The sequence below is a fragment of the Neltuma alba genome, unplaced genomic scaffold (assembly GCF_004799145.2).
Source record: "Neltuma alba isolate B1F8T4 unplaced genomic scaffold, ASM479914v2 tig00012254_pilon, whole genome shotgun sequence".
In the NCBI taxonomy this organism is placed as follows: Eukaryota; Viridiplantae; Streptophyta; class Magnoliopsida; order Fabales; family Fabaceae; genus Neltuma; species Neltuma alba.
In genome coordinates, this window is record NW_021636780.1 from 207,613 (window position 1) to 265,872 (window position 58,260).

At 35.4% G+C, this 58,260-nt stretch overlaps 10 protein-coding genes, 1 non-coding gene and 1 pseudogene across 12 annotated transcripts in view; 11 read left to right on the plus strand and 1 right to left on the minus strand.

Moving 5' to 3' along the window:
- LOC114725471 (polyubiquitin) overlaps positions 1-38 on the plus strand; it is a 2,293-nt gene extending 2,255 nt beyond the window's left edge. Inside the window, exon 2 of the mRNA XM_028911986.1 lies at positions 1-38. This exon is cut by the window's left edge and continues 1,571 nt beyond it. The gene's annotated coding sequence lies outside the window, so the exon portion shown is untranslated.
- Positions 39-4,095: 4,057 nt separating this feature from the next.
- LOC114725472 (MYB-like transcription factor ETC1) lies at positions 4,096-4,911 on the plus strand. Its single transcript, XM_028911987.1, has 3 exons — positions 4,096-4,186; positions 4,442-4,526; positions 4,627-4,911. Exons 1-3 carry the CDS (start codon positions 4,135-4,137, stop codon positions 4,712-4,714), a joined length of 225 nt encoding a protein of 74 aa, XP_028767820.1. The 5' UTR covers positions 4,096-4,134; the 3' UTR covers positions 4,715-4,911.
- A 1,593-nt stretch (positions 4,912-6,504) lies between these two features.
- Positions 6,505-8,071, minus strand: LOC114725516 (thiamine thiazole synthase 2, chloroplastic). Its single transcript, XM_028912039.1, has 2 exons — positions 7,063-8,071; positions 6,505-6,947 (listed from the first exon to the last, which is right to left on the minus strand). Exons 1-2 carry the CDS (start codon positions 7,945-7,947, stop codon positions 6,777-6,779), a joined length of 1,056 nt encoding a protein of 351 aa, XP_028767872.1. The 5' UTR covers positions 7,948-8,071; the 3' UTR covers positions 6,505-6,776.
- Positions 8,072-11,386: 3,315 nt separating this feature from the next.
- LOC114725517 (probable xyloglucan endotransglucosylase/hydrolase protein 8) lies at positions 11,387-12,919 on the plus strand. The gene is made up of 4 exons (XM_028912040.1): positions 11,387-11,639; positions 11,809-11,909; positions 12,012-12,214; positions 12,389-12,919. The coding sequence occupies exons 1-4, from the start codon at positions 11,438-11,440 to the stop codon at positions 12,789-12,791; spliced, it is 909 nt and encodes a 302-aa protein (XP_028767873.1). The 5' UTR covers positions 11,387-11,437; the 3' UTR covers positions 12,792-12,919.
- A 2,602-nt stretch (positions 12,920-15,521) lies between these two features.
- LOC114725512 (cysteine-rich PDZ-binding protein) lies at positions 15,522-17,471 on the plus strand. Of its 2 annotated transcripts, XM_028912034.1 has the most exons (4): positions 15,522-15,667; positions 15,792-15,909; positions 17,008-17,099; positions 17,190-17,471. In XM_028912034.1, exons 1-4 carry the CDS (start codon positions 15,652-15,654, stop codon positions 17,252-17,254), a joined length of 291 nt encoding a protein of 96 aa, XP_028767867.1. In that variant the 5' UTR covers positions 15,522-15,651; the 3' UTR covers positions 17,255-17,471. The 2 variants fall into 2 exon arrangements, with proteins under 2 accessions (XP_028767867.1, XP_028767868.1); XM_028912035.1 differs by lacking the exons at positions 17,008-17,099; positions 17,190-17,471 and adding an exon at positions 16,216-16,492.
- A 1,368-nt stretch (positions 17,472-18,839) lies between these two features.
- Positions 18,840-18,944, plus strand: LOC114725518 (small nucleolar RNA snoR109). The gene has a single exon (XR_003738421.1). It is a non-coding gene; the product is annotated as a small nucleolar RNA snoR109 (small nucleolar RNA).
- A 1,431-nt stretch (positions 18,945-20,375) lies between these two features.
- Positions 20,376-22,097, plus strand: LOC114725494 (pentatricopeptide repeat-containing protein At4g21170-like). Its single transcript, XM_028912012.1, has one exon. It carries the CDS (start codon positions 20,376-20,378, stop codon positions 22,095-22,097), a length of 1,722 nt encoding a protein of 573 aa, XP_028767845.1.
- A 1,075-nt stretch (positions 22,098-23,172) lies between these two features.
- On the plus strand, positions 23,173-24,219 carry LOC114725495 (probable dolichyl-diphosphooligosaccharide--protein glycosyltransferase subunit 3B). Its single transcript, XM_028912013.1, has one exon. The coding sequence runs from the start codon at positions 23,173-23,175 to the stop codon at positions 24,217-24,219; it is 1,047 nt and encodes a 348-aa protein (XP_028767846.1).
- A 2,194-nt stretch (positions 24,220-26,413) lies between these two features.
- LOC114725448 (nuclear transport factor 2B-like) lies at positions 26,414-27,333 on the plus strand. The gene is made up of 2 exons (XM_028911962.1): positions 26,414-26,719; positions 26,931-27,333. Exons 1-2 carry the CDS (start codon positions 26,414-26,416, stop codon positions 27,003-27,005), a joined length of 381 nt encoding a protein of 126 aa, XP_028767795.1. The 3' UTR covers positions 27,006-27,333.
- Positions 27,334-29,593: 2,260 nt separating this feature from the next.
- LOC114725467 (pectinesterase-like) lies at positions 29,594-32,065 on the plus strand (annotated as a pseudogene).
- A 3,848-nt stretch (positions 32,066-35,913) lies between these two features.
- LOC114725468 (pectinesterase-like) lies at positions 35,914-38,284 on the plus strand. Its single transcript, XM_028911983.1, has 2 exons — positions 35,914-36,898; positions 37,488-38,284. The coding sequence occupies exons 1-2, from the start codon at positions 35,932-35,934 to the stop codon at positions 38,180-38,182; spliced, it is 1,662 nt and encodes a 553-aa protein (XP_028767816.1). The 5' UTR covers positions 35,914-35,931; the 3' UTR covers positions 38,183-38,284.
- Positions 38,285-44,131: 5,847 nt separating this feature from the next.
- LOC114725466 (pectinesterase-like) lies at positions 44,132-47,021 on the plus strand. Its single transcript, XM_028911982.1, has 2 exons — positions 44,132-45,134; positions 46,143-47,021. The coding sequence occupies exons 1-2, from the start codon at positions 44,141-44,143 to the stop codon at positions 46,835-46,837; spliced, it is 1,689 nt and encodes a 562-aa protein (XP_028767815.1). The 5' UTR covers positions 44,132-44,140; the 3' UTR covers positions 46,838-47,021.
- The last annotated feature ends 11,239 nt before the right edge of the window (positions 47,022-58,260 follow it).

Here is a 58,260-nt window from a genome sequence, read left to right on the forward strand (position 1 = left end):
CCAATTAAGTCTCGTGTCTTATGGCATGCTGTTTCATTCTTGATTGCTTTTTAATGCATGATGTTATGGTGTTAGTTACTGGTAGATTAATAAGAGATTTGCGCATAACCCTGTTTACTGGAGTTTTATCGTGTAGTTAGGTATCACCATGTTGTACTCTGAGCGAAGTGGATATACTTTGATTGTTATAGGAAGCTAACGTGTGAATGTATCTGTTGCATTGCATCTTTTCATCCGTTATCATGATGATGTGTTCTTGAACTTCATCTGAAGTATTGCATGTCTACACCTGTTATAGTACAGCATGAAATGAGATTGAGAAAGTTGAGATTACTGGGACCAAAATTTACTGAATTGGGATCAAATCGAGAGCTTTTAACTGGGGAGCTAATACTTCATTAGTTCAGTGTTTGTTATCTGATGTTTGGTTCTCATCAATTCATCTAATCTTTTTTGGAACCCAGAACAAAAAGATGACGTTGGTCTCATGCTTCCTGCCTATGTTGTTTTGGTAGTAGCTGTGGCCATTCGTTTTCTCTATCTGCTTTTCTTCTTTGATGCGTTGTGATGTTTCTGCCTATGCTGAGAAACGTGAGTTCTCGCAACCTACGTATAAAGAAATTGGATTTTGGCGCTCCCCACCAAAGATTTACGTGATCCCGTGACTTCGCGTGACCCTTTTTACTGTTTGGGTGAACGAGATCGCGTAACTTTTATACAGAAGATACCCTGGAAAACTTCTCAAAGAAAGTATTATGTGAACAAAAGTGATTAGAAAATGCCCATTAAAATTGAATACGCGCATTTTTAAATTTTCCAGTGCATAGGGTGAAAGGGTCTTTTTTTTTTTTTTTTTTTAAAGCATAAGTATCTTCGTATTAGAGGTAATCTTATTCGAAATACTGTGTGGGATGAAAGTGTTTTTTATGATCTGACATCAGTTACTTATGGACTGAATTCTTCCTCTGCATTACTGGATAATAGCCCATAGTTGAATGGAAGTTCTCTCCATGTTATGCACAAAATAAATGCTTCCACGATATGCCATCATTAAATGTCTAGACAGAAATTGAGACCGAATTACAGATAGAGTGAGTTTGATAATTCCATTCATTACGTATCATGCAACGTTAATTAAGCAGCATCTCAATGCTCAAAATGAATAAGGATAATGAGGGGAAGTACCCATCCTGAACCTAGTAGGGAGTAGAACAATAAGCAATAAGCCTTTTTGCTTTTTTTCTTGTCATTCAGAAGAAAACAGAGACAGAGAAGGAAGTGGCAATTCCACAGTAAAATGCGAATTGTTTCTGAGAAATATGCTACGATTATCGGCAAATGTATTTCTAAATCGACAGTGGAACTGCTTACTGCTTGCTTAGCTTCCCTGTTTTGAATATAAAATGTGATTATCTATCTGCTACGCCTGCACTTGATGAATAATCAACGACTCATACCCCTAGGAAAAAAAACGTATTCCCAATTGCAGGATTTCTTTAGAAAGATTTTCAAAATAAATTATGAATTGATATATTTTCCGTTATTCTTAGGGAAAATTAGAGAGGAGGAGCAAAAAAAAGATTATATTTATAAGGGAGGATCTTAAAAAGTGTAATTATTTAGGAGGATCAAATATCAGTATATAAATTTTAAAAATACTAAAATACTCCCAACTAAATCTCCTACAGTTTCTCTAACCACTAACTTTACAACCTATTTTTCATTAATAAAAATATTTTTGCACTGTTATTTTACTTTTATATCCATATTTTTATTATCTCAGTTTTCAGGTCTAATAACAATAAATAATTAAATACTGTTCAAATAAAATACATTTAGGCGAAACTATAACCTCACTCCATCTATGCTCAATTGATTGTAAACCCAAAAAAAAAGTATGAACCAAATAATTGTGAGTGTGAAGTTTAAAAATTGAAATAACCAAAAAAGCAACATACTAACAACAAAAAAATATTAATAAATCACAGATCATGATGCTAATGTTATCTAACACATTAACTTGAGGAATTTCAAAATTAATTTCCAAATATTATCCAGATGCAATTAGACTCTCTGCTTTAGTTGACGAAGTCTATACAATATTACTGTCATTATTAATGATCTTATTATGGTACAAACTAGGAATTAACAACTGTTGGTATTGGGCAATGAAAAGTATTAGTGGTGTGAATTTATGTTTTTTTTTTTTTTGGTTAAAGCATAGGTATCCTTTTATTGGAGGTAATCCTATTCGAAACACTATCGGGCATTAAATATGGACACCTCTCCCAGTAGGGATTCAAACCTTAGTAGTGTGAATCTATGTTGAGGAATGAGAAGAATGAGAGAGAGATGGACCCGTATGAGATATTAAAGATTGAATAATTTAATTAAATCAAGGATTTAATTCAAAATTCAAAAGTAGTGGTTAGAGGAAAGATAAGAGAATTGGTTAAAGGTAATTTTGTATTTTTAAAATTATATTTTAATATTTGGTCCTCCTAAATAATTAAACTTTTTAAGATCCTTCCCAATAAATATTACTTTTTGCATGTCCTTCTCCCTAATTTTCCTTTATTCTTATCTTCTCTTGCATTACATCCAGCAGCTATGCCGTGGTAGGAAAATACAATGACAAAAGGACCAGATTCTCACATGCTACCTTATATGAAGTAAAATCGTTCTCGGCTTTTTGGGGTATGGTGTTTTGTGCTCCAACAGAATCAGCAGACAAGTATGCATCAAACAGCCTAGAATTCTGAAGTAACAATGGCGTTTTTAGCTGCAGAGAACTTGCTAGACACAATTCAACCTCGCCCTCCCTTCCTTATTCACACAGTAAAGTTGGATCGAAAAATATTTGTTCCTGGAAAACTCCGTTTTTCGCTTTTGATCTGGGCACAATCCAACCTTGTGAACGATAATGATCAATCTATATAAGTAAGGTCCCACTCCACCGTCCTTCCTTCGATTTACTCTACACTGTTGAGTTTACGCGTGAATCATAAATATTCTCCCATCTTTAACTGTGAATACTTGTGAATTTGGCATTCTCAGTGGGAATATGCTGATACAGTTGTTCAAGATTTGGATTTCATCAAGAACTTTAGGAATATTCTTATCTGCTTGCGAAGATTGTAGTTTTGGGAGTTTGTCTCTGCTAGAGAGTTTTCCATGAACCAGTGACTCCTTTCTCTGAAGGACAAAACGTACAGGCAATGAATATCTATGAGGCTAAGAGAGAAATTCTAGTCCTCAACAGTAACGTTGTTTGCTTGTCTTATTTGTGGTTTTCAAGTTTCGGTTCTTTTCAACTGGTACAATCTATTTGATGTCATTCCAGTGCTCAACAGTAACCAAACGGAAAAAATTATCCTATAGCTGACTTTACCTACTTGCCCTCTCAAGCACAAGAATTTTATTTTTTTTATGCCTTAAAAAGAGTAATTTGAAAGCAGAAAAGAATCATGCATCAGACAAACTGCTATGTTTCATGTGAAACTCTGCTAAGGAAAAGCTATATCAAAATAAGAAATCCACAGAAACCCCAAATCGGTTTTAAGTCCCAAAGCCTAGATCTACACAATTTCCATGGCATTAAGCGTTAAAGAGGTTCATCATAAATGGACCAATTTGGGATTATATAAGGAAGCACCAAATACCAGCTCACCAGTTTTTTATTCAACAAACGTTCGTTTTAGAATCTTTCAGTGCTACGCGTGTGATGAAAATTGAAATCTTTACAGGCGAGAGAAGCGGAACAACCCTCCCCCCTTTATTTTTACTGTCCCTGATGGCATTTTGAGTGGTTAAAGAGACAGATCACCTAATAGCATTAAGTTTCAACATACTTCTGGGCCCTCCCCGCCAACTAGCCAACAATGAAAATTTCACGGTTCATTTTAAAAGCCACACATCACATTCATGTATTCCTTCCAATACCTTTTCATCCACACGGAGACTAGAATTCTCTTTAACCAAGGGCAAAAAATCCGCGACATATCATATCAAAATCGTACCTTGGTGAAATTGATCGGCGCCACCTGTTTTAACGACAAGGATGACTATTAATACCACGCCAGTGAGTGGTTCATCTTACTTTTCCTTTCGCTTTTTCATCCCTTTGTTATCCGAATGGCTGCTTCAGAGCATTCTTCCACTGACGAAGTCTTGGAGAACCTTCAAGGTTTTTTTTCCCCCCAAGACACTCACGCTTTCTGTGGACATGTTTATATTTTAAAAATTCTTGTCTTTTGGTCACTGAACTTATTCTTTAGTCTTCTTTTTTTGTCACATGAGCATGATTATATGAGAGATCTACTGATGATAACTTTCTCAAGTCTCAGCTGATTGATCTTGTGCCATGCACTTCTGTTGTGGCGTTCACAGTGGACATTTCCTTCTTACATCCTGCTAATTTAAGGTTGCTGCTCCTTTTCAGAGGAAACCAGCAAAGAATCAAAGCTAGAATTTTCCAGCGATGAGGAAGAGTTGATTACCAGAATGTATAATCTAGTTGGTGAAAGGTCTGTTACTTCCATTTTCTTTCTTTTCAAATACTAACAAAAGATACAGATTCATCAACCTGTTTATCCTGAAAGCTAAAATTACTAGTTCTTCCATCAGGTGGGCTTTGATAGCTGGGAGGATCCCAGGAAGAACAGCCGAAGAAATCGAAAAGTACTGGACTGCCACATACTCAACAAGTGACTGAAATGAAGTTAACGTTAGCTTCATAGAGTACAATTATATTGGTCATCTGCAAGTTTTCCTTCAACACCTTCTCTATTTATGACAGTCTTTGCCTTTGATTCAGCTCATTTCAGACTTTATTGTGTCACGGTGTCTGTGTGAATGTAGTAGGCATGTTACTCTTATCATGAACCGATTCACAATCATTGTGTTTCAGTACTTTCTATCAATTCAATGTGCTCTCGAGGTTGCATGAATCGCACTAAGTGATGTTGGTGGGTGGGTGGGTGGGTATGTTCATGACCTGTTAAAATATTCTGTGTTGCCTGAAGGTGATTCTTTGGAGCCAAAAGGGATGACTACAACCAGGAAATGCCAAAACAAGTCACTGTCTTAACCAGAAAAGCAGCGCATAATATAACCCTTCCTCTTTACCAAAGCGACAGTCACTGTGACGAGTAACTCTTTGGCTTTGTTTGTGTTATTTAGTATTCACGCACACGGGTGGACATTCCAACTTATAACAAGCCATATAATGGTAAAAGCTTGGCAAAAAAGCATTCAACATTAATGACAAAATCATATCAGGAAACTAATGATGGTTAGGTTGAGTGGTAACAAACTTAATGCCCCTTGAACAAGGTTTTGAGTTAGAGTCTCGTCAATAAAAAAAAAGCAACATTAGCAGAATTTTGTCCAATTAAAATCCCAAAATGACCGTAGCACCAACAAAAAAATTATATGGGGATGTCCTTGTTCTGTTACAGCTTCAAGTAGAGATATTGATTAGTATCAACTAGACAAATTCTCAAAAAATAGTGAAGTGTTACGTGTCTAAAAGACTACTTTTTGCAGAAGGGACATGCATGCCTAACAACACAGAAATATATAATGGCTTACATGAGCTTGTGTAATTAGCGCAAGCAGATTTACTTTACCCAAGAAAGAAAACGCAAGCAGATCTACTTAAAGAAACTAAACTGCCTTCGTTCTAGTGTTTTTGCTATAATTTGCCATGATGCATGCTTCAAAGAGTGAGACAAGTCATGTAAACTTTTGGATTAGGCTTGACTTGATGCTCCACCTAACACTGATACTTCAGTTTTCACATTTCACCTTAAGCGCGCACGCGTGCACACATAACCATCTTTAGATTATAGTTTTATGAAGCCAAATTTGCTTATTTTCAACATAAATCTCCCATCCTCTATTTGAATCTTTTCAGTGTTTGCAGAACAGTCCAAGTCTTCGCTCAATTCAATGTAATGCTATCTCTAGTTTTGTGCTTTCAGTTTTCGCTAATCTCTTCGGATCTTCCCTGTTTCCTTTGTATCTTCGATTCTTGGTTTCTGAGCAAAGATCTCAACGCGAGACACCAATTTCCAATGTTCTATATAACAAAAATTTGGATGCTTGGACAATCACTCTTCCCCGCCCAATGTTCTAAAACAGAGGCCACGTACTTAACAGGAAATATCTATTTCCAATTGGAATATTCCATTTTCCTTTGGTAAAGTTGCCATGAAAAATGATCTGTTTTCCGCTTTCTTTTCTCGTTCTCATACGCCAAATTCCATTTACATATCATGATTGCCCAGAGTATCCTCTTACCGAACGGTAAGAAACTAATTTCCCAAGATACTATTAGACGCTGTAAAAAAGACTCCTCTCAGTGTTTTTTTTCCATATACACAGCTTTAAGGATCGAACCTAAGACATAATATTTAAGGCCGAAGTTCCATTCACTTGGACCAACATTTATTGGTTAATTTTGTAAACTTTTATTGCACAAGCAAAAGCAGAAGTAACAGAAACATTAACATGAGCTCCATTTCGGATAATATTGGCCCACTTTTGCTGTTTATCTTCGTACTTTGCTCTAGGCGAGGACATAAGAAATCTGTAACAGACATCCTCTGCAGAATAATTGTACAAAGTCTGGATTGTTCCATGTAAAAGATACTGTGAATTTTATCCATTTATTCCCGGATAATAAAAGGGGGAGTAACAAAATAGAAGATCATGAACAAGAAAGACTAAACAAAAAGGAAAAAGGAAGATTTTTCATGTTGAGCTTATAATTTCTAAGCATCAACAATGTCTGGATCAATTTCAGCGGATGCAAAAAGAAGCTCGGGCTGTTCTTGTCTTCCGAGCTCGTATGTTCCATCAATGGCATTGTTCCTCCCCAACGCCTTCAAAGCCAAATGCGCCGCCTTCTGCCCCGATATCATCATCGCCCCAAACGTTGGACCCTGCCATAACAATCATCATTATTACACATGTTCGTGAATCTGTCTTTTGCATATGGAAGGGGGGAAAAAAGAAGAAGCTTTTTTTGGTTGTTTCATTCACATATCATGAACTTACCATTCTGGGGGCTCCGTCAATCTCTGCAACTTCCATGCCCGTGACGATCATGCCAGGCACAACCTCCCTAGTTAGTCGAACAATATCATCCTCGGCAGTATTCATGTCCAACGCCTTCATTCCTGGGACGCTGTCGATCATCCCTATGCTCTTCAATCTCTTAACCCCCGTCGCTCCGAAAGGCCCGTCGTGCCCGCACGAGCTCACCACCACCTTCGCCTCCATCACGTTCGGGTCCATGCATGATTGTGTGTCGTGGTTCATCGACACCAACGCCCAGTTGGTCACAACTCCGGCCACCCTCCCTTCCTTCACGATCAAATCCTCTGCCGCCACCGCGTTGAACAGCTTCACGTTCGGCCGTGAGAGAAGCTGGCTCATGATCGTCGAAGTAAACAGAGCCGCGTGTTTAATGACCACGTAGTCCTCAGCCTCGTCGTACTCGATCCCGAGCTCGTCGAGGAACATGTGGGCCGGCTTGCGGACAACCATAGCCGAGAAGAGCTGCCCGCCGAGCCATGCACCGCCGCCGGGGCTGACAGATTGTTCGATGATGGCCACGCTGACAGAGGGGTTCTTGCTGAGCTCGTAGGCGCAGGAGAGGCCAGCAGAACCGGCTCCGACGATGACGACGTCGGTGTCGGCGTAGGTGATCATGTCTGTCATGTAACGGCGGGTCATTTCGCGGGAGACGATGGATTCTTTGATGGGTTGGAACTTGAAGGAATTGAGGTCGTAGGAGGGAGTGTTTAGGGACATGGAGATCGAAGATTTAACAGGAGTGAAGCGAGAAGGAATTGAAGAAGGTATCTTGTTGTGGATGAAAGAAGATTTCGGGTTTGAAGAGATGGAAGAGGTCAGGGTTGCAGTGGCCATGGCTGCCATACTGTGATTGATGATTCGGTACGGAATTGGATAGAAGAAGAACAAGAGGGAACTGGTCTATACTGCGAAGTGAAGGAGGGAAAGGGATTTATAAACAAAATGAGTAGGACCTTACTGGGAGAAGAGTGAAATATCTGAATGAAAAATCTGAGTGTATTGGTTTGGGAAGAGGAAGATAGAGTTTCAACGGCGGAGAATGATGGGGTTTTCGCTATCCGGGGAGGAGATATTATGTCAGACATCGGATACCACATCAGCTTTTTGGCAGAAGAAAACAAGCAACAGGAAGCTGTGACTGCAAAAAGAAAAGGGAAATAAAAGGAGATGTACAGTAGTACCATATAAGTACAAATGAGATTCACAAGATATTTGTTTCTCTAATCCAATGATATTTTGCTAAGTAATGATTTATATCATTGTTCACAATGTTTTAGGATCGTGCTTATGATTCACAATCTGGGCAATGTATAGTAATAGGTTAATTAGGTTAAATTCGTTTTCAAAGAGTTTTTATATTGAATGCTCGAAATGGATAATACTTGCAAAATTTTTAATTTACGTTTTGTTTAGATACTTCAATTTTATTACAATTTTAAAAAAAAAATCTGAGATTTAAAATAATTGTATGAACTCTAATGAAACATATGGAGAAAGTCTGATCTGAGATTTAATATCATGAATAAGAAGATGCAAAAACAAAAAAAGAAGATAAATTCATAACATCAAATAATAAAAAGTAGTCAAAATAAATAAATAAGTGCTTTGTGTGGTTGTTAGTAAGGCTCCACAAAAGCCAGGTTGGTGTGGACCGGGCTAGGCTGGGTTTGTCCGGCCTAAGCTAGCCAGTTTAAAATATCTGATGGGCCCCCAAAATAATGGGCTTCAATGTTCTGGGCTTTTCTGCTGCTTCACATACATGGAGTACCGATTACAGTTTTTTGTGGTCCACAAAGATCCAAAAGAAAATTAGCCCGAGAATACAGAACGAATTTAACCGTAATCCCTGTTGGAAAATGTACTTATATTTAGTATCAGACAGTATTTTGAATAAAATTACTTCTAAAAAAATTATCTTTTCCTAAAACAAATAGTCCAATATAAAATATAACAAAAAAAAACAATAGTCCAATATGAAAAAAATGTAAAGAGCAGCAGGAAAATAAAGAGAAAACAATCCAATAATAACATGGTCGTAAATACAAAAACTAATTTGTAATATAAATTGTATTACAAACTAACTCTTATATTTAAAACAAAGACAGTATTAGTATTTGCAAATAACACCCATCAACCAAATAGTTTGAAACTACCAAAGAGGCCAATTTGAGCAATGAAGGTTACTTTAATAATTTTAAGGGGGTGTTTGGATTAGAACCAAACTATAATTTTAAAAATGATTTTCTGATATATAGAGTAAGTATGTGAGAAGAGCATGAAAGGGTTTTTAAAAAACACTCCCAAGAAACCCAAAACACCCTTTTATTTTTATAAGCTGTTTGAAAGAGTCAATCGGCAAAAATATGGACCAAGTCCGTGCACATGCACTTATCAGCTGGGGTCCTAATCCAATAATTAGAAGAATTAATGAGTAAAACACCATTTTGTTTGCAGGAAGGCGCAAGGCCATGTGCACATCGCTGGTAGATCCAGAATCCATTCATAACGTAAAAACCCTGGTGGAACGGACCCTAATCTTAGAATTAATCTAAATAGTAATAATTGAGTTGAATTGGTCAGAACATACAATTTGAACATTTTTTTTTTAATGTTCAATTGCTCATGGGATGCAGTGGACTTTGGGGCCATGTGATCGAGTTGCGTATGAGGGAAAGGGCAATGCTAATAATAGAGATCAGATCAGTGATGGAATTTAAAATTTGGCATTCAAGTGTGGGGGATGTTGGTTGGCTGGTCATTATCTTCTTAAACTTTGAGCATTACATTTAACCCCCAGCTTTCCTTCCTTCTTTCTTTTTTTTTGGGTTACAGCTTTTCTTTTTGTTTGTTCCCTTAATCACCTCGTTGGTTGCTAAAGATTAAGTTTAATAATATTATCATATTACTCCTAAAAAGCAGCTTAACCCCCCATTTCTATAAAGCAAATCTAGTTTCACTTTCTCCACTCTAAAGCAATTGTCATTCAACAAGAATTAATTCATCTTTATTTGTTTAATTTATTGCCATAACTCTGCATTCTTTGACTTCGTCTCCCAATTTTTGCATAATATTGAGATATAAACCACTCTTCATGGATCGCATGTGTAGTAGACTGCCATTTTAAATATAATCTAATTATTTTTTAAAAAATACTCCATTTTGCTCAAAATGTGTATATAGGACCTGTTAAGAGCTCTGGCCTACACCACTTTATTAACTTTTTCCTCTCACATTAATGATTTTTTTTAAAAATTCCTATTTAATACATATTTTCCCAAATTCAAATGGAAGAAATATATTTGGGAAAAATATCATAAATTATTAAACACATAAATGAACTCTTATAGTAGTATTTATAAATGGAGAATATAACATACTCCTCCGGTCCTAATTATAAGACTTAATTGACTTATTTGAGGAGATTAAGGAAGTAAGTTAAGTTGGTTATTTATAATAAATAAGTGTTGTCATTCTTAAAATATCCTTGCTAATTAAATATATTAGCTAAAACTATCATTATTAGAAGGATTATCTTGGAAAAAATGCATAAATATAAGAGACAAAATGGATTAGGACCAAATAAAAAATCAAATTGAGTCTTATAATAAAGACCGGAGGAGTATATAATATTGGCAATAATTGGATTTGAGAATGGCACAGCGGAATGCAGCTGTCAAGAATTCCAATCACGCGCTGTTTCATGCAGCCAATAGAATGAGAGGCCCCACCTCCCTCACTTCTTCTTCCCTCACGAGGTCCCCTGTCTCCTCCCTCCCCACTTTTTCTATTCATTTCCTGCTTCCCATCTCTCTTTTAATTCTCATTACCCATAATACCCCTTCTTGCTTTTGCTAATTTGTTTCTCTCACACAGACCAATGCTACACACCCAAAAAAAAAAACAAACAGAGAAGATTTTATTTATATTGCCAAAGTTTACATCTACTTTGAGACCTTTTGAAGACATTCTATAAAATGGTAATAGTATGGAGAAGATTATATATATTTTAGATTTCTTCTACAGTGACCAAATAGTATGCCTTTAGTGGGCAATGCATCATGAGTGGGCAAATTGGTAAATTCCACGCCTGCTTATAGTTCTGTTACTCTCAAGAAAACACAAGATGCAAATAATTAATTCCAACAAGTAACGTCGGTATGTGAGCTTGGGTCCAAAAAGAAACTGGGGAACATTAGCATATGATGTTACAACTGGATCCTCAGATGCTCCGTATCATTTTCAAATAATCCTCCTCTCATTTATTCAACACACCCTCCTCATCTCTCACTCACAGATCCAATCTCTGTCACTCCAAAATCTTCCCTCATCCACCATGGGCACTCCTCCAAGCCCGGTTTCTTCATCACCGACCATGATCCTTCTCATTGCACTTCTCATGGCCATGGCGGCTGCATCCCAAGCAGCCATTTCCAAAGGATCATTTGAAGACAACTTCAGCATAATGTGGTCCAAGGAACATTTCACTACCTCCGAAGATGGCCAGATCTGGTATCTCTCTGTCGACAAAGAAACAGGTAATTCACTAACTATCTTTTGGTTATGAAGGTAAACTGTTTGATCAATAGACCATCTGGGCTATGTTTGATCAAACAGAGCATTTAGGATACTTCCACTGATGAGAACGATATAGGAAAGTGGGTAGCGAAAAGTTTAAACCTTTTTATGTGGTTGTTTGATGAACAGGATGTGGGTTTCAAACAAAACAACGCTACAGATTTGGATGGTTCAGCATGAAGCTGAAGCTAGTAGGAGGCGATTCTGCTGGTGTGGTAACAGCTTATTATGTAAGTACTAACACTCAAATTCAAGAATGCATGAAATGGTATGTTTCCCAGGGATGGTTGGTGGATATATGAGACGAGGGAATTGGATTGAATTTGATGCAGATGTGCAGTGAGAATGGAGCAGGGCCAGAAAGAGATGAGATTGATTTTGAGTTCTTGGGGAACAGGACAGAGCAGCCTTACTTGATTCAAACAAACATCTACAAGAATGGTACTGGAGGCCGTGAGATGAGGCACGTCCTCTGGTTCGACCCCACTGAGGACTACCACACTTACTCTGTTCTCTGGAACGAACACCAGCTCGTGTAAGTTCCCTTTCTTCTCTTCTCGATGATCCCATTTTCCAACTGATGGGACCAAGACCAACTCTCAAATTGGTATAAATCGACAAACTGTTCATAACCAGTACTGATGAATCTTCCTTTCTGAACTGAGCCATTGCTAACAACAGTAAGTGATTGTGGGATTTGGGATGGCAGGTTTTTTGTGGACAGAGTTCCAATAAGAGTGTTCAAGAACAATGGGAAGCCAAACAACTTCTTCCCAACCGAGAAACCGATGTACTTGTTCTCGAGTATATGGAATGCAGATGACTGGGCCACGAGGGGAGGATTGGAGAAGACGAACTGGAAGCTAGCGCCATTCGTGTCATCTTACAAGGACTTCAGTGTGGATGCTTGCCAGTGGGAGGATCCATACCCAGCTTGTGTGTCCTCCACCACTAAGAACTGGTGGGATCAGTACAATGCTTGGCATCTCTCTGATGATCAGAAGAAGGATTATGCTTGGGTTCAGAGAAACTTGGTTATTTATGATTATTGCAATGATTCTGAACGATTTCCTACTTTGCCTGAAGAGTGCTCTTTGAGCCCTTGGGATTAAAATTCTTTTCTATTCTTTATTTTTCTTCCCCTCATCCCCCCTTTTGTCTTGAAATTGTATGCTGTGAAATAAAGTTATAATGTCATGTATTGTTTTAGCAATTTATTGATATAATTTATTCACATAAATTATGGGGAATATTCATTAAAATAAAGCATATAGTTTCATTAAGTTTGTTATCTAATTATAAAGTACAATATATACACCTCCATAAATATTTGATGATATATAATTTGGTTAAAAAGTTTAATTAACTTACGTTAACTTTTTGATTTTATTAGTTTTGTAGAGTGAAAATTTGACCTACATCTTCATTAATTCAAATTAAATTATTAAATATAGAATTTTTTTTGACGAAGAATTGTTTTTATTTTAATATATCATAAAAAGGGAATGTGATAGTAAATCTAATCCAAACAAAACTTCATGCTTAATTTGACCCACTAAATAATATTATTCAGGAACAAAAACTCAACATAGTTATAAAATATGGAGCAATAATAATGAACAGCTTATTTGGAATGACTTGAAAGCAACTTTTCAATTATAATTTATAAAATATGAGATAAATACATGATAAAAATTTTATTTTGATTTAAGTAAAAATGTTTATAAGCACTTATGCATTGTCGATCCAAACAAGGAGAAACCCAACTAAAACCAAAGTTTTTGCTTATACCAAAACCCATAATAACCTATAATACCAGGTGCTTCAACTGGACCTAAAGAAGATGAATAGAAACTACTTTAATTTCTGAATATAAGACACATTTGATAGTATAAGCAGATAAGTATAACTATGTTTACTTATATTTACTTATGCATGTGCATTTCATGATGAAAAGTTTGTATCTCTTTTGAAGTTAACTTATTATATGGTCTCACTGTTATACTCTGATTGGTCTAAAATTAACCTCAAAAGTCATTAGAAAAGTATTCAATATAAGTAATAATTTATTACATGAGATTGGACAAACTTATAAAAGTGGGATTAGGGAATACCGTCTCCCTCTCATAATACTCTCAAATTCCACATACATAGGTTTGTCTAACCCCATGTAACAAATAATTTCTCATGTTAAACATTCTTTTAATAGATTTTTTCAATCCCAATCTCAATCCTACTCCTCATTTTTAATACTTTGTTCCATACGAAACCTTAGGGCATCATTTGGTATGAATCACTGAACATGGGGGATATGAGTTAGAATTGAGATTGAGAAAATATTGTTTGGCATGAGAGATTATTTGTTACATGGGATTAGACAAATTTATATATGTGGAATTGAGAAATACTATAGGAAGAAGTGATATTCTCCAATCCTACTTCCATGAGTTTGTCTAGTCCGGTAGTCCCATGTAACAAGCAATTACTTATGTTAAAGACTTTTTTAATAATTTTTTTCAATTACAATCCTAGTTCCTATTTTTTATTTTCAATGTTTCATACCAAATGGGATCTAGGAGTTTTCTTAACTCTTATCCCAAGGTGGTACAATTGATTTAATCATTTCCTTAAGCATCCACATCGAATCATTTTCATTTATTTCAACACGGAAATATACCTTATTGGAGGCTACCTGGGATTTTGATCATGCAGATTTCACTAATCTCATGAATATTCACTCATTTACCTCCATAGTATTTTCAACTGGAAGTCAATATTAGAAAATACACATCATTTATGAAGTCTGCTGTACTTTTGAACTAAATATATTCTTGAGTTATGGACAAGCTCGCGAATTTGAATGATTCTTCATTAGAGTAGAAAGTTTGCCATGGAATGGTAATTAATGCCCTTTTCTTCTTCAATATTGGCTTTGATGTGAATATTCAGATCCAAAAAAAGTGGGAAATAAGCTTTGTTCCTCATTTGATGGAAGCTAAGCTCTGAATTTTGCTTATCAGGAGGAGAAAGAATGACGCATACACCCACAAATCTTAAACTTAGGGAGTGTTTGGAGCACCCCAAAAGTATTTTTAAAAATAATTTTTTCGTAAATTGGAACAAATTTTTTTATATATTTAATTTGTATACCATAAAATAATTTTTAAAATCATGATTTGGTTTTTACCTAAACACCTCCTTAATATGTTTGCATATCTCAGAATATTTCACTGTGTAGAGACGTGAAAAAAGATAATACTACCTCCGGTCTTAATTATAAGATCCAGTTGATTAATTTGAGGAGATTAAGAAAAGAAGTTAAGTTAGTTATTTGTAATAAATAGGTGTTGTTTTTCCTAAAATATCCCTACTAATCAATTATATTGGCTAGAGCTACAATTATTAGAAGGACTACTTTGAAAAAATATATATAAATATGAGAGACAAAGTGAATTAGGGTATTATATTTAGGATCAAAATAAAAATCAAACAGGATCTTATATTAAGGACTGGAGGTAGTACAAATAGAGATGTGATGTAACAATTTTCATATTGAATATGATCTGTAAATACTTTATCCTCCCTGTATCATAACTTCCGTAATTGGTTCCATGATTGTTTAATTTTTGAAATAAATGTTATTCTAAATTTGATTTAGATTAGGATTTTGATTAAACATAAATGCAATTATGTGGTCCATATGTAATTGTAGATTATGGGTTGGGTATACGAAAGAGGAGACGATTTCCAACGGCCCAGGGCCCGGGTTAGCAGTTTAGCAGCTGCCAGTTTTATACGCCCTAAAAATTTTGTCGAGGGTAATCTTGTCAACTCGCTCTTGTTCGGGGGTTGAAAATTTTTGCACTGCTTAAACGACATCATTCAGCTGAAGGCGCGATAGGGTTCTGGTTGGGGGGCCGTGGAATCGATAATTGAGTTTATTGTCGGGAATCAGAGCCAGCAACGATCGCAATGGTCTGCGAGAAGTGTAAGTTGCTTGTAATTTCTAGTTCGATTGGATTTTTTTGGTGAAATTTTCTGAAAATCCGCAGGGTTTAGGAGCAACTGTTTGCAGTTTTCTGTATGCTAATTACAATTGTTTTCGCTTTCAGGTGAGAAGAAATTAGCCAAGGTGATAGTACCGGATAAGTGGAAAGAGGGAGCTAGCAATACTACCGAGGGTGGTGGCCGGAAGATCAACGAGAACAAGCTTCTCTCGAAGAAGAACAGGTACATCAAGATTCAAGTTTATATTTTTATTTTTCCTTTCTTTTTCTTATTGGGTATGCTTTGGCTCTTTGATCGATATTATTGTAATGCTTAGGTGAGAAATTCGAAGTGATGTCTATACGCAAATTAAGTTTTTCTAATGAAAATTAATTCATGATCTTGCGGTTCTGTTTATGGATTCGTGCTGTGACAGACGCTATTCTAGAACAAATGGTGTCATGAACTTTAACATGATATACAGGCGGTGAATGTTACTTGTTAGTTCCTCTTATTCAATTATGCTTTGTTTTGTCAAACACGTTGCAGATTTGCAATTGTGACTCCTAGAGAGGGAGCGATTTATAATATGGGAAGAAAAAGTTATGACCCCTGCTTCTTTCTTCTCTCGTTTTCTTTTAGGATATTGTGATTTTACATATGCGCTTCTAATGCCTCTAAGGCTCTGACATCCAATGCACCGAATGATTATATGTCACGACAATTTCTGTCAGCAGTTACTAGCCGAAGTACTAGTTCGCAGTTTCGCTGAAGTTTTACTTTATTACAAGTGTCTAGAATCCTGCCCCCTTTTCTTCCAGGGTGGTCACTCTCATCTGACCAGTAAAATTGATAAGTGGTTCAAAATATTTTTGAGACCATAAAAATGATTAATTGTAGCTGCTCATATCTATCTTGGTTACAGGAGTCAATAGTTTACCATTTATACAACTTGATGCTTACTATAAGCTTAGTAATGTTTAAGAAGTATGGACAGAGGATATGAAACACGACACAATCAGATCAAAATATTATCAATAACTAGTGGTTCAAAATTTATGAATTTGAGACTATGCTTTGTAGGTTCTTGTCTTTGCGACGCTTATTATTTCCTGAAAACGTGAAAGATTACCTATGGTGCTTAGTGAGATGAATAAATTAGCATATACGCTAGGATGAAGCAAGTGTAGTCTCCTTTATGAATATGTTTGCGTTAAGTATCTCCTGGCAGACTGCTGGTGAGTTGGTGGTATGCTTTCGTTTTGTTTATGAATTGGTTAGAATTACATGTTTAGATCGTGAATCTTCTGTAAATTTATTCTTGCATTGATTTGCTTGCAGATGGACCCCGTATGGAAACACCAAGTGCATTATTTGCAAGCAGCAGGTGCACCAGGATGCCAAGTATTGTCATACCTGTGCTTACTCTAAAGGTAAATCTTCTTGTTTTGGAGATTTTCTGTAACTAGACATTTTTGCAATCCGGTAACCATATTGAAATCAGGGTTCATATTGTATTTCAGGAGTTTGTGCCATGTGTGGTAAGCAAGTTCTTGACACCAAGTTTTACAAACAAAGCAATGTATAGTGTACACCGGGTGTGCGAGATGCGACATCATCTTTCTGGATAGTTGTCTAGTTGATGCTGATACCTATGTAACTGAAGCTGTACTCGTAGTTTAAAAGTTGAATGGTTTCTGTTTAACCTGAAGGCTGAAAGGCCGTGACTCGTGCCTTTTGTACTACTATCATTCTTTGTAATGCAACCCTTTTCAGTGAAAGTCTTCAGTGATGGTTAATCCAAATTTCGTGGGCTCTCTAGGTGAGGGACTGAGGGTTATTGGGAGATGCTCCTTTGCTCCTCTGGTCTTGCCAACAAAATATTGTTTGTTTGTCCCTGGCAAATCATTGACAGCTATTTATTTATGTTTATCTAATGTTTTTCTTTCAATGGAGTTAGGTGAGCGAGGAACTGAGGGTTATGAGAACCAAGGGGAAGGAAGTGGAGGCTATTTTGCCCTTGATCTTCATTCTTGAATGTGGCGCCTTCTTTTTACCCCTATTCAAGATATCACACTCTATTCCGTTAGGCTGGACCCACTAATTTTGAAATTTTCTGTAGTGTTCCCGCCTTTTGGATGATATGCTCGTTCTAAGTCCTAACCGGGAAATCTCCGGCTTCTGCCTTTTGGGCTTCCTGTCAAAGATCTTGCATCCATGATGTTATTGTAGGCCGAAACCCGTTCAGGGATAATCTGAAAAACGGGGGAAGGGAAGAATAACTGACACAGCTCAAAGCAAACTCAGCTGAAAATAAGTCCTAATAATGGGGTGTACTCTATTACACATATTAGCGTTTGATCAGAGCATGTCGAGGTGGAAATAGTGAATAAATAAACATCGATGTGGTTTCTCTTCTTACATCATACCAATTACCACAAAGACTCCTAAAATGAAAATTCTATTTTTTATTTGATATTAACATTGGGGTTTTTTTGGGAATGCAATTGACACTTGAAGTAATTGCATCCCGAGCAATTAGGCTGAGTTTGTCTTAAATATACCCAAAAAATTTATAAATAAAAATAACAAATATTGAGATTTAAATTTTTTTAAAATTATAGATGTAACGTGGAAAAAATAATTTTTGTATTAAAAAATCATTGATAAATATTAGTATATTAAATAATAAATAAATAATGAAAGAGAAAGTTTTTCAGTTTTATACTAGCTGAAAAAAATAAAAAACCGCATATGACCTGCGAATGAGTTTGGACGGCCATGATTTGATCAAATTCATGGGCTGAAGGGTCAAGATTCTAGGGTTTACGAAAACATCCTATAAAATGGGCTCTTGAGCTTTCCCTCCCAGCGTTCTGGCTTGTGGGGCGAAGCTTGAGCGTTAGACTCTGGCGGTTTTCAGACTCTTCTCTCATTTTTTTTTGTTTTACACGAAGGCAAGTTATTTGGTGGTGTAGACTTTTTCCTCGGTTTCTGTTCCAGGAACTTGCCCACAAATCAATTTCACTGCTTGCTTATTCTTTGCAAATATTTAAGAGTTATTTTAGACTTGTGGTTTTTGAATCCTTGGATTCATGATGTGAATGAAGGCTACATGTACCAAGGGAAGGGAGAGATCAAATTGAGTGCCCTTGTTCTTGAATGTGCCATAGCGGCTGTAGCCAAATCAAACCGATCTAAGAAGCTAACTGGCCGGTTGTTGTGAGATCTTTCTTGGATCTCTGTCGATAAATCTGCTTACCGAGCTTCTCACATTTTTATTTTATGCTTTTAATGCTGGTCTTATGATCATGAGAAGGGGAGAAGAGGAAAATGGCATACGAGTTGGCTTTTTCAGAGACCCTTCTCTGATATCAAAAGCTTTTGATTTTTCAAAAGGGTCACCTTCCGTGCAATCTGCTTTGATTTTCCGGCGGCTTGCGTCTATCGGTGCCTACAACTCATTTTGCATATAATTATCTGAATTTGAATGTTTTGGAAATTGTGAAATTTCTATCAAGTTGAAGAACTGATTTGCTTGTCTGCTGTGTTTTGAGTACGCCTCAGCATGTTTTGATTTGTGAAGCTCCGTTTCTCCAAATTTTTTTCCTTTGATTGGTTAGAAATCTCAAACTTTGCATTCAAACTTTTATCTGATAAGTGCGGGGGCGCAAAAAACCTCATTGATGGAACTTTATGTCGTTTAGAGCTAAATGGCGTGAGCCATGCAGTTAGAAATTGTGCTTTCATGATGAGGGAGATCTGTGTTCGAAGACTATGAGAAATATCTATATGAAACAGGGCAAAGTGGGAGCAAGATTATGAACATTTGTATAAAACTCGATGTAATTCATGATGAGTGACCCTTGATTCTAAGGAGAAGCAATCAAAGAAAGTTATATTGAGTGGCGGCGAATAGCCAAACTGAAGGCCAGTAAATTTAATCGCACCAAGCTAGAAATGATGATGGTATAAGCAGGGTAACACTGGAACCGCTGAATTACTATGTTCAACATAACCGAATCATATTCAAATGATCAAGGGGAACGGTAAATGAACAATAATTGTTATGTTACTTGGTTATAATGGAGGAAATACCAAAGAGATTGTGATGCCTGGTGGATTTATCTGGGCATATACGAGGTGTCCTTTGCTAAAACTGAACTAATGCCCAGTTGTCAGTATTCAGACGAATCCATAAGTTTAGTTAAAAAAAACTAGTTGGAAACTTAAATTTAAATTCAGATCCTCTTGATATAAAGAAATTATTTGATTTGCATAGTGTTGATTATTACTCTTTATAAAACCTTTATTATAATATAAATTATATTATAAAAGAGATATTATATTTAAAACTAAAAGAGTAATTATAAAGGATTGAGGTTTTCATTTAAGAGAATTTGGACTTTATTATAAACTATGAGGCTTTTTGGATGTTCGGGGGAAAACACCTGTCTTGAAGTAATTCTGGTGATACAATATTTCATTTTTGGTTTGTTCCGAAATTTCAATCCCTTGTTTGAGGCTAGTCATCTTTGAGGTCCTGCCATGGCGGAATCTGGATTAGTCCAAACTTGTTGAGTTTCCTGTGACATAGGGAAGGCTTTGGGATTCGGGGTGAAGTAATTCAAACAAAAAAAAATTTCTATCCCTTGACCCTCCTCCGTCCCCCCTCGTAATGTTATCGATGCAACAGAGCGCGGCCTCAGATGTATCTTCCCAAGTCTCAAAATTTCTTCAGATCCTTCGCCACTTCACGCAACTGGAGGACCCAAATCGAGCAAAATCAACTCGCTTCCCAAATCTCATCCACTCTCTTGCAGAGACGCAATTGGGTGTCCCTCCTCCGCAACCTCAATCTCGACTCCAAACTAACCCCTTCTCTGTTCCTCCGAATCCTCCTCAAAATCCAAACTCACCCTCAAACCTCACTGGGCTTCTTCCACTGGGCCAAATCAACTCTAGGGTTCCAGCCTGATCTCAAATCCCACTGTCATATCATTCGAATCGCCGTTGGTTCTGGTCTTTATCCACCTGCAAAGCCCCTCGTGGATTCATTGATTCGGGAATACCCTGCATCTGCTATTGCAGAGACTATGGTCACAGCAAGTAAAGGTACAAGTAGAGATTCATTATCTGTTCTGTTAAGTTTTGTTATTGAACGTTATTCGCAAAAGGGTCTTTTCATGGAAGGTTTAGAGGCATTTAGGTTGATGAGGCTTCATGGCTGTACTCCGACAGTTCGATCCTGCAATGCGCTTCTTGATGCTTTGCAGAGAGAGAACAAGGTTCAGCTGGGTTGGTGTCTCTATGGTGCCTTGATTCGCTTTGGCTATAGACTTGGTCGTTCTACTTTGTCAATTGTTGCTCAAATATTGAGTAAAAATGGGAAGTTTGACACGATTGGCAGATTGTTAGACTCTGGGATTTATGATTCGAAAATTTATAATCTTGTCATTGGTGGTTATAGCGATAAAGGAGACTTCAAGTCTGCATTTGATGCCTTGAATCAAATGAGTACTAGGAAACTCACCCCTGATTTTGTTACTTACAGTTCAATCCTCGATGGAGCATGTAAACTTGATGATGTTGAAGTCCTAGAGAGGATAATCAATATAATGGCTGAGAAAGGACTTCTTCCCAAGTGCTCATCATCATTCAACTATGATTTAGCAGTTCAAAAACTGAGTGATATCGGCAAGACATATGCTGCAGAAATGTTCTTTAGAAGGTCTTGTGATGAGAATAATAGCTTGCAGGATGTTACTTACGGGTGTCTGCTAAGAACACTATCCAAGGAGAGGAGAATCAGGGAAGCAATTTCGGTATATGCTATAACTTCTCAAAGAGGTCTTGCTTTGGACTATGGCAATTATCAAGCATTTTTTAATTTTCTCTGTGAAGAAGATCAGTGTGCTGAAGTGGAAGGTTTTGAACTATTGAAGGACATTATAAGAAGAGGATTTGATCCTTCTTCATCAAACTTGTCCAAGTTTACGATATCTTTGTGCAATAAAGGTAGATGGAGAGAAGCAGAGGATTTGCTGGGAGCTCTTCTAGATAGAGGCATAGTGCCTGATTCTAGTTTCTGTAGCTTATTAATGAAACACTACTGCAATAGCAGACAAGTTGACTCAGCCATTGAACTGCATTATAAGATGGAGAAGCTAAATGCTACTTTGGATGTTGCGGCTTATAATGTGTTTCTCAATAGACTTTTTGTAGCGAGGAAGACTGGAGAAGCTGTTCAGGTGTTCAACTACATAAGAAGACAGGATTTACTTAGCAGTGAGAGTTTTACAATCATGATACGTGAGCTATGTAAAGTGAAGGAGCTGAGAAAAGCCATGAAACTGCATGATGAAATGTTGAGGATAGGGCTTAAACCAGATAAACCGACATATAAACGTTTAATATCTGGGTTTGCATGATCAGCTTCTAGCATAAAATCCTGTGAACTTTTAGAAACTTACAGAAACATTGGTGATGTAATATCAGAGGTTTCATGCTCAATAATCACCGTTTCTAATCATTGCTCTTAATCTGCTTATTCCTCTACCACAACAAGAACGAAGACAATAAGCCCAAGAAAAACAAATTATAACACCATTTTACCATGCAAGACGGATCTCAGTGTAGTTATAAGGAAGCTAAGGTTAATTAACGAGGTAAATTACTTTATTCACCAATTAATGATGACTTGACAAAAATAAGTATTACCTCTAATTCTAATTATAAGAGCCAGTTGATTAATTTGAGAAGATTAAGGAAGTAAGTTGAGTTAGTTATTTGTTATAAATAGGTGTTGTCTTTTCTAAAATATCATTGCTAATCAAGTGTATTAATTAGAATTCTTATTATTAGAATGACTATTTTAGGAAAAAAAAGTATAAATATGAGAGACAAAGTGAATTGAGATCTTATATTTAGGATCAAAATAAAAGTCAAACATGATCTTATATTAAGGACATAAGGTAACCCATCGTCTGTGGGTTCAGTGGCGAGGGGGTTGGACTTAGTGCCTGGTTGTCCACTTTGGCACAGGTTCGATTCCTGGGAGTGGCACTTTGTTGTACCTCCATCGCGGCGCTTGGGGAGGCATATTCGCAACCTTGTGAAGCGGGGTTCTCCTGGGGCTAATTCCCATGAGGTTAATGCTCTATAGCCAGGGGAATGTGGAGGCATGTGTACTCTCCTACCTGGTCCGTGGGCCCGTGGAGCAGGGTTAGTTTTCCTGCCCTTGGATTGGGTTGAGCCCAAACCCCTTCCTAAAATTTCTTTACCAAAAAAAAAAAGGACATAAGGTAGTATATCAGTTTAACACCACGTGCGTCGAGGCACCTTGTCAAGTTTTACACATGCAAAATTCATATAAGTACGCACGCACGTGATGTAGATGCCAATCTCAGTCCTCGTGTCCACTGCGTAGTACTCAATATTAACGTTGTTACAGCTTGCATGCATGAAAAACCCAGAATAACTTCCTCGAAACATTGCTTTCTGATGATGACACCATTTTCCAAAATGCCGTCTTTCTTGCTCTTCATCGCTCTCTGCTCTCTCATTTCCTTCAATGCTTTGTCGGAATCTAACGAAGATCGAGTGCGAGAGCTTCTCGCCTTTCAATCCAGATCCAAATCCGGTGTAATTCACCTCAATGATAAATCCGTCTCTCGATTCCTCACTTCCGTCGAAACCCCAAGACCCTACTGGGTCATCTTCGTTTTCGACGCCGTTCTACTCCATAACAAATACGAGCTCCGCCTCAAAGATATTCTCCGTGAATTCGAACTCGTCGCTTCCTCCTACATCGCCAACAATCAACACCCGTCTTCCCCTTCATACGCGAAATTGTTCTTCTGCAAACTCGAATACACAGAATCGAAAGCGAGCTTCTCTCTCTTCGGCGTCGATGCCCTCCCTCACCTTCGCATTGTTGCCCCTTATCATCAAAGCCTTAGCGAGTCATATCAGATTGATCAAGGAGATTGGTCCCGTCTCGCTGAATCCATGGCTGAATTCATCGAAATGAAGAGCGACCTCACGGTGGGTCCCATCCATCGACCCCCTCTCATTTCCAGAAACAAATTGATATTAATTGGAATCGGATTCTTGACCTGGTTACCCTATATCTCAAAGAAGATCACTGCGGGTCAAACAATTTTTCATGACCCGAAAGTTTGGCTAACTGGAGCTGTGTTCGTGTACTTCTTTAGCGTTTCAGGGGCGATGCACAACTTTATAAGGAAGGTGCCTTTGTTTTTGGTGGATCGAAATGACAGATCGAAGTTTACAGTATTCTACAGGGGACCAGGAATGCAACTTGGGCTAGAAGGTTTTTGTGTGGGGTTCTTCTATACAGCTGTGGGTCTGTTATTGGGTTATGTGACACAAGAACTGGTGAAGGTGAATAATATGGCGACACAGAGGATGATTATGATCTTTGTGCTCTTGTTCTGTTTTTGGGCAGTGAGGTGGGTGGTGTTCTTGAAAAATTGGAAGACTGGTTATGCTGTTCATGGATATTGGCCTTCAAGTTGGAGAAGAGATTAGGGACAACCCAACACTATTCCCTTTTGCTTGAGAATTGTTTTTAGGTTATGAATTCTTCATTTCATTGCTTAACTCAGGATGCTTTTAATTACTTTGAACTTGAAAGGTTTATAAACAAGAACGTTTAGTTTGTCTCAGCATTTTCTCTGTTTGTAGGGTTTTTGTTACTTGAACTTCCATACTTTCTTTACAAATGTTAAGACTGCCCATAGTCCGGACATTTCCAAAATTTGTGTTTTTATTTTTATAACATACCAACTCTTATTAGATATAACATGAAATACAATGAGTCCTTAACACAGTAACATACAGATTAGGATGAATCACACACAACAAAGCTAGACAAGGACTAAGTAATAAATTAATATCTTCATACAGAGATTGGAAACCTGTGGGAGTTACCCTGAATGGTTGATATTACCTTTCTATCTTGACAAAAATCTGAAGGGTCTCCTGTACTGTATCACCTGTACCAATATCTTCTATCCTATGGAGAATCCAAAATTTGTGTTGCAACAACCTTTTTATTGTTTTATTATCATACCCAGATACTAGAGATGATTCAATGGCCCGAAGTCTCAAACTATATAAAGAAAAGAAGAAGTAATGGACGTTGAAGAATTTTACTCTTAATTTTTCATGTCATACAGTACTTGGAACTGAATATGTGGAATTACAATTTGAATTCTTATGAAATTTATAGCTTTTAGCGTTGCTTTATTGCCACAACCAAGTTGCAGAAGCAATCAGGTCTTTGCTTTATAAACAAGCTAAAGCATCCACATCTCTTAATTAGCCTGATATATCAGAGTAGTGATAATGTTGCAAGCTGATACTTAAGATTTATTGATGACATTTAAAAGCTAGCTGTGTGTGGTGTTGGATGAGAATTGCTGATCTTGAGTTCATAGGGTGTGACTGAGACTCGGTATTTCCTCCATTTATATGAACTCATGCTTCACTTCCTTCTTGGAAACCACCAGTAAACATATATAAGATTCCTCAATTTACTTAGATGAATATATCAGATTCAGATTCCTCAATTTCTTGCAGCTTAGGAAAGTTGGAGGGTATGACATCCTCCGAATACACAACTTGGCTCTGGATAAGTTTAACATTGGGATGCTGCTGAATTTTGCAGCTTTTTCTTATTGACTAAATCCATTTCCTCTGAAACTTAACAATACCATCAGTTCTGATGAACAGCACACATATGCATGCCATTTCCAATCCTTTATGGGTTCTGCTTTTCAGGTGTGACTCACACTTTGCTTTCTTTGAGAACAAAAGGAACATATTCCATACTTTCGGCTCTCTGAAATGCAACAAGCAGCGTTCCCTTCACGCCCGCCTCAACTCCCCACATTTATTAAAATAGTCTCTGCTTTCATTCTTTCTCAACGCCTGGGTCCAGTTATCCTCAAAAACTACAAGGGTTAAGGTGATTTTTGCCCTGAAATTATTGTGGTTTTTGAATATCTGAAAGCTTTTTTTAGCTTAATATGTCTTCTCAAAAGTGTTAAAACAGAACAATATCTCCCTTGCCGTCAAAAAGTTTAATGGTCAATATTAATTTTTTAACTGCTAATGGTAGTTTTGTAACAGAAAGGGTGACATTGTGCTCTTTAAAACACTTTTAAAAATATACTAAGGAAAAGAAGCTTTGGATAATCACAGCTCCCTCTCGAATATTTTGAGGACAAAAGTGACTATTAATCCTAGATACAACACAACAACATTGTGGCACATATTTTTAATTTTACATCTTAAAATTCGATAACAGCAATAAAGTAAAATAGATTAGCCTTTGATGCTAACTAGACTTTGTTAAGTAAAGGGCAACTTTTTTTCATTATCTTTTTAGCCAACTTTGCGTATAAAACAGCAGAGTGGATTCCCCTGCGTTTGGGGCACTCAAATTATCCTTTTACCCCTCAGTCTCCATAGAAGCCTTGCTCTACCCAACATCACAAAGGTGGCAAATTGGAGATATTGCGCTAGATCAATAGCAGTTGCTGCGTCATCTTTTTCACTTTCAGAGCATTACTCCCCATATGGCAACTTCCCTTTATCAAAAAGCTCACGAACTTGTAAATTTCTGGTCTTGGATATATATACACACACAGAGAGGGTCCGTGAGGCATCAAATCTAGCAACTCTTTATTGTGTGTGGAAGGTAGAGAACTCAGAAAAAATGGAGGAACCAGCTGAAATGGTGGGAAGGGCATTTGTGGATCATTACTACCACTTGTTTGATAATGACAGGGCTTCACTATCTTCTCTGTATAGGGACACCTCCATGTTGACCTTCGAGGGACAGAAAATTGCTGGGGCCACTGAAATCTGTTCCAAGCTCACCCAGCTGCCGTTGGGTGAATGCCGGCACGTCATCAGCACCATCGACTCTCAGCCGTCGTCTCCCACCGGTGGCGGCGTTGTTGTCTTTGTCAGCGGCAGCCTCCAGTTGGCCGGAGAGGAGCATCATCTCAGGTTTAGCCAGGTCATTGTTCAACTCCCTGTTCCCTTTTATAATTACAGTGATCAACATCATATATCTCCCATCATATATATGCTTCAAGTTACACTTCAATATTACCTCTGTGTGCGTGTGTGGATGTATAGTTCAATGTGTCCAAAGCAATAAACAAATAAACAGAGAAGTTATTTGAGAAAGGAAACTGAAGAAAGTTGGGGAATTGTGGTGGTTGCAGATGTTTCATTTGATTCCAACAGCAGAAGGACGCTTCTATGTGCAGAATGATATATTTCGTCTCAGCTACGGTTAATTTCAAGTTTGATTCGTCATTGACAGTGCCAGCTGCTTCTGCTTTTGTTATTTGTCTTCTGGGGGAAAAAAAAAAAATTGTGATTGTTCCTTTAGAGTTCTGGGAATCACAATATTGTGATTTCGTTTCCTTTCTGTGATGCCTTCCTGGGAATGTGACCAGAAAGCGTAATGCTTCATATTCTCCGCTGCATCCGTTATTTATCTTTTTAGCAATTTGAAAAAGATTCTTCATTGCTCCTCTTTTTCTTGTCTTGTCATTGGGCTTTCTTCTTCTTCCTTGTAATCCTTTCTCAGAAATGTTGCTTGGGCCAAGACTTGCACGCAAACCCAACCAAGGTTTATCTTCCCCCACTAATATGTAAATAAATTAAAATATAATATGATAAAAAAGAAATAAAACGTAGTGAATGAGTACTTAAAAAAAATATCATATATTACTTCTTCTCATGCCAAAATATAAGCACTAGTTGGGTTTGAATTTGATTTTAAATACTACCTCCGGTCTTTAATATAAGACCTTATTTGATTTTATTTGGTTCTAAGACCCTAATCCACTTTGTCTTTCATATTTATATATTTTTTTTCAAGATAGCCCTTCTAACAATAATAGTTCTAACCAGTACACTTGATTAGTAAGGATATTTTAGAAAGTACAATACCTATTTATTATAAATAACTAACTTAACTTCTTTTATTAATCTCCTCAAATTAGTCAAGTAGCTCTTATAAATAGGATCGGAGATAGTATAAGACTTTAATTCATTAGTTTGTGTCATACTAATTATATATATTAAACATACCACGTGAGTAGGGCCAACGAGTAATTAATATGACATCCGCAGATGGCATTAAGCAGAATATGGAATTAAAAATGTTGGACACTGAGTATTATTAAGTAAACATGGTTTAATTTATTTAGGCATAGTATTAAAAATTTACAAGTTGGTGGGTTCCTTAGCTTTCTTCACGTGGAAGACAACGAAATGGTCCCCTGATTAGAACAAAAGTATACCAAGTTGTGGATTTTCAATTTCGGACAAACAAGGGTACGTGATTGCCACTTTCAGGATATTAATTAATCTCCAAGATATTTTAATTAGAAAATAAATAATTTATGTCCTTGGGACATATGTGGCCTTGGAGGACTATTTCGTTGCCCCCTTTTTGAAAAATGCGAAAATATCACTACTTTTGTAGTGACTAGTGAAGAAAAAAAACAATAAAATTTGATCACTGATCATTTAGATCAACTGATAGGAGTTGTTCTAATTTAATCAAAGGTTATGGATTTGCTCCTTTGGGAATTTAGTAGTGTAGGTGGTAGGGTCGCTGCCTATATGGGTCCTATCATGACTCGATCCAAATTAGTCTGGTTTGTGATTCTTTAAGGGGTTAACCAAGATATCAGGTGCATGTGGAAAAAAAAAACAATAAAATTTGTCAAGTTAATGGCTACTCACAATTATTCCACATACATCATTAATCTAGTAGTACTAATCATGACTAAGATTTGTGCCGTGGATAGAATAGACTTTTGATATAATACTCCCTTCGCTTCTATTTATGAAATTCTAATCTTTTTTAAAATAGTTTGGTCTTTTTTATTATATGATTCAATTTGAGGTTGTCTAAATATTAAGTACATTTTAACCAATTTTACTTTTAATTAATTACATTCCCTCTCATCATCTTTTTTTTTTCCCGTATATTCTCTTTCAATTTTTTTCACTATTTCTCTCTCTCTCACACTTACCCTCTCATAAACAAAGACATATTTAAAGAAAAAAAATATGACTTATTGACAATTTCAAGTTGTGCATGTGTCCAATGATTCATCAAATTCAAGGTGGAGGTTCTATTATTACATAAGGATTGTGCTAATTAATGGATAACCGAATTATTACTTCCATGTAACTTTCTTTCAACTAATTCGTACAATAAAAAATATTTAAAATAATTATTAAAAATTATTCCTTACATTCGTTGAAAGAAAGAAATAATAATATTATAAGAAAGAAATATTTAATATAAGAGACGAGCTAAAATTGGACCTTATAATTATCTTTAGGATCAACGAAAAAAACTTTTAAATATACTTTATATTTAGAATTAGGATCAGGAAATATTAAAAAATTAAGCATGATTGATGAAGGAGAAATTTCTTTACTTTCAGCAAATTGGGAATGCTAAAATTTTCCACTTCAAAGAATTCAAATGTTGAAAAAACAGCAATTTTCAGAATACCCGTTCCGATTTTAACATCGCAGCCAGATCGATCTCTATTGGATGCAATCGTGATCCACTTCACCTAACACGCCATATTCTTTTCGTAAAAATTTTTCAGATAAAATATTCACATAAAAGTAGTATACATATTTTCATAGTTATAATTATATAATTAAATCAGATATCTTTTTTCCATTTATAGAAGAGATAATAATTTAATATTCTTTCAAAGACATGTGAAGAAAAACTAGAAGAACAAAAAAAAAAAGTATATTATATCGTATGAGGCCTTCCTTCATCTTTTCTGCATAGTGCGTTTCATGCTTCGCCTCTCTATAAATAAGCACCAAATGAGGCAAGCAAAACACAACACTAGAATCATCGTCCTGCCATACTATGGCTTCTTCTTCCCACCAGTCTCTCCTTCACAAACCCAAAAAATCCATTTCCAGAACCATCTTCCTCGCTCTCTCTCTAGCTGCTCTCATAGGATGCTCAGCCGTTGTTGCTTCTAATCTCTTCACACCCTCCTCCTCCTCCTTCGTCAACCTCTTCCACCCTCTGCATCATCATCTCTGTGATCATGCCCTTCACAAATCATCATGCGTTGCCCACGTCTCTGAATTAACTAAAGATTCAGCCTTTAACGACCAAAAGTCCAAACTGCTTCAATCTTTTCTGGTCAAATCCACCTCACAAATTCAGAAAACCGTGGACTCAACCAAAGCCATCAAACACAGGATCAATGATCCAAAACAGCACCAAGCTCTGCTTGTCTGTGAGCAACTTCTGGACTCTTCCCTTCATAGAGTTTGGGACTCTGCGGTGGCCCTCACAGAAAACACCACCAAATCCTACCAGGATGCTCACACATGGCTCAGCACTGTCCTCACTAACCACATCACTTGCTTGGATGAGCTAGAGGGATCAGGTCGAGCCCTTATAGAGTCTGAGCTCAATGACTTAGTCGCCAGAGCAAGAACCTCCCTAGCCATGCTTGTTCATGTCATGCCCTCTAAAATTGAAACCATTAAGGAGCCACTGAATGGGGAGTTTCCCTCATGGGTGACCAGTAAGGATAGGAAGCTTCTGGAGGCTTCTGCAAATGATATAAAGGCTAACGTTGTGGTGGCCAAGGATGGAAGTGGCAGGTTTAAAACAGTGAAGGAGGCTGTGGCTGCGGCACCTGATAACAGTAAGACGAGGTATGTATATATGTGAAGAAGGGAGTTTATAAAGAGAATGTTGAGATTGGATCCAAGAAGAAGAATGTGATGCTGGTGGGTGATGGTATGGATTCCACTATCATCACTGGAAGCTTGAATTTCATCGATGGAACACCCACCTTCAGAACTGCCACCGTCGGTACGGATCCCAAAACCTTTTGTCATATTATTCACTTCATGCCCACTGTTTTAATGAGCTTGAGCTCATTGTTTTGAAGTAAAATTATAAGACTTTGAAAGGGGAAAAAAAAATTAGTGGGGGTGTGGGGCTTGCTTATATACAGCTGATATTGAATTTAGTGCGGTAGGTTTAAAAGATGACAATAATGTATTATGTTGAATAACTTTATATTCTAATTATCTAGAAAGTCAAAAAAAGCAGATCCACAGAGAGAGAGAGAGAGAGTGACAGCAACGACAAAAGTCCACGGCTTTATCTCTGCAGATCCAACCAATGTACTCAAATAGATTTGCATCTACTCACCGTTTAGGCTTTTAATTAATTCTGTTGGCTGAAATGAATTTATTTAGGTGAACGAGAAGAGACAATGAATCCCAGCGTTTTAAAACGACGAAATCAAAACAAAAACTAGGGTGTAAGTAGGGAAAATTTTAATATTTTATAGTGTCATTAAAACTGATCAATGAGGTTTTGTTTGTTTCTTCCTGAACATTAATAATTAACATCATGTTGATATGGTATTGCAGCTGCGGTTGGGGATGGATTCATAGGCCAAGACATATGGTTCCAGAACACGGCAGGCCCACAGAAGCACCAAGCGGTGGCTCTCCGCGTCGGCGCCGACCTCTCCGTCATCAATCGCTGCCGTGTCGACGCCTTCCAAGACACTCTCTACGCCCACTCCAACAGGCAATTCTACCGTGACTCCTTCATCACAGGCACCGTAGACTTCATCTTCGGCAATGCGGCAGTTGTGTTCCAAAAGTGCAACCTCGTGGCCCGAAAGCCAATGGCTAAACAGAACAACATGGTCACAGCTCAAGGACGCGAAGACCCAAACCAGAACACAGGAATTTCCATCCAGCAATGTAACCTAACACCAAGCTCCGATCTCAAGCCCGTCGTGGGCTCAGTCAAAACCTTTCTGGGTCGTCCATGGAAGGAATTCTCTCGAACTGTCGTGATGCAGTCATTCCTGGATAGCCATATTGACCCATCAGGATGGGCTCCATGGGACGACAAGCAATCCACACTGAAGAATCTGTATTATGGAGAGTACATGAACAAAGGACCTGGTGCTGGGACTTCCAAGAGAGTGAAATGGCCTGGGTTTCATGTGATTACAAGTGCCGCTGAGGCTAGCAAATTCACAGTGGCTCAGCTCATTCAAGGAGGAACTTGGTTGAAGGACACTGGGGTCGCCTTCACTGAAGGACTATAGATCGATCACTTCTTGCGTTTTAAACCTTTGAGCATGTTTCTTCCATGGGCTTATGCTAGTTTTAAGAACTTGGTACTGTAGTGGTGATGTATTGGTGATGAAGATGATAATCGAATTTCCCCGGTGAGTTCATGTAATGGCCGCGTAACGTAACTTATCATGTTTTGGAAATAAATTAATTTCATCTTACCTTAATAACAAAACTCCAAGTCAAAAGAGTTGGTTTTGGTTTAATAGCCTTGCTTAATTGCTGCTTCCAAGTTTGGTAAGTTGGGACCCTCTGAAATTTTTTGAGCCTCTAATCCATGCTTTTCATTATTGCCTTCTGCACGTTGTTGTTTAATTTCCGCTGAACAATCATCTGAGTTCAATCAGAAAGAGCTGGGAAGAGTCTGGGGAGCATCAGATATAAATTAAAGTAACATTATTTCTGGTTGCTTCATCTTTTATTACCTCCCAGCTTTGATTATCACAAACCACTTCTTTTGGTTCCTTCAAAGGAAGCTATTGCTATGCAATTGGTGGGACGAGCCTCTTATCTTAGTCGTTTACTGACATTTGAAGAGACTGACGTTGATACCTCCACAATCATAATATTGCTGAACTTGCAGCCATTTAAGTCTCCACTCCACGTCTGTAAACACAAATAAAAAGAGACGAGGACACTATCAATTTGAAGACGAACGAAGGAAAGAGCTATAGTTGGTCGATTTTATATCAAACGCAAACACCTCCCCACTTCAATTCTGCAATGGTCACAATTCGCATTTTCAAATGGGATATTTTGAAAAAATATGACATATTTATTATAATTAATTGATTTATTTTATTTTTTTCAATCTATTCAAATTAATTAAATAATTTTTATACAAGGGAGAGGTGTGACAGCAATTCTAACCAATAACAGGAAAATAAAATTGCTAAAGTGCCAAGAAACTGGGCACTTTTGTTTGGCAAGTGTGAGCCCGCCGTGAAAGAGGGAGAGTAGAAGAAATGAACAGTTTGTACTCTTTCTCCTCCTTTTTCTCCTCTGAGTTATGAGCGTTCAAATTAAACTCTAATTTCACAACAAGTGATTGAAGTATATCTCATTATTGACACAAGGTTGGCTACAAATATATATTTTAATATTAAAACACCTACTTTAGCATCAATAATAGATAGCTTTTCATCAGGAAAATGAAAAAAAAAAAAACGGAGAGTTACATTAAGGTCTCAAAAACAGAAATAATTATGGGCAAGTTTTAATGATAACTGATCGGTTGTCATTTACTACTATCCTAAAACTTGTCATTATAGGCTACTCTATTATCCTTGACGCTTTTTAATAATTATGTTTCTTGCTCTTCCTTATAACTCCATTAAAAAATTCTGCTCAGATCTTCACACTAGTGCTACAGTTGACGAGATATAGAAACAAGAAAAATTTTAAAAATTTATTTAAAAAATATAGAACTATATAATTCACTATCTTTCAATAAAAATCACGCGTGATAACAAATATCTTAGAAAAAGACACTACGGATAAAAACAGCGTTTTACGGGGACCATTCGACCGAAACAACGTGGCAGGAGAAGTCTGGTTTCTCTTTCACGCGGAGTGCTATGATAGTATTTGTATGATTTGGACACTTGTCTTTTGGCCACGACATAATTAAGCACCCTTATAAATTTTATATATATATATATATATATATATTACAAGTTGGAGGGGTTTTGGTCTTTTGGATTTGCTCGTATAATTACGTATTGGAGCATCTTCATTATTGTGTTCCTCATTTTCTTTATCTATATTACCATAGACGTGGTATTTGCTTTAATTTATAGAATTCTCCTTTTGAATTCTGAATCTTTCCGTTTCAATTTGACATTAGTATTTGTTCTTCGTTCCTCTTTTCAAAAAGATAACCAAAAACAGAGTTTGGGCAGAAATAACGAATAATTATTACTCTCTCAATTTAGTCCTTATTTTGGTTTTAATTTCTTAAATAATTTGTCCTTAAAGTTCTTTTAATTTATAACATTGGGACCATATAATATTGGTCCCATAATTTATTAAAAAAAATTGAACCATTTTGTCCTTTTAGGATCCAAAACCTATTATTTGAAACTTAAAGAATTAGAATCAAAATAAGAACAAATTTAAGGGATTAAAGTTTGAATTAACCCTAGCAAAAATTATACTACATCCGGTTATTAATATAAAACCTAATTTAATTTTTATTTTGATCCTAAATATAACACTCTATTCTACTTGGTTTCTTATATTTTTTTTTTCTGAGACTGTCCTTGTAATAATAATAGTTTTAACCAAAACACTTGTTTAATAAAAATATTTTAAAAAAGATAATATCTAATTATTATAAATAACTAATTTAATTAGTTTTCTTAATTTATCTAAATTAATTAATAAACTCTTACATTAAGAATCTGAGTCAGTAATATTTTTATGGGAGGGGGAAGGGGGAAGCAAACTTGTCTCACAATTGGGTAGCTCCGAACTCCGATTAACATCACATGTCTTTTTAAGATTGATAACGTAGCTAGATCGCCTAGATCCTAGTCCTATGATTTTAGCACTTAATAATATGAAAAAATTTGTTATTATTAAATAAAGAGTATTTACGAATATTTTTGTGCCCTTGAGAATCTACGTAAGACAATAGAGACCAAAAGAAAAAGAAACAAACGGAAAACTCTTGGAGATCGAGCAGATTCTTGTGACTTATGCTAGGTCTCGAGATCTTGCTGTGATATATACCAATTATTAAAGTTCAATGCTTATATACGTATTTGGCCAAAAAACAATGCTTATATACGTACAATTCCACTTGTGGCACGTGTATATTGTGGCCTTACCATCACCAATTATTGTACCCGCACCAATTTTTGTACCCGCATTGTCCAGATTTTTCTTTTTTTCTAATCAAAGGGTTTAAATAATTTTATGTAAATTAAAATAAAATTTTAATAAATTAATAAATCGACAAGTGGAATCAAATCCAAGTAACTTTGAACACGTAAAAGAATTCTCAGAAACTAGTTTCAGTACTCATCATCTTGATGAGCATTCTAAATTTATTAGATTTGAACTGTTTATATTTTATTTGAACGATTCAGATTTAAAATCTTTAATTAATTATTTTTAAATAAAAAAACTAATTTTTTGAAAGAATAATAGTTAAGAGATCATTTCTATTTTAAATTTTATATATATTAAAATAATTATTCTAAATAAATAAAAAATAAAAAAATCAAATCCATATTATTCAAATAAAATATAAAAATTCTAAACATCAAAATATTAATCATTCAAACTAGGTTCTAGTATAACCACATTGCCATGTGGGAGAAAGCTCAGTTGTTTTTTCGAATGTGCACTCAACATCATTGTCAGATTGTCACTTTAATATGAAAGAGACCCCATATGTCAGATTGTCAGCTAATGTTAAGTATTTTAGACGACATTGTCGAATATGTAAATATTTTGACTTCTTTAAAAGCAGAAACCGTGGGCAAAATTTCCACAACATATCTTTTCAAAGGCCAAATAATTTCATTTTTTTTTTAACTTCAATAAAGTAGTACCAAAGAATTAACGAAGCACAGTTTTATATTGTATTGAGTTATTATATTGACTATGAAAAAACAAACTGCACTGTCTACAGCTTAATTAATAATAGTTTTTTATTTTTACCTTTATTATAAGGAGGAGAGAAGGTTTAAAATATAGGAGAGAAAACAACAAAAAAATTTTCAATCACATTTTTTAATAAGGATAAAATAGATAATTTTTATGAATTTACATCTAGTGACTTAATTAACATTCATTGATTTGTAAAAAAATTTAACTAACGTCTTATATTACGGATTGAGGAGAGTATTATTATTAGCTACGATTGAACCTTACACAGCACAAGAGCTAAAACTCAAGAGATAAAAATTAAAAAAATTATAAATCTCGCCCATTTTTTCTTCACTCACCCACCTGACACATGTAAGTTTGCTTCTCTATATAAAGCAAGCAACACTGCCTCTGAGTAACGTGTGCCACCCCAATAGTTCAACCATGGCTGCCTCCCACCAATCTCTCCTTCACAAACCCAACAAATCCATTTCCAGGACCATGTGGATTCTTCTCTCTCTAGCTGCTCTCGTCAGTTCTGCTCTTTTTGCTTCTTATTTCTTCACACCCTCCTCCTCCTTCTTCAACCTCTCTCTTCCCCCTCATCATCCTCTATGTGATCATGCCCTTCACAGATCTTCATGCCTTGCCCACGTCTCTGAATTAACTAAAGCTTCGACCTTTAACCACCAAAACTCCAAACTGCTTCAATCTTTCCTGAGCAAATCCACCTCACAAATTCAGAAAACTGTGGACTCAACCAAAGCCATCAAATACAGAATCAACGATCCAAAACAGCAGCAAGCTCTGCTTGTCTGTGAGCAACTTCTGGACTCGTCCCTTGATAGGGTTTGGGACTCTGTGGTGGCTCTCACAGAGAACACCACCAAATCCTACCAGGATGCTCACACATGGCTCAGCACCGTCCTCACTAACCACATCACTTGCTTGGATGAGTTAGAAGGAGCAGGCTCCGCTCGAGCCCTTATCGAGTCTGAGCTCAACGACTTGGTCTCCAGAGCCAGAACCTCCCTAGCCATGCTTGTTCATGCCATGCCCTCTAACACTGAAACTATTGAGGAGCCACTGAATGGAGAATTTCCCTCATGGGTGACCAGTAAGGACAGGAAGCTTCTGGAGGCTTCTGCGAATGATATAAATGCTAACGTTGTGGTGGCCAAGGACGGAAGTGGCAGGTTCAAAACTGTGAAGGAGGCCGTGGCTGCGGCACCTGATAACAGTAAGACGAGGTATGTTATATATGTGAAGAAGGGAGTTTATAAAGAGAATGTTGAGATTGGATCCAAGAAGAAGAATGTGATGCTTGTGGGTGATGGTAAAGATAAGACGATCATCACTGGAAGTTTGAATTTCGATGATGGAACTTCCACCTTCAGAACTGCCACCGTCGGTATGGATCTCTTCCTGATTTTCATCACTTGATCTCTGAGGTTTTTCATTAAATTGAGAGATGGGATTTTTGGGTAGCAGATGAGATATTTATTACAAATCATACAATAATAAACACCCTAAACTCATCAGATCTAAAATATTCATATTTTATTTAAATGATCTGGATTTGATTTCTTTTTTATTTATATTTATTTAAAATAATTATTTTAATATTTATATAATCTAAAATAAAGATTTAACTATCATTGTTTTAAAAAATAGTTTTTTATTTAAAAATAAATAATTAAAATTTTAAATTTGAATCGTTTAAATTAGATATAAACAGTCTAAATCTGATAAGTTTAGAACACTCATCAATATGACAAGCACTAAAACTGATTCCTACAGAGAGAGAGAGAGAGCCTGTAGTACATCATCCTTGTATCAGAAATTTTTTGTTGGGTACAGTTAAATTATCTAAGACAACGGAAGTTCAGAAGATCTTTAAAAATTCAGGTAAAGGAAAAAAAAGAAGATCATTAAAAATTTTAGTTAGGCTTGTTTCTTAGCATTAACCACAAATACATTTAATCAACATGCAAATGCAGCTGCGGTTGGAGATGGATTCATAGGCCAAGACATATGGTTCCAGAACACGGCGGGCCCTCAGAAGCACCAAGCGGTGGCTCTCCGCGTCGGAGCCGATCGCTCCGTCATCAACCGCTGCCGTGTAGACGCCTACCAAGATACCCTGTATGCCCACTCCAACAGGCAATTCTACCGTGACTCCATCATCATGGGCACCGTCGACTTCGTCTTCGGCAACGCGGCCGTGGTGTTCCAGAAATGCTTCCTAGAGGCTCGAAGGCCAATGGATAAACAGAACAACATGGTCACTGCACAAGCACGCGACGACCCAAACCAGAACACAGGGACTTCAATCCAGCAATGTAACCTAACACCAAGCTCTGATCTCAAGCCAGTGATCGGTTCAGTGAAGACCTTTCTGGGTCGTCCATGGAAGGAGTTCTCTCGAACTGTGGTGATGCAATCGTTCCTGAGCACCCACATTGATCCAGCAGGATGGGCTCCATGGGACGACAAGCAATCCACGCTGAAGAATCTGTATTATGGAGAGTACAAGAACAGAGGACCCGGTGCTGGGACAGCCAAGAGAGTGAAGTGGCCTGGGTTCCATGTGATTACAAGTGCTTCTGAGGCAAGCAAATTCACAGTGGCTCAGCTCATTCAAGGCAGGACTTGGCTCAAGAACACTGGGGTCGCCTTCATTGAAGGGCTCTAAAGTCTCTGGGTAGGGTAGGTTCTCTGCTCTGGGATCTTGCGAGAGCTGCAATAAGCAAGCTTTGGGTGTTCCATGGCAAGGCGGATGAGGGACATTGTAATAGTTGAAAATTTCAGTGATGATGAAATGTTATGTAATTGCCATGTGAAGTATGGGAATAAAAATTAAATATTTCTAGTTAACTTTCTCCCCCTTTTGGTATAAAACAATGATGACCAGCGTACTGATATAAGCTCAAACATAAATTCATCAGTACTCTACATGAGCATGCCTATGTTCTGGCCAATATTCGTAATGAAACCAGAAAGACAGGACGTGCAGACCCAAACCAGAGATGTGGGATGACAGCAAGCCCAAAGTTTTTGGGTCGGCCATTAAAGCATAATGAAACTTGATTGGGAACTTCGTATTATGGAGAGTACATGAATAAGGGGCTAGTAACTTCCCAGTGCCTGACTTCATTCAAGGTCATCTTTGGCTGAACTGTGTGATTTCTTCCGATTTTGCATCAATCACAAACAGATATATATATATATATATATATATATAACCTCCTGCGGAAAAAATAGCAGTAAATACAATACTATTGAATTTTTTTATTTATTAGGCAATCACTACAGTTATGAGAGTTGCTAATATCATTAAATAACTTATTATTAGAGTTGTTAATGGTGCTATGAGAGTTGTTAATAGCGTTATATGACTTGTTAACTATATTACTGAAGTTGTAAAAATGTAATTTTTTGAATTTCTCAAAAAATCTGTTGTTAACTACTATATTAAAATTGTTAATAGTATTAAAGAACTTGTTAACCGCTTTATTAAAGTTGTAAAAATACCAATTTTTGAATTCCCGAAAAACTTATTGTTAACTATTATACTGAACTTGTTAATAGCGTTAAAAAAAAACTTGTTAACTATATTATTAGAGTTGTAAAAATCCCAAAAAATAGTTACCCGTCACCGGAGTCTTCGGCCGGCCGCCGAAGCTCAAGCAACCTGCAACTTGCCTGAGCTTAGCTGTGGCTGCGGGCGCCAAAGCTCTAATAGCCGGCTAGCAAGTGAGAGTGCTTGATGATTTTTTTTTTTATAGCAAATTTCAAAATTTTAATTTGATCATATGTGACTAAATAAGAATTTTCATTATTCAGGTAAACAAATAGAGATTTTCAAATTTAAGTGTTATTTTTGTGTCATTTTCCTTTTATTTTGAAGACGAATGAAGGAAAAGCAATGTTGGTCGATTTTATATCAAACGCAAACACTTCCCCAGTTGAATTTTGTAATGGTCACAATTCGCATTTTTAAATGGGGTACTTTAATAAAATAACTCACATTTTATTATAATTAATTGATTTATTTTATTTTTTTAATCTATTCAAATTAATTAAGAAGTAGTTTTTATATAAAGGAGAGGTGTGATAACAATTCTAACCAATAACAGGGAAATAAAATTGCTAAAGCGCCAAGAAACTGGGTACTTTTGTTTGGCAAGTGTGAGCCCGCCGTGAAAGAGGAAGAGAAGAACAAATGAACAGTATGTACCCTTTCTCCTCTTTTTTTCTCCTCTGAGTTATGTGCGCCCAAATTAAACTCTAATTTCACAACAAGTTATTCAAGTATATCTCATTATTGACACAAGGTTGGCTACAAATATATATATTTTAATATTAAGATACCTATTTCAATGTCAATAATACTAGCTCCACTCTTTAATATAAAAACTAGTTGACTAATTTGAGTAAATTAAGTAAACTAATTTAGTTAGTTATTTGTAATAAATAAGTATTGTCTTTCCTAAAATATCATTGCTAATCAAGTGTATTGGCTAGAACAACTATTATTACAAGGACTATCTCGAAAAAAATAATAAATATAAAAGATAAAGTAGATTGAGATCTTATATTTAGAATCAAAATATAAGTCAAACGAGTTTTTACATTAAACATCAAAGGTAATACTAAGATACCTTTTCATCCATAAAATAAAATAAAAAAAGGAGAGTTACAATGAGATCCAAGAAAAAAAATTAATTATAAGCAATTCCCAATAACAAGTAATCAGTTGTCATTTACTATTCACTTTAAAACATGTTATTATAAGCTGCTTTATTATCATTAAGACTTTTTAATAATTATATTCCTTTGCTTAGAACTCCATTAAACAAATTCTGCTCAGATCTTCACAGTCACACTAGTCCTAAAATTGACGAGATATTTAAAAAAAAGGAAAAATAAAAAAATTTTGTTTTAAAAAAAGATAGAACTATATAATTTACTATCTTTCAATAAAAATCACGCGATGACAAATATATTAGAAAAAGACAGCACTGAAAACACAGTATTTTACAGGGACCATCCGACAAAAACAACGTGGCAAGAAAGTGAGGAATACACTTAGTTTTTGGCCATAGCATAATTAAGCACCCTTACAAATTATATATATTACAAGTTGAGGGGCTTTGGTCTCTTGGATTTGCTCGTATAATTGCACATTGGAGCAGCTTCATAATTGTGTTCCTCGCTTTCTATATTTATATTACCAGAGACATGTGGCATTTGCTTTAATTTATAGAATTATCCTTTTGAATTCTGAATCTGTCTGTCTCAATTTGACTTTAATATTTGTTTTCCGTTCCTCTTTTCAAAAAGATAACATAGAAAAACTTTAGACCCAAAGTAACGAGAAAATTATAATACCACTTCTAATATTTAATATAAGATTTTGTTTAATTTTTATTTTGATTCTAAATATAAAACCACAATCTACTTTGTTTCTCATATTTTTTTTAAGATAGTCTTTTTAATAATAATAATAATTCTAACCCATAAACTTGATTAGTAAAGATATTTTAAAAAAAATAATATCTATTTATTACAAATAACTAATTTAACTTATTTTTTTAATTTATTCAAATTACTTAACTAGTTTTTATATTTATTAATTTTTATAGTGCAGAAAAGCAGACTTGCTCCGAACTTCGATTAACATCACGTGTCTTTGTTTGAGATTGATGACATATCTAGATCCTGTAGATCTTAGTCCTATGATTTTAGCACTTAATAATATGTAAGAACTTGTTATTATTAAATAAAGAGTACTCCTCTTATCCTATTTATAGAACAGAGAGAAAATATTTTTTTTAATTCTATTTATAGAATATTAAGAGAAATTTTTTTATATAAATTTACAATTTAACTTTTTATTTATTATTGTGTTAACTTTGTTTATATAAAATATAATCTATATTAAATAGGAATAAATTTAAAAAACTATTAAATTTTAAATAAGAGTTAACGAGATTTAAAATTTTTTTATTTACGTGAAACATGGTGAAAATAATATATAAATAGAATTCCAATATTTTTGACAATAAAGACAAAAAATATTTTCAACATGCTAAAAGGTCAAAAACTCTTGGAGACGGAGTAGATTCCTGTGACTTTTGCTAGCTTTCGAGATCTAACTATGGTACCAACACCATTAAAGTTCAAGTGGAATATTAAAGTTCCATGCTTATGTACAATGCCACTTGAGTTGAAATTAAAGTGGGCACGCGTGCAAATAAATACTGGGGGGAAAGATGACCATCACAAATTATTGTACCCACATTGTCCAGAAAGCGCCCACATTGAAGATACATGATTACACATGTAACATTCTCATAATGTTAAGAGTCCCTTGTCCAAATTCAAGTTTATATAAATTATTCTCTTAATAGATTAGCTTTTTATAATCTTTTTTTTTTTTTGTAATCAACGGCTCATAGAGTGTTTAGTAACCCCTTAAAACAATTAAAAAAACATTTCACATTAATTGAGATTAAATTCTAGAATTTGACAGATGGGATCAAATCCACGCAACCTTTTTTTTCCCCCCAAAATGTGTACTAGTATTCATAACGTCTGGATTGGGTCGTATGATTGCACCGACAACTCACCTCAATCTTCGCTTAAATATTCTCACTTTAATATGAAATAGACCCCATATCTCAACTAATGTTACGTATTTTAGACAAAACTGTCGAATAGGTGAATATTTTGACTTCTTTAACAGCAGAAACCGCGGGCGATATGTCTATAGCACATATCTTTTAAAATAAAGTATTTCAAAGGCCAAATAATTTCTTTTTTTTTTTTTCCAACTTTAATAATAAAGTAGTATTTTCTTTTTTCTTTTTTTTTAACCAAAGTACTCCCTCCGTTCCTTGTTATAAGAGACAAATAACCGAAATATGTTGATCAAAAAAACAGTTAAAATTAGTTAAGAACAATTAATGTGTAAAAAGTATAATATTTTTTCAAAAATGCCCTCATTAATAAGGAGAGAGTATGAGAGAGAACAATTAAATTATTAAAAGAAAGAGAAGTGGGAGGGAGAGAGAGTGTGAGTTGGAGATAATAAATATGGGTAAAATAGTAAATCAACACAAAAAAGTAGAGACAACTTGTAAGTGTCTCTTATATATAGGAACATGCCATAAGCATCAAATGTCTCTTATAATAAGGAACGGAGGGAGTATTACCTAAGCACAGTTTTACATTGTACTGAGTTATTATATGCACTGTCTACAACTTAAGATCATGATATTAAAATAAATTTTATACTACTATAATATACTGAGATATTGACAGTATATTAATACACTATCGGCGCTCACGGGCTTATCTGCTTCAATTATTTAGTCCCTTCTCTCCATTATATAAAAAGTCATTTAGAAGAAATTTTTAGTTCAAAATATAAGAAGTTAACAGAGTAATTAATAATAGTTTTCTATTTTTAACCCCTTGTTACATGGAGAAGAGAGGGTTTAAAATACAGGAAAGACACCAGAAAATTTTTCAATCACAATTCTTAAATACGGGTAAAATAGGTAATTTTTATCAATTTACATATAATGATTTAACTAATGTCTTATATTATAAAACAGAAGAAAGTATTAGCTATAATTGACCCTTGCGCAACACAAGAGCTAAAACTGAAGAAATATAAGTAAAAAAAAGAATATAAATTTCTAGGCAACACAACAATTGTAGAATATTTAAGATCTAATTTGTGTGTGTGTGTGTTTTGATATTATGATTTTATTATCCCATGTTTCAAATCTCGCACATTTTTTCTTGGGCAAATTTCACTGTAGGACCGCAGAAGACAATTAATTTTAAAGAGCTCCCAAAACTTTCTGAAATTTCACTGCAGGACTAAGGGGGCAAACTGATATTAATTCCACAAAGAAAATGACCCTATTGCCCCTCATGTGAACAAGTATGGGAGAACCCATTTGCAAGTGAGGTTAGATAATTTACAACATGCATAAATATATTTACAATTAAAATTAGTCCATTTACATATTACCTTCTTCACCTGAAGAATGTGTCTGAGTGAACAAGTGTGGGACAGCCCATTTGCAAGTGAGACTAGACAATTTGCAACATACATATATTTATTTACAACTGGAATTAGTTCATTTACATGTCACTTCGTTCACCTGAAAAAGGTCTCCGTGAGTAAACAAGTGTGGGAGCGTCCATTTGCAAGTGGAATTAGTCAATTTGCAACATACATACATTTATTTACAATTAGAATTAGTCCATTTACATATCACCTCATTCACCTGAAAAAGGTGCCTGTGAGTGAATAAGTGTGAGAGAACCCATTTGCAAGTGGGACTAGTCAATTTGCAACATACATACCTTTATTTACAACTGAAATTAGTCCATTTACATGTCACCCTGCAATAAGTATTATGAGGGGCAATAGCGTCATTTTCTTTGTGGAATTAATATCAGTTTGCCCTCTTAGTCCTGCAGTGAAGTTTCAGAAAGTTTTGAGGGCTCTTTGAAATTAATTGTCTTCTGCGGTCCTACAGTGAAATTTTCCCTTTTTTCTTCACTCTCCAACCTAATACATGCAAGTTCGCTTCTCTATATAAAGCAAGCAACACTGCCTCTCACTAACATGTGTGCCACCCCCAATTATTCAAACATGGCTGCCTCCCACCAATCTCTCCTTCACAAACCCAACAAATCCATTTCCAGGACCATGTGGCTTCTTCTCTCTCTAGCTGCTCTCGTCAGTTCTGCTCTTTTTGCTTCTTATCTCTTCACACCCTCCTCCTCCTTCTTCAACCTTTCTCTTCCCCCTTATCATCATCTATGTGATCATGCCCTTCACAGATCTTCATGCCTTGCCCACGTCTCTGAATTAACTAAAGCTTCGACCTTTAACCACCAAAACTCCAAATTGCTTCAATCTTTCCTGATCAGATCCACCTCACAAATCCAGAAAACTGTGGACTCAACCAAAGCCATCAAATACAGAATCAACGATCCAAAACAGCAGCAAGCTCTGCTTGTCTGTGAACAACTTCTGGACTCGTCCCTTGACAGGGTTTGGGACTCTGTGGTGGCTCTCACAGAGAACACCACCAAATCCTACCAGGATGCTCACACATGGCTCAGCACTGTCCTCACTAACCACGTCACTTGCTTGGATGAGTTAGAAGGAGCGGGCTCCGCTCGAGCCCTTATCGAGTCTGAGCTCAATGACTTGGTCTCCAGAGCCAGAACCTCCCTAGCCATGCTTGTTCATGTCATGCCCTCTAACACTGAAACTATTGAGGAGCCACTGAATGGAGAATTTCCCTCATGGGTGACCAGTAAGGACAGGAAGCTTCTGGAGGCTTCTGCGAATGATATAAAGGCTAACGTTGTGGTGGCCAAGGACGGAAGTGGCAGGTTTAAAACGGTGAAGGAGGCCGTGGATGCGGCACCTGATAACAGTAAGACGAGGTATGTAATATATGTCAAGAAGGGAGTTTATAAAGAGAATGTTGAGATTGGATCCAAGAAGAAGAATGTGATGCTAGTGGGTGATGGTAAAGATGAGACGATCATAACTGGAAGTTTGAATTTTGTCGATGGAACTTCCACCTTCAGGACAGCCACCGTCGGTATGGATCTCTTTGATTTTCATCTCTTGATGTCTGGGTTTTTTCATTAAATTGAGAGATGATTTTTTTTTTTCCATATTTATTACAAATAATACAACAATTAATTTTAATTAGTACGGGCAGCCCAGCGAGCTGGTGGGGTCAGCTGATAAAGCTTGATGGATCATAGACGAGATATGGCTTAGCTTTATCATTTTAGTCTTATCTCTGGATCCCATTAATCTTTAGTTTCTTGGAAGTTTATGATTGAACTGAAACATCGCGATCAGTTTGAAAATCAAGCTGATCCCTATCCAGAGAGCCTGTAGTACGTCATCCTTGCATCAGAAATTTTTTTGTTGGGTACAATTAAATTAGTAAAGTCATGGTTTCACTTTTAATTTAGTGATAGATATAAAATCTTAATATATTTTATCTCTTATATTTAGTTATATTTTTTGAATAATCCCTATAGTATGTACTCCCTCCGGTCCTATATAGGCTTTAGTTTTAGAAATGAGTCTGGTCTAAAATATAAACTTTATATTTTTAAGTTTGACTGAGCATTTATGACTTTTTTTCTTATTTTGCGTTTAGTTGACTATATTTAGTACTTTCCATCTCTTATTAATATTACTCCCATATATTCTCTTTCATATTTTTCATTTATTGACTCTGATTTACTTTATTAATAAATAAGGACAAATTTAAGAAAAAAAAGAAGATACATTTTTAAGTAATTTTAATTGTTAGTTCGTTAAACGTGATTTGGTTATTTAAAACTTATATATAAGACCAAAGGGAATATAAATCAAATGGTAGTTTTAACTAATACATATGATTAATAAGGATATTATAAGAAAAACAAAATATATTTATTACAAATAACTAACTTAACAAATTTTATTAATCTAATCAAATTAGCCCACCCTTATATTAAACAAAAGTTCAGAAGATCATTGAAAAGTTTAGTTAGGCTTGTTTCTTAGCATTAACACACACATATTTATAATCAACATGCAAATGCAGCTGCGGTTGGGGATGGATTCATAGGCCAGGACATATGGTTCCAGAACACGGCAGGCCCTCAGAAGCACCAAGCGGTGGCTCTCCGCGTCGGCGCTGATCTCTCCGTCATCAACCGCTGCCGTGTGGACGCCTTCCAAGACACCCTATATGCCCACTCCAACAGGCAATTCTACCGTGACTCCATCATCACAGGCACCGTCGACTTCGTCTTCGGCAACGCGGCCGTGGTGTTCCAGAAATGCTTCCTAGCGGCTCGAAGGCCAATGGATAAACAGAACAACATGGTCACCGCACAAGGACGCGTAGACCCAAACCAGAACACAGGGACTTCAATCCAGCAATGCAACCTTACACCAAGCTCTGATCTCAAGCCAGTGATCGGTTCGGTGAAAACCTTTCTGGGTCGTCCATGGAAGGAGTTCTCTCGAACTGTGGTGATGCAATCGTTCCTGAGCACCCACATTGATCCAGCAGGATGGGCTCCATGGGACGACAAGCAATCCACACTGAAGAATCTGTATTATGGAGAGTACAAGAACAGAGGACCTGGTGCTGGGACAGCCAAGAGAGTGAAGTGGCCTGGGTTCCATGTGATTACAAGTGCTTCTGAGGCAAGCAAATTCACAGTGGCTCAGCTCATTCAAGGCGGGACTTGGCTCAAGGACACTGGGGTCGCCTTCACTGAAGGGCTCTAAAGTCCCTGGGTAAGGTAGGTTCTCTGCTTTGGGATCTTGCGAGAGCTGTAATAAGCAAGCTTTGGGTGTTCCATGGCAAGGCAGATGAGGGACATTGTAATAGTTGAAAATTTCAGTGATGATGAAATGTTATGTAATTGCCATGTGACGAATTAAATATTTCTAATTAACTTTTCCCCCTTTTGATATAAAATATAATGATGATTGTCATACTGATATAAGCTCAAACATGAATTCATTAGTACCCTATATGAGCATGCCCATGTTCAGGCCAATATTCGTAATGAAACCAGAAAACAGGACGCGCAGACCCAAACAAGAGACGTGAGATAGCGGCAAGCCCAACGTTTTTGGGTCGGCCATTAAAGCATAATGAAACTTGATTGGGATTTGGTAACTTCGTATTATGGAGATTAGATGAATAAGGACCTGGTTAATTATCACGTGATTACAACTTTTGAAGAGGCTAGTAATTTCACAGTGCCTGAGTTCATTCAAGGTCATCTTTGGCTGAACTGTGTAATTTCTTCCGATTTTGCATCAATTACAAACAGGTATATATATTTAATCTCTTGCGGAAAAAATAGCAGTAAATACATACTATTGAATTTTAGCTATAAAGATATAAATATATTTGATATTTAAGGGAGAGAAACTTGAATATTAAACAGGATAAGAATTGTGGGAAAAACTTGTATCCTTTTCTAAAAAACAATCCTATTTGAGATAGTGTCGGACATTATTTATGGACATCTCTTTTGATAAAAATTCAAATCTTGATTCTTCATGTTATAAGAAACTAATCCCTTCTGCTACTCAACCCTTTTTTTTTTGGTACAATAAAAGTTTAGATGAGTTGGGTTCTGGGAGCTTACTAGGGTCAGGACATGTTTTCAGGCTCAAAGAACGCTTACGGAGGTACTTATAGATTGCTCACCAATAAAGTCCTCACATCGGAAATGGGATTTCAACTCGCAACTTTATGGGTTATGAGCCAACTCTTTACCAACTAGACTAACTCTTATTGGTAACCCTTTTTTATAGGAATTACAAAAATGAAGATCTCAAACTCATCAATGAAGGGAAGGGTTTGTATTTGGGTCAATCTCAGTTAGTAAGGCCCATGGGCTGAAGTTGCTGATTTGTGATCAGGTCCATCTTCGCTTGGGGTCTTTTGGACTTTTTATTTGTTATTTTGGGCTCCGAAATCCGATCACGTTTATTATTAAAAAAAATAAAATAAAATTCTGCCTATCAATTCCATTGCATGATTAATGATACGAGAATATGAGATCTTAAAAATTTAAGAAATTATATAGGATCCAAAGCTATTAAATAAATAAATAAATTATATATAAAATTATATGCATATATGTTTCTTCCAATATTAATAGAGACAAATTGAGCCGAACAAGGGGGGAAAAAATGAATTATAGAGAAAAAGATTCATTTACCGTTTCCGAGCTAATGTGAACCAATCGTCGTTGACTTTTTTTGTTTAAAATGAAACCAAAAAAAAAAAGGTCCAAATGGGCATTTCGGCCTGCGTAATTTGCCAAGCCAGCAACACCTTTGATCCTTTTCGTATAACAAAGGAGTAATCGCCATTATTTTAATCAAGCTATCTGGATCTTAAGATGACGAAGACATTAAGGCTGTGTTTGGGTGACACCCCAAACCATGGTTTGGGGAATAAATCACCCAAACACCCACCCAAAAATCAAAATCATGGTTTTGGAAAAAGCAAAAATTTTTTGCTTTTGGAGAAAAAAGGAAGAGTGTGAGAGCCTATAGGATATGTATCTTGTTATTTTTTTTATAAACATATTTTTATAAATATATTTAATCTTATATTTTATAAATATATATACATATTAATTATTTATTAATTATATTATCTTATGTATTATTAATTATGTTAATACAAAATATATTATTAACAATTTTATTCTTTCAAATTAAAATATATCATAAAATTTGTTTTTTCTGTAATTATCATATTAACTTATGTCTTTTTTTTAGTAATTTGTATATATAAAAAGTGCTTCTGATAACAACTATCCAAACACTCTCACTTCTCAAAATCACTTTTTCATAAAATCTATTCTTTTTAGAATCTATTCTCCAGAATCACTTTTCCAAACCACAGTTTGGTTTCATCCAAACACACCCTAAGTCTCTGTTACTACAGGTTTTACACGAGTGCGTACACAATGCTTGAATTTGAGGTTACTAGTTAGGTTAACATAGGCAATACTATATTAACCCAAACAATCCTAATCATGGTTCTTTGATTTTCTTTTTATTTGGCGACTGAGGCACTAACAGTAAAGTGAGATTGGACTTACAATCTTTCACTTACAGAGGAGTTTTTATGCCATTAGACTGTAAGACCGATTTCTCTTATTCTCCATTGTACATTTGAACAAGTTAGATGATTTTCGGCCAGAAAAAAAAAAGAGGGAATAAGTGAGATGATTTTGAGGGAGATAAGGGGGCGCATATTTTTTGTTTGAGTAATAAAGATTGAGAAATGTGTGTTAATTTCATATACTCAGCAACAACTGTATCTGCAATACAATACTCCCTCCGTTCCTTATTATAAGAGACAAATAACCGAAGTACGTTGATCAAAAAAACAGTTAAAATTAGTTAAGAACAATTAATGTGTTAAAAGTATAATTTTTTTCCAAAAATGCCCTCATTAATAAGGAGAGAGAGCATGAGAGAGAACAATTAAATTATTAAAAGAAAGAGAAGTGAGAGGGAGAGAGAGTGTGAGTTGGAGATAATAAATATGGGTAAAATAGTAAATCAATACAAAAAAGTAGAGACAACTGTAAGTGTCTCTTATATATAGGAACATGCATATAACATCAAATGTCTCTTATAATAAGGAACAGGGAGTAATACACTACACATATACGTGCATGCAGCAATGGTTCTTCTCTTCAGATTTGCCAGCAATGCAAGCAAATTTCAGTTGCTTGTACTCAAACAAGTGTCGTAGCATTATTACGTATAATTCTGGATTTACCCAATTCTTTATTTATGTGGCTTCACTAGCCAAATCTATAACTCGACACCTTTATTTGGAGGCAATATTGATGTAATCAAATAATATTTGGTCTGTTTGTTATGCATATAAAATGTAATTAAAATGGTATTCCTCCGATCTTTAATATAAGACCCATTTAACTAATTTAATTAGATTAAGGAAGTTAGGTAAGTTAGTTAATTATAAGAAAAGTGACACATTTTTTCTAAAACACCATAATCATCTTTCTTAATACCATCTCTCCCTCTTCTACTTGATTATGGTTGACCGAGTATCCATAAGGGTAATTTAAAAAAAATTAATAAATATGAGAAATAAGTCTTATATTTATGACCAAAACCAACTCAAGAATTGAGTTCTATATTAAAGACCGGAAGAGTATAAATGAAAGGAATGTCGCCGGCCACTTGGAAGATTGCAATTATTCATATTAATGTACCTCAATTTGAAGCCATTCGTTTCAAAGGTGCGGTGCTTAAAACTAGCGTTTGTTTCTAAACAAAATTTCAAGTGTTCTTTCTTGGGACATCTCTGACATACAGTGTTTCTTTGAGTTCCAAAAATTCTTGAAATTGTTTATGGTCTTAGGCGTGTGTATGTGTACATATACATGTTATAATTAGGTCATATTGATTCGTAATTCATTTAGAATCAATGACTTGAGAATATAAATATTATTACAACATTTTATACATAAATATATGGAGATATATAGATTATGGTTTGGGAATAAATTAATATGAATTGCGCAAACTGCATCCTGGCCAGCCAATTCGCCATATTTTTATTTCAGGTATCCGTTAATAAACCAGTCCATTAAGGCATTAAATTAAATTGATTTCCATTCTCAAAAGTTAGTCCTATTATTTCCGAAGCCATTTTTCATCCTCCTTTCTTTTTGAGCTTTCTGATGGAAACCCACTCTCCTCTCTTTTCCATCTCTTTCTCTATTTTATATCTCATTCCCTCACATTAAACAATTTGAGACACATGTTTTGCTTGTGTCACCATTTTCTCTACGTCTAAAAAATGATCCTCACAAATAGAGCCCAGAGATATTTTCTTATTCTCTCGTCCCATAAAATCATTCTCAGGTATATATACAAACTGAGTTTAAAGCTAATCCTTATGCATTATATATTACGAAGCATAATCGTGTTCGTATTGAGGAGGGTGTTTGGCTATTACTAAAAGCACTTTCCAAAAGCATTTTTCTGCAAAACGAGACAAATTCCGTCACATATTTGCTTCATAAATTATAAAAACACTTTTGAAATATGGTTTGGTTCCTATCCAAACACCCCCTCAATATCGAGATGCTAATCTTGGTTCGGAGGGAAAAGGAGATGGTTTCTAATTCACTTGCTGATTAAAACCTTGGCTAATACTCTACTACTCCTTTTTTAAACTCAGAATCTGATGATCACAGCTCATCCATTTTCTGAACAGGAAAAGGCGTTCTATGTGAAAACAAATCTTCCCGCTTATTGCTTGGCCATCATACGATTTGTCTGATTCCTATATAAGAAGGAGGTAATTAAAGGGTTGTGATTTGCAGCAAGCATGGCGATGAAAATAAAAGGGATCTACAAAAGTTTCAAATTCATTTCCCAGATATTTGGTAAGCTTTTCGTTTCTTGGTTAATTCTGGGTTCTCAAATGTGTTCAATGCGGCACGTTCTGATAATTAAACATATCATTTTTCTCTTGAAGTTGTGAAGGAACGCGAGATGGAAATCGGGTACCCTACAGACGTTCAACACGTGGCTCACATCGGAGGGGACACCCCTCCAATTCCATCAGTACTGCTAGACCAAGTTGGGTATGCATGCAGATATGTCTTCCCATTATAATTTCACTCCAGATTTCTTGGTTCTCTCTATAGATAATTGAATATTCTGTGTAGAAAGAAGCGCACAATGCACTTTGCATTTGTGATAACCTCTCTCACAAACACTTAGTTCTTTCTTGATGAGTTTTATAGATAAGTGTATTCATATAAAAAGCTAAAATGAATCTGATATGGATTAATGAATCATCATTAATTTGGTTGGGGATATATAAATGATGCTCTATATATGCAGATGAATGAATTTAGAACATCACCTAATTTTGCAACGCCCTTGGCAACACGGGGGAAGCAACAGGTACCAATCAGTTCTCCTTCACCACATGGTCCAACCAAGGTATTAATTTCAATCACTAATATAAAAGTCAGTTTTATTTTTAATTTGATATTAAATATAAAACATCAATATACTTTGTCTTCATATTTATCTATGTTTTCCAAAATAATTTTTGTACTAGTTGTACATATTAAAAGTTCCATCAAATGGTAATTCTATCAAATACATGTGATTAGTAAGAGTATTTTAAGAAAGACAACATATATTTATTCAAATAACTAACTTAACAAACTTTATTGATCTATTCAAATTAGTCACCTACTTTTTATATTAAGAATCAGAGGTAGTATTTTGATTAATATATATTTCAAGACTTATAGTTGATATATATCACATTTGATTCTCGTACTCTGTCGTGAAATTATATGAAACAAGTTGGGTGAGGGCTTTGGGATAAAACCATATATCTAGATTCTTTGCTTCCTTCATGGCAAGATCTTGGCTTTTATCTTTCACGATGACACGTTCTCACTAATCTATTGGCTTTGCCTCCTCACTTTACACTCTTATTATTTAGTGGCCCACACGCTTTCATTTAATCAGACCAATCTCTCTGGTTTCCTTTCATTTTCTTTTCAAGGTTCATTCTACACTACGCTCAGAAAGAATATATATGGTGCGTTGGCATCTGGTAATTGTCCATATGATCGTAAGCCTCGACCGTCCATCAAATTGACCAAATTAAAACCTTATAAACACTGAGCCTTAGTTCATATGTATCTGTGGATGCGAGGGGGTAAAATACTGTGTAAGATCGAAACTCTCTTGTAAATATGCTCCTATGTAGTTCACATGCTCATAATCAAAAGGGAAGAAGTAGCTAGGCATATTTGATGAGCTCACAAACGTACACATTCTTCATCTACGGCCAGTTGAAGAATCTCTATGTTTTCCTTTTATCTCTGTTTTGGAATCTAGATGGACTTTTGGATTTTTCTGGGCCAAATTTTTTTGATTGGCCTTGGGAAGGCATAGTTTAACATCAGCACACGTGCTTGTGGTCTAGCCCTAATGTATAGGCTCAGCTTGGAGAACACATGTTTGCTGTCAAGGTCTAAATGGTCTAGGCGGGCCTCTCATAGGCTCTTAGGCGTTAGGTTTAATCTTCAATGACCTATTCATGACCTATTTTATGATTTCCCGCAATGCTTAGCTTGCCCCTTAATTAAACCAGTTTTAGAGTAACGTTCTATATTATCTTTCACTTATTAGCTCAAATACATGTACTTCCCAGTTCTTAATATAGGTTTTGTTGTAAAGATTAATAAAACTAGTTAAGTTGATTATTTATAAAAAAAAATGTGTATTGATTCTCTCTTTAATCATCATTTACATTAGAACCATCTTTTAATAAAAATTTCTCTTATTATGTGAATTTATTAGGAATAATTTGAAAAGCTTCCCAACTAATTTCTAGGACCCCGAGTGAATTTGATAGTATCGATGTATAACAGATCTTAATTTAAAGGTTGCCGCAGTATCAATTGATTCATCGGATACTTCATTTGTACGGTCTTTTATTTAATTAACATACTTGATGATCTCGTGGAACAGACATGGACGAGGCCGTAAGAAGCGAACCAACATCATCAATCAACAATTTATCCTCGGATCATCATAATACTTCTAAAAAGAACAAGACGAGAAAAACAAAGTCATCAACCTCTTCATCTTCGTCCTCAGCAACACGATCAAGAGCACCAAAGTCAAGGCTTAAGTTCAGTGAAGCAACACCAACAATACAAATCTAGACTTTTATTAGTTGCCCGGAAAAAGTAAGGAAAAAAATTGGTATAACGTAAAGATGGGGACAAGGCTTGAAGGCCTTAATTAATGGGTACATCTTATTGATCAATCGATCAGTTTGTCTCATAAAGGTATGACAAGTGTGAACATTTTTTACCCCTATTAGCACTAGATGATTTAATGTTATTGGAGAACAGATAGCTAATATTTAAGAAACTGATCTGATCTACCCAGATATTCTCGTGGGGTTCATTGCAAGAAATCATATCTTAGTGGTCCACACGGTACACAGAGAGGCAAGAAAAGAATAATATATATACTCTTCTGATTCTAAATACGATCTTAAATATAAGATCTATTTTATAATGTAAATTACACTATAAAGTGGACGTTATATTTAGAACCGGGAAGTACAATGGAAGCTGTGAAAATGGTCCATCGATTGATTTAATAATATATTTGTAATTAGGGAAAACCAATTAATTTAGCGTAGTGAAGTTGCATATGATACGCAGAGCTTGGATTAGTGTCGCAATCTCGATCTATAGTCAAGTGTTATAACAATAAGATGTAGTGATATATATATATATATATATATATATACACACACATGAATAAGCACTATATATGCAGAGAGAGAGAGTGAGAGAGAAAGGGAGTTGTTTGCATTGATGACTGAAGTTGTGGCCTTAATATTTTGTCGTCTTGTATTGTAAATACTGTTAATTAAATGAAGATAAAGGCTCGTGTTAATGTGCTTGTTTATAAATTATCTCTTCCGTAATATTTTTTTTTTTAAAAAAAGGAAGTATCGTGTTGGAGCTTGAAATTAGCTAGCGACCTTTACTTAGATATACAAGCCGATTCATATCATTTTTTATTTTAAGAATAAAACGAAAATAATGCAATATATGCGTATAACTTTATTCACAGAATCATGTAAAGTAAGAGGAATATCACAGATATTTACTGAACTGGACAAAGTTAACTAATTAACTAATTTCTTTCTAACCACTGTTCACAGTACCTTACTGTCTTAACCTTACGAATGATTTCGATTGTCAGAGAGAATTTGGAGAAAATCCTAGTCTCTCGTTGTGCGAGAAGATACCCTTAAGAAAATGCCTGAGAAATGACTCTGAAATATGCAATGATCATCTATCTTTACATTCCGTGAAGTTGAGGAGTAATTCTGAAAAAATAATGATGACCCTATCTCTGTTGCTTCCACTTATTACGTACTTTCCATAGTGAACACACATAATAACGCGCAGCAGTCAAATTAATGAGGAAAATAGAGAAGGGTGCGAAATTTATTCTGAATGCACCTACTGAACTTACACCATTATATTGACGCATTGATATTATTTTTTTCATGCTCCTAGTGATATTTTAATTTGTTTACCCAATCCTATTAAAGAAAGGCCTTTAATTTGAGTTCCAGGATATAGGTCAATGGAAATATGAATGCAAATCTGCATTATTCAATTTAAGATGCGAATCTCAATTTCCCTGGATATCTCTTATATGCTCTCTCAAAAGGATCTTCCCTTTGTATATCTATAAAGCTCACGATTCTCCCGTGAAAGGCCATGCCTGATCAATGCATGGAATGTAACTGACATTATTTGAAAGGATATTTTATTATATTGTTCTGTGATGAGCTTTGTTTGTAAGCAGAACAATATTTAGTTTCTTTATTTTACTATGACTTATTAGGCACCTAGCAATATGTCCTTCACAAAGAGTTTGAGCTCACAACCTACAAAACCTTCAAAAAAAGTGTTTTATGAGATCCTTACGGAACAATATTTAATTGAAGCAAGAACTATATTGTTTAAACATATTGTTTCAATCCAAATTTAAACCATTCAATTACGCAAAGGAAACGGTTGCCTTGTAGTTATTTTGGGTTGCTTCTTCGCGAAAAGACTGGGACTAGTTTAGTACTTCTCAGAAAACGGTGGCAATAGTTTTATATTAATTAGTTCATGAATTGGGCTTCTTTTATGTTACTACCAAAATAAATTTAAGTTATATATTCTAACACTTATATCAAAAGAATCTGATTCTGAAGATATCATTCACGTTTCATTCTACCACTTAATAAGTTCGTTTCATATCTAATTAATTAATGCTTTACATAAAGTATTGCAGCCTAAACTCCTAAAATTTTATGATTTAATATTTCTACACAGGCTGCATTTTTTTTTAATTTTTCTTCCAAACTAAATGTTATTAAAATAACTAAAAAAAGAAATATAAACTTTTATTTTCACTATTTGATCCCTTTCCATCATGTGTTATTGAATTAATTAATGGGGGCAACATGTAGGAAATAATAATGAGCTGCTTTCATGGCAGTGTTGCAGGAACTCCAAAGTAAGGACGCAATCAAACGGTATCTATCCATGCCCTCTACAGGATCCTAGGCCTTAGCATTTTGCTTACTCGACTCTTTACCCTTCTTCAGTTAAATTATTATTTGTTTTACTTTACTTCTTACATTCATTAATTATCTACTTTTCAAATTCAATTTTTTAATAGATTATATTTACGTATTATATATCTTCTTAGTATAAGACTACTTAACTAATTTGATTAGATTAAGAGAATTAAGTAATTAGTTAATTATAAGAATATGACATATTTTTTCTAAAACACATAACTATCTTTCTTATATCCCCCTTCCTTTTCTACTTGATTATGACTGAAAAAGTATTTATAAGGGTAATTTAGAAAAAATTGATAAATATGATAGTGCTTATATTTAAGATCAAAATCAACTCAACAATTAGGTCTATATTACGGACCGAAGAGTATTAAAACGTGTGGCTGGGATAGAAACACCTCAAACTGATGATAGAGAAGATCGCAGCGATCGTAATATACATAGGAACACAGGAACATTTGAGACTTGAGAGACAGAGCTCACAATACCAGATCTGGACCATGATGCTTATTATCATTGCGATAAAATTTAAATTATTCAAAATCAGTTCAAAACTTCTATCTACGTTAACTTGCTTTTCTTAATATTGAAAAGTAGGTATTTATTCTTTATTTTCATTGCCAATCTCTTCACATCAACCATCGCTTTGAAATTGATTTATGTGAAGTACATATATACATATCCACATAATCAAATGTGATTAATAAGTTGATATACCGGCTTATTTTATATACACACACTCCCTCCGATTCATTTTATAAGGAAAATGTGATTATAATTTTGTTAACAATTTGCTTTTATATTTGAAACATTTATTATTTCTTTTCACGTATACCCTTCTTAAAGAGGGAAGACAAAATATTGTTGAAAAGACAGCCACTAATTAATGAACCATTTCAGTTAGTTTTCTTAAGGGTATTACTTTTTTAAAAAAATTCTATTATGCGTTTAAAAATAATTTTGAAAAAAATCACAAAAAAATCTTAAAAATTGAAAAATTGCATATAAGGACCCACTCACAAAATTGTTGTCATTTGTTGTTAAAACTAATACTAATATTGTAGCATGTGCTTATTTACAATTTTTCTATTTCAAAAGTCTTTTTTAATGATTTTTTCTTGAAACGTCTATCTACTTTAACTTACTTTTCTTAATAATGAAAAGTAGCTATTTATTCCTTATAAAAATGGAGATATTAAAACATAATGATTTAATTCTTAATTAGTAGCTGGTCAGAAAATGATTGAATTATCAGCATCTTGTGGTTAAGAATAGGAATGCATAAAATAGAGCGGTTAAATTGAATTATTAGCTGTGGTTAAATCATCTTATGCTTTTGACTTTCGTGTTCCCATACTAATCAGTAACTCTACGAGTCGGCAACAACAAAAAAACTCTGCAACAAATATCTTATAACAAACTTTAAAAAGCTTTAAATACAATTCAAAAAACAACAAAATAAATTGTACTTAATATTATTTGGATGAAAATAAAATAAATAACATTTGAATAACATGTCTTGTACCATCAATTGTCAAAGTATATAGTGATCAACTATATATAGGCTTATAAAAAAATGCTAGTAATTATGACATATATACAAAAAAATCTCATTTACATGAGACACTGTCTAATTGTTTGGACTTGTATATACCCTCTTTCTACTTTTTTTCCCCCATCTATATATACCCTCTTTCTCATGTTAAATTTCAATTCTTTGGACATTAGTTTTGAAATCAATTTTACATATATTATGTTCTTTTTTCGTTTGGACCTTGCCGACATGCATGCTTTACAAGAAGGTTTAGTCATCAGCTGGCCTTGCACATGAGTTTATATTTTAAAAAATCTCAACTTGTACTTGTAGTTACCAAAGCCTTAAATTTTCACCTGCTCTGCTACTATTTTCACTGCTTAATAAATATTACTGATCACCGTAATAAATGAGACAAAAGTTTCACAGACGGGAGAAAATTACGGA

Coding starts and splice junctions, on each gene's coding strand:
- LOC114725472 (XM_028911987.1), top strand. CDS start 4,135: ATGGCTGCTTCAGAGCATTCTTCCACTGACGAAGTCTTGGAGAACCTT. Junction 4,187..4,441: donor AGTCTTGGAGAACCTTCAAG/GTTTTTTTTCCC, acceptor GCTCCTTTTCAG/AGGAAACCAGCAAAGAATCA. Junction 4,527..4,626: donor TATAATCTAGTTGGTGAAAG/GTCTGTTACTTC, acceptor TTCTTCCATCAG/GTGGGCTTTGATAGCTGGGA.
- LOC114725516 (XM_028912039.1), bottom strand. CDS start 7,947: ATGGCAGCCATGGCCACTGCAACCCTGACCTCTTCCATCTCTTCAAAC. Junction 6,948..7,062: donor TTGACGGAGCCCCCAGAATG/GTAAGTTCATGA, acceptor TTGTTATGGCAG/GGTCCAACGTTTGGGGCGAT.
- LOC114725517 (XM_028912040.1), top strand. CDS start 11,438: ATGGGCACTCCTCCAAGCCCGGTTTCTTCATCACCGACCATGATCCTT. Junction 11,640..11,808: donor CTCTGTCGACAAAGAAACAG/GTAATTCACTAA, acceptor TTTGATGAACAG/GATGTGGGTTTCAAACAAAA. Junction 12,215..12,388: donor TGGAACGAACACCAGCTCGT/GTAAGTTCCCTT, acceptor TTGGGATGGCAG/GTTTTTTGTGGACAGAGTTC.
- LOC114725512 (XM_028912034.1), top strand. Junction 15,910..17,007: donor CTTCTCTCGAAGAAGAACAG/GTACATCAAGAT, acceptor ATTTGCTTGCAG/ATGGACCCCGTATGGAAACA. Junction 17,100..17,189: donor TACCTGTGCTTACTCTAAAG/GTAAATCTTCTT, acceptor ATTGTATTTCAG/GAGTTTGTGCCATGTGTGGT.
- LOC114725494 (XM_028912012.1), top strand. CDS start 20,376: ATGTATCTTCCCAAGTCTCAAAATTTCTTCAGATCCTTCGCCACTTCA.
- LOC114725495 (XM_028912013.1), top strand. CDS start 23,173: ATGACACCATTTTCCAAAATGCCGTCTTTCTTGCTCTTCATCGCTCTC.
- LOC114725448 (XM_028911962.1), top strand. CDS start 26,414: ATGGAGGAACCAGCTGAAATGGTGGGAAGGGCATTTGTGGATCATTAC. Junction 26,720..26,930: donor ATCATCTCAGGTTTAGCCAG/GTCATTGTTCAA, acceptor TGGTGGTTGCAG/ATGTTTCATTTGATTCCAAC.
- LOC114725468 (XM_028911983.1), top strand. CDS start 35,932: ATGGCTGCCTCCCACCAATCTCTCCTTCACAAACCCAACAAATCCATT. Junction 36,899..37,487: donor CTTCAGAACTGCCACCGTCG/GTATGGATCTCT, acceptor ATGCAAATGCAG/CTGCGGTTGGAGATGGATTC.
- LOC114725466 (XM_028911982.1), top strand. CDS start 44,141: ATGTGTGCCACCCCCAATTATTCAAACATGGCTGCCTCCCACCAATCT. Junction 45,135..46,142: donor CTTCAGGACAGCCACCGTCG/GTATGGATCTCT, acceptor ATGCAAATGCAG/CTGCGGTTGGGGATGGATTC.